This window comes from Phyllobates terribilis, unplaced genomic scaffold (genome assembly GCF_046119375.1).
Source record: "Phyllobates terribilis strain yellow unplaced genomic scaffold, ASM4611937v1 Scaffold_13__5_contigs__length_258822181, whole genome shotgun sequence".
Taxonomy (NCBI): domain Eukaryota; kingdom Metazoa; phylum Chordata; class Amphibia; order Anura; family Dendrobatidae; genus Phyllobates; species Phyllobates terribilis.
Window position 1 is genome coordinate 117969917 of NW_027362773.1, and position 72089 is coordinate 118042005.

Genomic DNA, 72089 nt, shown 5'->3' on the forward strand with positions numbered 1-72089 from the left:
GAAGGCCAAGAACCAGAAGCCGCCCTTCAAATGGGAGAAGTTAGAAGAAGAGTCCTTCCGCCAGCTGAAGATGGCCCTCACGGGGCATGAAATCCTGGCGTACCCTGATTACAGCCAGCCCTTTATCCTCTACACCGACGCAAGTAACATCGGGCTAGGAGCCGTACTGTCCCAGATCCAGCAGGGGAAAGAACGAGTAATCGCTTACGCCAGTCGAAAACTGCGAACCACCGAAAGAAACCCTGAGAATTACAGCTCATTTAAGCTAGAGTTCCTGGCAGTGGTGTGGGCAGTCACCGAACGCTTTAAGCACTACCTCGCTTCTTCCCGGTTCACCGTGTACACGGATAACAACCCGTTGACACACCTGGACACGGCAAGACTCGGTGCCCTAGAGCAGAGATGGATGGCCCGTCTGTCCAACTACGAGTTCACAATCAAATACCGGGCAGGACGCTCCAATACCAACGCGGACGCCCTGTCCAGGATGCCAAACCTACCGGACGTAGGAGAAGATCCAGAGGGACTGGAAGAAGTCGAACTCCCCGCGTTCCACCGTCATGGGACTATCTAGTATTCCCATCGGGTAAGGAGTAAGCAAGCCGCTACGTTTAACCCCTTGCCTCACTACAACTGGGAGGAAACGCAAGACAGTGACCCTGCCGTCCGACTGGTGAAGGAGATGCTGACTCGGCCAGAGGCTCGCCTTGACCCAGACGCTCCGGAGGAAGCCAAACAACTGTGGGCTGAGAAGAGTCGACTGTTCCTTTACAAGGGGAAGTTGTGCCGCAGAATGGTTAACTCCCGGACGCATGAACTAATCTGGCAAGTAGTGGTGCCACGAAGAGACGCAGCCATGGTGATGGAGGCATACCACGACGGGGCTGGACACTTCGGATGGAAGAAGTTGGAGTTCCTGCTGCGCGGGCGGTTCCACTGGGTAGGCATGAGGGGAACCATCGAGAGGTGGTGCAGAGACTGTGGCCCGTGCAACCTAAGAAGGAAGGACCGTGCCAGCCAGAAGACCCCCCTTCAGTCCATCGTCACCAAGCAGCCGTTGGAACTGGTAGCCTTGGATCATGTAAAACTGACCCCAAGCAGAAGTGGCTACGTCTACGCGTTAACCATTGTGGATCATTACTCCCCGTTCTTGGTTGTCGTCCCCGTTAAGGACTTAACAGCTCAAACAGCAGCTAGAGCCTTCCAGCAGCACTTCTGCCGTCCACACGGGTACCCGGACCAAGTGCTGATGGACCAGGGACCTGCCTTTGAAGCGGAGATCTTCCAGGAATTCTGCAATCTGTATGGCTGCCGGAAGATAAGGACGACACCCTATCATCCGCAAACTAATGGACTTTGTGAGAAAATGAACCAGGTGGTAATGGATCTTCTGAAAACGTTGCCCCTGGAAGAACGCAGTCTGTGGCCTGAGAAGCTGCCCGACCTGGTGGACCTATACAACTACATCCCTGTAGGTTCCACCAACTGTACCCCGGCTTACCTAATGAGGGCAAGGCCTGGTAAGCTACCTGTTGACCTGGAGATGGGAGTCCTGACACCCGAGGACACTTCACCGGAAGCAGACTGGGACACAGAGAGGCAGCAGCAGTACCGGAAAGTACAGGAGAGCGTGGAGCGAAGTCTCTGTCTCGCTAGGGAAAGACAAGAGAAAACTTACAACCAGTATGCTCCCGCTGTTCCCCTGGTACCCGGAGAGCAGGTCTTGAAGAGGAAGAGACGGCTCCACAAGTTGGACGACCAGTGGGAGAAGGACCCGTACACCGTACTGCCCTCAAGCCACGACAACCCGAAGGTTTGTACCATCAGTAAAGACGGAGGGGAAACCACAGCCATTGTATCCCGGGATCACCTGAAGAAGTGTCCCGAACAGCTACGGAACCCAGAAGGAGAGCAAGAAGACCCTCGACCCGTAGAGGAAAGGGAAGATATGGTTAGTACTGTGCTCGGAGACTTCCCTCGGTCCTGGACTCAAGTCAATGGTGCAGTTGTGGTACCCGTCCTCACGTTCCTCCAACCAGCATCCCAAGTGCCTACGGAGCAACAGGTAGAGCTGGAAGAGCAGCCGGTCCAGGAGGCAGCAGACTCCACACAAGCAGAACAGGAGGATCAACCCTCTGCTCATAGTGAGCCTGCCGTACCCCTAGTGAGCCAAAGAGCCCGTAAACAGCTGCCCAGTTTACCCTTGACAGCTCCTACACCCTGTAGTTCAGGGCCAGACAGTCAGCTCCGTAGGTCCACTAGGGCCACTAGAGGCCAGTTACCCGCACGTTGGAGGATTTGAAGTGTTTAAATTGTTTTATTGAGGTCACCTGTCTGTTACTTGTAAATAATTATGTGTTTCTAGTTATTTTTAGGAGTCCTTGGTGGATTTACCGGGAATCCTTGTACAATTGGTTGGAGCGTAACCTAGGAATGGACTAAAGACTGTTAAGGACTCGGGGCAGGACAGACCCCTACCTGGTTACGTCTCCCTGTTTTGGTGAAATGGACACCTTGCTTTTCTTCAAAATTGCACCCGGTTGCGGACACGCCGTAACCATCTTTATGTGTTTTTCTTATTGTATTATTATTGTTTATACCTTGTTATGTTTTTCTAAAAATATGTTTAGTCCCGGAGTACTAAATTTCACTAGGGGGGAATGTGGCACCCCAGGGGTCTGGTTTCCACAGTAACAGCAATGTTATGTCTGAGAGCAGGTGGGAGGTCTCTTGGTCAGGGATCCTATGCATGCCACACCTCCTGCCCAGTCCTGGGAGGGGAAGGACTTCCCCTATATAAACCTAGGGCTAAGGCAGGGTTAGTGAGTAGAGAAGAAGTAGAGACAGAGAAGAGAAGCAGATATAGGAAAAGAACATCAGGAGCTCTGTGGGAGCAGTGCTATAAGGAGTCAGGGGCTGGCAGCTGCAGAGCTCGCCCTGACTGGGAAGCTATCACCGGACCCGGAGTCCGAGGCTGTGGGGACTAACTCCTACCCAGCAGCAGAAACCGACCGGCAGGGGATTTCAGGTCCTCTGGCCAAGAAACCCGAAGGCACGGTCACACGCGTGGGACCAGCACCGCCGTCGTGGAGCGGACGCCACTAGAAGGCCCCGAGTCACCGGCCATACGGGTGAGCACCACACGGTACACTCAGGGACGTGGGCTACTTATACCCGCCTCTAGCAAGGTAGCCAGAAGAGTACAGTCAGTTTGGGAGGCCTACAACTCCGCCTGGCCAGGGGAGATCCCATCTACTCAAGGACTGACCAGGCCCCGATCGCTAGCCAGTACTCCGGGAGGGTCTATCTTTATCACCAGTAAAGACCCTGAACTACACCGCATCGTCTCTGAGTGATTCCTGCTACCCCCATCATCCACGTCGGCTGCCCTGAGGCCATACCCCTCCCGTTGGGGGTGATACTATCACGCTGCACAATCCTACCACCGGCCTCAGCGGTCTGTCCTGCAGCGGCAGCTCCTTCGCTGCATTCAACGGGTGGCGTAGTCGTCCAACATCTACCGCTAATACAACGCCACTTAGTCTGACTCCCTGGGCACGGACCGGGTCACCGCCACGAGACTACAACCCTCAACAGATCCGGCTCCGGGTAAGCTCCTGCATGCGCAACGCTGTGCGACACAGGCCCAGGGGTGCGTCATAAGTATGATGAAGGAAAACACCAAAAACATTGTTACCATATTGACTAACTGTTCTTCTCTGCATCCCTCAGCTGTTCTGATTTTTCCCCCACTGGATTGACCTGCACAGTACGCCTCACATTGGGTAGAACTTTTGCGAATTTAGGTGGAAGTAAATGTTCCAGATTGTTTTGTGAGTGTTCCAGGACTTTCAGATCTTAACAGTGTCTCATGAATATACAAATGTTGGGAGGTATGAATTTATTAATGTCGGGGCAGACATAACCTTTGTACAACCGCACAGGGGCGCAAGAGGAAAGTGGTCCCACATCAACCTCCAAAGCAGGTTAATGTGTGCACCATGATGAGCTATTGGACTGCTTAAAGGCGTTCTCCGCCCTTGAGGTACAATTCTGCAGTCACTGAATATGACTGCAGACTTGTAAATCCTTTCAGCACGTGCACTGCTCGCTGTGAGGATTCTCCAATGCTGCAGAATACTTCCGTATAATTCCGGCCACATTCCGACTAGACTTGTTTAACGTTGCTCAATTCACTTGTATTGAGTGAGGCCGTGCATGTCTAGTCGGCACATGACCGCATGCATGCAAATCCCATATTTGCAGTCACGCACCTGCTGCACCCAACGCCAGCACCGGAGAATAATCACAGAGTGCAGTGCGAGCACTGTTAGGATTCACAAATCTGTAGTCACGTTCAGGCCAAGCAACCCTATTAAGGGCTTGTGTAATGTTCTTGCACAGGGACCCTCTTCTACTTTTGTCCGCTCATGTATTGATTGTTATCTTTATATCACTTTATACTCCCTTTGGTATTTCAGTTACTTTTGTTGCAGATACACTGGGTATAGTTTACTAATACTGCTGCACCGTATGAGTAGTGTGCCAAGCATACACTATATCCTTCTACATGGTGCCCCGGATGAGGTTGGAGGGAGGGCTAAAAACAGCATTAATATCTGACCTAGCACCTCCCTTTCTAATCCAATTGCTTGTGGAGCTGCAGGTTCAGAACTCAGTGGGTGTTACCTGTGAAATATGTTCTCCCTCGCTTTCTGCTCTCTTCTTCCTCTCTAACATTGCTATTCAAACAGAGATTTAGGTGGGAAAATGCACTTCGGAAATTTCCTTAGGGATATACAGTATAATATACTGTGTGTGGATATTACAGCTGCCATTTCCTACGGATTCCTCTGCAGTGTTCAGCTTGTTAGCAAGAGAAGAATGTTCATTTCACGACAATCATGCAGTGTAAACAGGCTGCACTTTTGTTCAGCGCAAAAGATCATTGTTCTTGGAAGTGCATCTTCCTGTGTGAACAGGACTAGTACTGCCGAGAACAAAGACAGCCTATGTGTACTGAGAATCTACTACGGATCGCTCAGGGCACCTTGTTTTCCGCGGTCTGTCTGTGTAAAGAAGCTATTTAAGTGAAGCTGACAGCTGATACATTCTGCCTGCAGTTCGGGCAGTATGTATCAGGCACGGTTTGCACGATCTCAGATTGACTCTGAAATGCTGCAATGTTATGTTGTACTTTATCAGGCGCCGTGGACCGTTCCATGCTGGAGACTAGTCGGACAGGTGGGTCCTTGGTGGTTTCTCCCTGCTCGATGCCCAGGAATGAAATGTCTCTCCCTGTACATGCACGCAGGGAGAGACCTGTCACTCCAGGGCAGCGGGCGGGGAGAAGCCACCGAGTCTCCAGTGCTTCTTTTCGGTGCCAGAAACGACACCCCGCTGCAATTGTGTCACTTAAAATCACGCTGGAGACTAGTCGGACAAGCGGTTCCCCGGTGGCTTCTCCTTGCCATCTGCCCTGTAGTGACAGGTCTCTCCCTACATGCGTAGGTAGGGAGAGACCTGTCACTACAGGGCAGAGGGAGGGGAGAAGCTGACAGGGATCCTCCTGTCATCCTTTCCAGCCTGGCTTGGTTCCAGCTTTTAAAGTACAGTATGTTTTTCTCTGAAACACTGCAGAGCTTCAGCATCAAACATACCTGGCTGAGCTCATACAGCTAATGCCTGATACATGCTGTCAGGTTTACTTTAATGAACACTAATTTGTAAATATTTAACAATCGGAGGTCGTTTAATGCTGCCGTTCGGTACATGTAAACAGACCTTAAAGAGAGTGTTCAATTGAGTTTTTTTTCCCTGGGTTTTCAGAGCAGAAACTCCAACTCTACACTCAAAATTTGTGTTTTTTGAAGATTTTTTTTCTCTCCAAAAACGCAATAAATATTCACACTCTAATAATGGCGCAGCATTCGCCTGGTTCATACTGCACAGGAACTGTAGATATCAAACTGTTGGATACTTTTAAACAAAACTATTATCAATTTTAAATGCTATAGGACAATTAATAAAAAGTTACAAAGATGCAGTTTTTAAAGGAGTCAAGCCCAGGAAATAGGAAATATTGAGATGAAGAATAGGGTGGATGTAGCATTTAACATTTGATTTGGTTTCTATCAACTATGGTCTGTATACAAAACAATAATGGGGCTTGGCAGAGTTAGACATTCAGCTCATGAAAGGAACAGGACATCATAATAAAACTAAAATTTAATAGGTGCTCAACTTCTGCCCAACACGGGACGTCGTGTTCTGAGTGTGCAGCCTGTTCCATCACCATTCGCTACACTTAACCCTGTCTTTGTTTATTCAAAAAAAGTAGCGTCCTGTGAAAAAAAAAAGTTTTTCTTTTATTTGCACAATGACTTGTCTCCAAAGAAAAAGAAAGATTACTCAGAGCCTTACCGAAAAATATGGCACAAAACCAATATAATCAGTTCCCTGCCTCGGTGACATTGCCGTGGGGGGCTACAGGGGTGCCAAATTCTATAGGGACACAAACTTTTACACCCTTCTCCACCACTGGACCTGAATCAGGACCCAACAACACTGAGTCACTTCTCGGGACTGCACTCGGGCAAAGTGTTTGTTTGGCGAGATGACAAAGCTCTTAGAATAATGTAATGAGCTTTGTAGTCTCGGTCACTGCCTATACAGATCACAGCAGCTGGTGACAAACTCCTCTCACCTGCAGCGCCACATAGGCATGGAGGGTCAAAGGGAAAATTATAAAATGCATCCGTACGTTCTTAAAATAAATGTACTTTGGGGGATGAGAGGATAAATACTGGACTGATGGAAAGAACTCGGGGGGTGCTAGTGGCCAGCAGTTTAAGAGGTGCAACATACTTGCCTTTCCCTAGGCACTGGTAATTCTCTCTATGCCACTGTCCTGACAAGCAGAACACAGCGCTGTTTCTAAATGTAAGCAGCTTATCACACACATCAACAATTGGATACCTGTTGCTAATTTTATGTTCACTACTCTCAATTGTGCAATTTCAGAAAAACTTAGTAGCAATAACCAGGTGGGAACAAAGCTCTGCGCCAATCCAAATTCCAAAATCACAGCGCACGTTGGCAGTGACCAGCAAAATTCTGCTATTAAAGGGGTTAACTGGGACTTTGACTATATTATTGGGGCTAAGAACTTACAGGCAGGGAGTTTCCACTTGCCTGTTCTGCCCAGGAACAGACTGCTCCTGACGGTGACTCTGCAGCTTTCGGTGCCCTCATGCCAACAGAACAGCTCTTCTGCTTCTGACGCGCCCAGGGGATGGGGACTACTTGGCGCCCGGGCCTTGTTGTTGCCTGACCTTGGGGGATGTCGCGGTGGTCGGCTCCCGGGCCCGTACCCTGGGGTCACTCTTAAAAGAAGGGGGAAGTTATATGGGATAGGGGAATGTTCGGAACTCCACCTGTGGTGTCTGGTGAGGATCACCAGCGCTGCGACAATCCTCTGAGGCCGGTGTTCAGGCAGCTTAGTTGGTACGGCTCCCCACAGTTGGAGCGGGGCCTCAGGACAGCGTAAGTGTAGGGATGCAGGACAGAGGGGACCCAGCCGGGTCAGAGGAAGAATAGAAGAATAGGCATGCACACTGGAGTTCACTTCAGTACCTTTACTGGTGGTGTTTCTGGCACGGTCCAGGGTACTTCAGGGTGAAGGATGCATATCAGGACTCTCCCCAGTGAGCGGGTGTGGGGCCTCCTGTTCCTTGCCTTTCCTTGATAAGTTTCTGACCTGCCTGGAGGTAGGCCTAACTTGGTCTCTGTCTTGCACCTGCTGACCTGGTGGTAGGGACTTCTGTTGGAGATCACACTCCCAGGTCTCTTGGGCCTCCGTGACTCCTGACCCTGGTACGTAATCAGCTTTTAGTGTTCCTGGGACATATAGTTGGCCAGGGGTTCCGGTTGTTTCTGCTGGATGTAGGGAATCCCTGCAGACGCGGACCCGGTGTCCGGTAAATGGTTTTGGGGTGAGCTGGTTAAGCTCTTCTGCCCCCTATGTTGCTTGCTTACTCCACTCACCTTCGGCCACGCTCGGGGACCTCACTAGGCTTCACACGGGTAGTAGGCCTCGCTACTCTTCACCGCTCTTTTGGCAATGGCACGCCCTAGGCTCACTAACTCGAGCATCTGTGGCACCAATGCGCAGCAGGGCGCCACACTTCCAGTCTGTTCTGTCGACAGGGCATCACTGCTGATGCCATGCTGATTGACAGCTGGTTTCCCACAGTGGCGAGCCGGCTGTCAATCAGGATAATATCAGCAGTGACGCCCCGTCGACAGAGCAGAGCAGAAGAGAAGCAGCTGCCTGTCAACATGACAGAACCAAAAGCCAGAGAGTCGCTGGCAGGAGCGGTCTGTGACTGATCACAGGCAGAACAGTCCGGGAGTTAGCCCCAAAGGGAAAAGTAATCAAAGTCCCAGATAACCCCTTTAAGTAAAATCAGTCACCACTCAGTTTCCAACCGCAAAAGTCTTGTCATGGAGCCCTGTGATCATGTTTCCCACATACGGTGTTCACACTAAACACTTAGGCCATGTGCCCACGATGCAGAAATGCTACGGATTTTTCCTGAGCGTTTCTGCATCTCCCTGGCAGAAAAAACGCATGCGGATTGTACATACGGATTGTACATGCGTTTTTCCTGCCAGGGTCAAGTGTAAGGGAAGCGTTCTTCACATGCATTTTCGCATGCGGGTTGTCAAGCGCTTTCCAAGCGATTTTAGCATCACTTGGAAAGTGCTTGACAACTTGGTCACACTATATAAATCCATGCCGGTTGCATGGATTTATATAGTGTGACCAAGTTAATAGTAAAAGAATGGTAAAAAATAAAAAATAAATATTATACTCACCTTCCAATGGCCCCCGGTCGCCTCCGGGGCGTCCGGTGTGTTGGGCGGCTCGCGGTGGTCTAAAAGGACGTCAGCGGTCGCGTGACCTGTCACATAACTAAATGACGTCATGGCAGGTCCTTTTAGACCATCATGAGCCACCGGGAAGCCAGGACGCATTGCTATGGAGACAGGGGGCCATCAGTAGGTGAGTATAATGTATTTTTTTCATTTTAAATTCTTTTTTTTTACAGGTACTATGGTACCCAGGTCTGGAGGAGAGTCTCCTCTTCTCCAAACCCGGGTACCATCCGCACATTGAATCGCATAATATCCGCATGTGCACATGTAGTCATGCGGCGATTAAGCGATTCAATGCAAGTCAATGGCGGCAAAAACGCTGCGATTACGCAAATTAATTGGTAGTGCTGCGGATTTTTCCGCAATGATAATCCGCAGCGGAAATTTCCGCAGCATGTGCACAGCACATTCAGATTATCATTGGGGAACATGGCAGACCTTCTACCAAGCGTTTTTGCGGCGGAATTGCCTCTGTGGAAACGCTTAAAAAACGCATAATGGGAATACAGCCTTACAGTTGAAACCAGAAGTTTCCATACACTATATAGAAAGACACATCTGCATGTTTTTCTCAATATCTGACATGAAATCAGAATAAACCATTCCCGTTTTAGGTCAATTTGGATTACCATAATTTTTAACCCCTTTCCAACCTGGTCAGTAAAAGTACGCACCAGGTTGGGAAGGCCGGTTCAGCGGGGGCTCTGGCGGTGAGCCCGCACTGAACCGAGCACATGTCAGCTGATTATTACAGCTGACGTGTGCCCGCAACAGCCGCGCATGGAATCGCGATCCACCCGCGGCTGTTAACATGTTAAATGCCGCTGTCAATCTCTGACAGCGGCATTTAACTCGCACTTCTGGGAAGTGCGTCCTAAGCCCCGCCCATCGGTGGCCCCGTCACGTGATCGCGGGTCACCAATGGGTGGGCATGACAACCCAGGGTCTGCAGCAGACGCCTGTGGTTGTCATGTCTCAATTGCTATGAGCGCCACCTAGTGGTCAGCGCTCATAGCAAGTGAGCATTTCTCCTGCATACAAGCGATCTGCTCATCGCTTGTATGCAGTAGAAGCAATCAGGCAACTGCTGCTTCTAGTCTCCTATGGAGACTATAGAAGCAAGCAGAAAGTGTTAAAAAAAAAGTTTTAAAAAATATAATATATATATATATATATATATATATATATATATATATATATAAAGTTTAAATCACCCCCCTTTCGCCCCATTCAAAATAAAAATAAATAAATAAATATAAATATATATATATATATATATATATATATAAAAAAAACCACATACACATATTTGATATCGCCGCGTTCAGAATCGCCTGACCTATCAATATAAAAGAAGAATTAATCCGATCAGTAAACGGCGTAACGGAAAAAAAATCTAAACGTCAGAATTATTTTTTTTTGGTCGCTGCAACATTGCAATAAAATGCAATAACGGGCGATCAAAACATCGGATCTACCCCAAAATGGTATCAATAAAAATGTCAGCCCGGCGCGCAAAAAATAAGCCCTCACCTGGCCCCAGATCTCGAAAAATGGAGACGCTACGGGTCTCGGAAAATTGCATCATTTTTTTTTTTTTAGCAAACTTTGGATTTTTTTTTCACCACTTAAATAAAAAAGAACCTATACATATCTGGTGTCTACGAACTCGTAATGACCTGGAGAATAATGATAGCAGGTCAGTTTTAGCAATCAGTGAACGTGGTAAAAAAAGGACCCCAAAAACAACTGTGGAATTGCATTTATTTTGCAGTTTCACCGCGCTTGAAATTTTTTCCTGTTTTCCAGTGCACGATATGGTAAAACCAGTGATGATGTTTAAAAGTACAACTCGTCCCGCAAAAAATAAGCCCTCACACGGCCATATTGAACGAAAATTTAAAAAAGTTCTGGCTCTGGGAAGAAGGGGAACAAAAAATGGAGACACAAAAACAGAAAGACCCAAGGTCGTTAAGGGGTTAATATTTGCCAAATGCCAGAATAATGAGAGAGAGAGAATGTTTTAAGGCATTTTTATTACTTACTACAAAGTCAAAAGTTTAAATACATTTCATTAGTATTTGATACCATTGCCCTTACCCTGAATGACTTGGGTCAGACGTTTGGGACATCCTTCCACAAGCTTCTCACAATAGTTGGTCAGAATTTGGGCCCATTCCTCCTGACAAAACTGGTGTAACTGATCCAGGTTTGTAGGTCGCCTTCTCGCAGCCTTTTCAGCTTTGCCCATAAATTTTCAATAGGATTGAGATCAGGGCTTTGTGATAGCCACTCCAAAACATTGACTTTGTTATCCTTAAGCCACTTTGTTACCATTTTGGCAGTATGCTTCAGGTCATTGTTCATTTGGAAGACCCATATCTGCCCAAGCTTTAACTTCCTGGGTGATGTCTTGAGATGTTGCTTCAGTATTGCCACATAATCTTCTTTTCTCATGATGCCAACTATTTTGTGAAGTGCACCAGTCCCTCCTGCAGCAAAACAACCTCACAACATGATGCTGCCACCCCCGTGTTTCACAGTTGGGATGGTGTTCTTAGGCTTCCAAGCTTCTCCCTTTTTCCTCCAAACATAACGATGGTCATTATGCCCAAAAAGTTAAATTTTCGTTTCATCAGACCACAGGATATGCCTCCAAAAATTAAGGTCTTTGTTCCTATGTGCATTTGCAAACATTAATCTGTTTTTTTTATGCTGTTTTTTGGAGTAATGGCTTCTTCCTGGCAGAGTGGCCTTTCAGCCCATGTTGATACAGTACTCGTTTCACTGTGGATATTGACACAATCTTACCAGCTTCCACAATCATCTTCACAAGGTCGTTTGCTTTTGTCCTTGGGTTGATATGTACATGTCGGACCAAAGCACGTTCATCTCTGGGACACACAACCCATCTCCTTCCTGAGCGGCGTGATGGCTGGACATTCCCATCTTGTTTGTACTTGCGTATAATTGTTTGTACAGATGAGCGAGGAACCTTCAGATATCTTGAAATTGTACACAAGGATGAACCAGGCTTGTGCAAGTCCACAGTTCTCTTCCTGATATCTTGGCTGATTTCTTTAGACTTTCCAATGATGCTACACAAAGATGCAGTGTGTTCAGGTGTGCATTAAAATACATGCACAGGTGTGTCTCTAATTAACTCAGATGTTGCAAAAAAAACTATCAGAAGCTTCCAAACACATGACATCATCATATGGGCAGTCCAGAATTGTTTAAAGGCATAGTAATCTTAGTGTATGTAAACTTCTGACTTTGCAGTGAGTAATAAAAATGCCTTAAAACATTCTCTCTCTCTTATTATTCTGGCATTTGGCAAATATTAAACATGATGGTAATCCTAACTGACCTAAAACGGGGAAGGTTTATTTTGATTTCATGTCAGATATTAAGAAAAACATGCAGATGTGTCTTTTTATATAGTGTATGTAAACTTCTGGTTTCACCTGTACATCATGCATCACAAATAGTCGTCAGACATCGCGCATTTACATTGCACATCACACACTGACAACATACATCACACATTTATGTCATATATCACAAATTGACACTGCATTATATATCACACAACACTTTTACATTTCACGTCACACACTGACATCATACCTTTTCATCAGACATTGACATCACTCCTCATAAATCACACACCCATTACACATTGATATCATACATTATGTCACACATCATACACTGACATCACACTGTCTGACATCATACATCACACACTGACATCACACACTGATACATCACACACTGACTGATCCATCACATACTGACATCACACATCATACACTGACATCTGACATCATCCACTGACTGATCCATCACCCATGAGCCCTTCTCCTGCCCTGAGACCCCTCACTGTCCTCCTCCCCCCCCCCCATGAGCTAATTGCAGCCAAGTGAGAGGACACAGGAAACTGTCTCCCAAGAAAGGGACAGCTGGAGTGAGGAGCAGCCGGGACAGCTGTGACTGCCGAGACAGCCCAGGAGGAGGGGACGGCTCTGCACGAGGCGGGAGAGGGAGGAACTGGGAGAGACGGGCAGAAACAAAGGAGAGAAAGAGACGGGCAGGAAGAAGGGAAGAGACTGCAGCCGGGCACAGGAGGACTCCACGTGGGAAGAGACAGCTCAGGACCCGGCATGGAGGAGAGCGCCTGAGTGTGAGAGCTGGATCTACAGGAAGAGACACTTCATTGTCTGCTGACTGCCCGCGTTATGGACTGGTGGAGGGGGTCTCAGTGAGCGCCCCGGCTGTCAGCAGTCTCTTCTCCCGGTGACTGTCACTTTTTGCCTGTCTTTGTTTGTCCGGCTGTCACTCTCGCCTGTGCCCCCGAGCTGTCCCTTCTCCCATGGCCGCGCTCAGCAGCCCTGGCTCCGGGCCCCATCCCACCTCCCCCCGGGTCTACTTCCAGTCCCCGGGAGAGACGGCGGAGGAGCCGGAGAGACGACACCCGGGGAAAGTGACAGTCAAGTACGACCGCAAGGAGCTAAGGAAGAGACTGCGGCTGGAGGAGTGGATCCTGGAGCAGCTGGTGGGGCTGTACGACTGCCAGGTGAGGGCACATGTCACCCACAGGGGGCACTGCCAGGTGAGGGCACATGTCACCCACAGGGGGCACTGCCAGGAGAGGGCACATGTCACCCACAGGGGGCACTGCCAGGTGAGGGCACATGTCACCCACAGGGGGCACTGCCAGGAGAGGGCACACATGTCACCCACAGGGGGCACTGCCAGGAGAGGGCACATGTCACCCACAGGGGGCACTGCCAGGAGAGGGCACACATGTCACCCACAGGGGGCACTGCCAGGTGAGGGCACATGACACCCACAGGGGGCACTGCCAGGAGAGGGCACACATGTCACCCACAGGGGGCACTGCCAGGTGAGGGCACATGTCACCCACAGTCGGCACTGCCAGGTGAGAGCACATGACACCCACAGGGGGCACTGCCAGGTGAGGACACATGTCACCCACAGGGGGCACTGCCAGGAGAGGGCACATGTCACCCACAGGGGGCACTGCCAGGTGAGGGCACATGTCACCCACAGGGGGCACTGCCAGGTGAGGACACATGTCACCCACAGGGGGCACTGCCAGGAGAGGGCACATGTCACCCACAGGGGGCACTGCCAGGAGAGGGCACACATGTCACCCACAGGGGGCACTGCCAGGAGAGGGCACATGTCACCCACAGGGGGCACTGCCAGGTGAGGGCACATGTCACCCACAGGGGGCACTGCCAGGAGAGGGCACACATGTCACCCACAGGGGGCACTGCCAGGTGAGGGCACATGACACCCACAGGGGGCACTGCCAGGAGAGGGCACACATGTCACCCACAGGGGGCACTGCCAGGTGAGGGCACATGTCACCCACAGTCGGCACTGCCAGGAGATGGCACACATGTCACCCACAGGGGGCACTGCCAGGTGAGAGCACATGACACCCACAGGGGGCACTGCCAGGTGAGGACACATGTCACCCACAGGGGGCACTGCCAGGAGAGGGCACATGTCACCCACAGGGGGCACTGCCAGGTGAGGGCACATGTCACCCACAGGGGGCACTGCCAGGAGAGGGCACACATGTCACCCACAGGGGGCACTGCCAGGAGAGGGCACATGTCACCCACAGGGGGCACTGCCAGGTGAGGGCACATGACACCCACAGGGGGCACTGCCAGGAGAGGGCACACATGTCACCCACAGGGGGCACTGCCAGGTGAGGGCACATGTCACCCACAGTCGGCACTGCCAGGAGATGGCACACATGTCACCCACAGGGGGCACTGCCAGGTGAGAGCACATGACACCCACAGGGGGCACTGCCAGGAGAGGGCACACATGTCACCCACAGGGGGCACTGCCAGGTGAGGGCACATGTCACCCACAGGGGGCACTGCCAGGAGAGGGCACACATGTCACCCACAGGGGGCACTGCCAGGTGAGGGCACATGTCACCCACAGGAGGCACTGCCAGGTGAGGGCACATGTCACCCACAGGGGGCACTGCCAGGAGAGGGCACATGTCACCCACAGGGGGCACTGCCAGGAGAGGGCACACATGTCACCCACAGGGGGCACTGCCAGGTGAGGGCACATGTCACCCACAGGGGGCACTGCCAGGAGAGGGCACATGTCACCCACAGGGGGCACTGCCAGGTGAGGGCACATGACACCCACAGGGGGCACTGCCAGGAGAGGGCACACATGTCACTCACAGGGGGCACTGCCAGGTGAGGGCACATGTCACCCCCAGGGGGCACTGCCAGGAGAGGGCACACATGTCACCCACAGGGGGCACTGCCAGGTGAGGGCACATGTCACCCACAGGGGGCACTGCCAGGTGAGGGCACATGTCACCCACAGGGGGCACTGCCAGGAGAGGGCACATGTCACCCACAGGGGGCACTGCCAGGTGAGGGCACATGACACCCACAGGGGGCACTGCCAGGAGAGGGCACACATGTCACCCACAGGGGGCACTGCCAGGTGAGGGCACATGTCACCCACAGGGTGCACTGCCAGGAGAGGGCACACATGTCACCCACAGGGGGCACTGCCAGGTGAGGGCACATGACACCCACAGGGGGCACTGCCAGGAGAGGGCACACATGTCACCCACAGGGGGCACTGCCAGGTGAGGGCACATGTCACCCACAGGGGGCACTGCCAGGTGAGGGCACATGACACCCACAGGGGGCCCTGCCAGTTAAGGGCACCCACAGGGAGCACTGCCAGGTGAGGGCACACATGCCACTCAGGGGGGGCACTGCCAGGTGAGGTCACATGACACTCACAGGGGGCACTTCCAGGTGACGGCACAGACAGGGGGCACTGCCAGGTGAGGGCACACATGCCACCCACAGGGGGCCCTGCCAGGTGAGGGCACACATGTCACCCACAGGGGGCCCTGCCAGGTGAGGGCACACATGTCACCCACAGGGGTCCTGCCAGGTGAGGGCACAGACACCACAGGGAGCACTGCCAGGTGAGGACACACATGCCACCCAGAGGGTGCGCTGCCAGGTGAGGGGACATGACACCCACAGGGAGCACTTCCAGGTGAGGTCACAGACACTACAAAGGGGCACTGCCAGGTGAGGGCACAAACACTATGCAGGGGCACTGCCAGGTGAGGGCACACATTCCACCCACAAAGGACACTGCCAGGTGAGAGCACACATGTCACTCACAGGGGGCACTACCAGGTGAGAGAACACATGCCACTGCCAAGTAAGGGCACAGACACCCTCAGGGGCACTGCCCAGTATTGGCAAAAATACCACCCACAGGGGGCACTGCAAGGTGACAGCACAGACATCCACTTGGGCACATGTAACACCCACAGGGTGCACTGCCAGGCGGGGGAACAGACACCCACAGGGGGTACTGCCAGATTAGGGCACACGTACCACCCACAGAGGGCACTGCCAGCAAGCAGACAAATCCCAGTAATAAGATTGCTAATCCTGTGCTGCACAGTCAATGAGATTATCACTGCCAACACCTAGGACAATAGAAGAGCTGAGCTAGCAGCCTGGGTGGGCATCAGTGTCTAATTAATATGCCCTCTGGCCTGGACTGTAATCTATTCCCATGGTATGAGCTGGCAGCGCCCCCTGATGCTGCCCCGAGTCCTAGGAACAGCTGGGGACACCTGTCATCCGCATGTGACTGCCATAAATCGGAAGACATTGAGGAGGGGTGGCATCACGTGCACATGAAACGAGCCCAGAATAATTAGGGGAATAATCCACTCTACATTATAACATTATTAGGAAATCATAAAACCTTTCAGCGATTGTATAATAAAGTCTCAGCATCGCTTAGATGGCAGTTCCCTAATCGAATGCTCTATGGAATCGTCACCATTAGCTGTGGAAGTGACCTCATCCTTCCCGGGATGGGAATCCTGTAATCCTCCCTGGATTCATCAGTCTGTAGGTTGTGGGCAGGATGTGCATTCCCGTACACAAGGCGTGCAGCTCCCATGGTTTATTCGTGGTGATTGTCATATTCGTTTACAATATTGCTAAAAAACTTAATTTATTTTCCCATTATACATGATGCCAACTCTGCTGTTCCTGCCTGCCAGGGCGGGGTGAAAGTAGGGGGTGGATGTTTTTTCTGGTTTGTTATCGGCAGACGACTATTCGGTGACACATGCATTATATTTCTTGAGAGAATTGTTTGTATAGCCATTCCTGAATTGATTGATTTTTAACTAAATCATCCCTTTAATTCTTAATTTTTAACAGATCCAGTAGGAAAAAAAACATGTAAAAAAAAAAAAGGATACAAACAGATACTCAACTGGAAACAAAGTGTCTGTTTTTTAAATGTATCCATCAAACAGAAATTTAGCTATTTGTATTGTAAATATTTGTCATTACTGTTTTTCCTAGAGGTTCTCTGTCACCTCTGAGCATGTGTCGGGCTAAAAAAACCCCTCTGATCTGTTAAATGGATGATGAAACCAATGTCTGATCCGTTTCCTATAGGTTTTAATGTTAAAAAAAATGATCTGTTCACTTCTTCCCATTGCTGCTATCTGTAAAAAAAAACAGTGGACAGAATGAATGTCTTTTTTTAGGAAACTTAAAAGCCCATTCAAAAGAAAGCGTCCTGTAACTGAACGATTTATTTTATTTTTAATGCTCCCCAAACGGACGTAGAGCAGAGCCTAAGCTAAAAGGATGGTCCAATCCTACAGATGGCAGCAATAAACCCGGCTATTTATGGCAGCCTGTGGTATGTACACAGCCGACAGGCGATTGTAGCTGCTCCTCACAAAGGTGCCATTATATCCAGTACAATATCACTTAGTGGGAGGGTCTCAGTTCATCCCATGTCTGATCCTTGCCCATACTAAGAGGTCTATGTTGTCCCACCCATCTTTGGTGTGTAGAAATTACAGTCATTTCTTCATACTGTGGTGTGGGTCACAGCATGAGTCACTCTAAACACACTGCCTGATTTAACTCTAACATTCCTGAATAAATAGCCCCATCTCCCTTCACCAGTCTGCCCTAGTAAAGCGGTGCCCAATGGGGGGAGCCACAATGACTGTACAACTGCGGTCATTGTGTCCTTCAGAGCCTAGAAGATTTGGTAACTCACACGTCCGAGTACAGACCATAATATCCGGACCGGTCGCAGGTCTCCTGACTTGAACATCACAACCTCATAGACAGAAATGAGACTTGAGTTTGGGTCAGGAGATCAGTAACTGGTCCCTACTAAGAGCGTGAAGCCGACCTCGCTCCACAATGATTGTATCTTTCCATTGAAATGAATGGGAGGTAGAGTAAAAGCATTAAGCCCCCCAGACCAACTGACCGACCATTGGGTGTGTGCAGTCCTCTTTCCTTTCTCCTCTCTCCCTGTTGAGAACTCATGACCATTCAGCCGAGCTGAGGGTTCATGTTTACGGTATTACGGCCATCAATAAGAGCGTCGCTGATCAATATGTTATGACCTACTCTATTGATAAGCAATGTATGGGCTCAGAAACATTTTTTAATGCCCAACTTTGTAACCATCTTTTATTGCTCTTGGACATGAGTGATTGATTTAAGAAAAAATAGGTGCCTACGCAAATAGTGTTTATAAGGGCAGGTGCGGACGACCTTCTATTCTCTTATCTGAGATAATCGAGTCGATTATGCAAATCACACTCTAATCAGAGTGGGATCCTAGTGTGATGAGAAGAAGATGGAGAAAAAAAATTCTCAATCTTCTCCATTCTGTCAGTTTGTGGAAATTGGACTGCACTCTGAGGTCATCCAAGTGCAGTTTGATAGTTTCCACGGGCTCATTGACTTGCACGATCGAGTGCGATCCAAATATCGGATGAAACTCAGACATGCAGCAGTTTTTTTTATTGTGACCGGCGCGATCTGAGGAAAATCTCTTGACATGTGCTCCATAGAATAACATTAGTTTGAGTGCAATCCGATGTTTTGTCGGATCGCACTCGGACTGAGAATGCGCTCGTATGCACCTGCCCTAAAATATATTTTTCCGTTTTGTGTCTACAGCTCCCGTGCACATCTGTGTGTCTCTTTACAGAATAAATATGCAAATTGTCTCTTCAGAGAGGAAGAGGACTAGAACTCTAGCGCCTCCTATTGGAAGCAGCGATGCTAAAAGTCATTATCGAGACTTGCAATATGACTTAGGATAAAAGCCAAACCAGGATCTCAATTTGCAAGGTATTGCCCCTCAACAATGCAAAGTATGATATCTGATTTGGCTCAGGGGGTAACTGTTGTACCCCGAAACACCGTTTCTGTGAATTGAGATTCCGGTTTGGCTTTTATCCCAAGTTATTTTGCAAGGCTCGTTAAAGAGTCGATATTGACTTTTAGGATCGCTGCTTCCTATAGGTAGCAGTAGAGTTCTAGTCCTCTTCCTCGCTGGAGAGACAATTTGCATATTAAATTTCCCAGAGGAGCATGCATGGCTTATAAGTCTCCTCACTCTGTCATGCCAGGCTTGATTACAGACTATAAACACATTCTGTTTCTCCTAATCATGCAGTCTTGTTTTTTTTTTTCGTTCCCATGGTGCGAAAACTAAGCGGATTTTCTGCTGCGTGTTCACACTTGGAAATTCCGTCGCATTTTTACAGTGCATGAGGTTTTAATAGCTCTCGTTCACATGCTGCGGAATATATCCACAGTGTAAATTGACAGGAGCTGCAGGTTTGAGGTTGAACAGTATGTTAATTTATGCTGCGGGTGTAAAGTGTAAATTTAACCCTTTGCAATACAGAGTGAAATGTGCGGCTCTTCTGCTCCTTCTTCACAATGGTGTCCGGAGATGTAAATGTCGGTGCAACATCCCTGCCGCACAGTGGAGATGCATGTGGGAACGTAGCCTCGGAGGAAGGCATGGCTGTAGGATCAGACCACACAGGGTTTTGTTTGCATGCCGGTCTGCATAGGAGCTGTACACACACGTGGCAGGATGTGCGATGTGACATCATTACCGCGCCTGCCTTATACATTAGTGGTAATGTCTCCAGAGTGTTAGGAGTGCGGATCACACCTACGTAATACAGGCTGCTCTGTTTAGATACACTCCTATGTACATGGTAACATTCCCTCCTGTGGGGATGTATACAGTATACACACATATTTCATGTACTCTAGTCAGTGGCAGCAGAGAGGAAGCCGTTAACCCTTACATTCAATCTGCACATCCATGAGAAGTCTGACAGTCGTATACTGAAAGCTCACAGCATATTGCAGCCGCCCTATAAGTACAGAACTCATGCGCTGCATTATAGGGGGTCTTCCGATGGATATCCCAACTTTTGAAGCCTTTGGAGAATTTTTTTCTCCTGTATGGAGAGAATACAGACTACTGTAAATGGAAATTGAAAGTTGCATGAGTGTAGAAGACAATTAATTGTCCCACAGACCGGATAGACTCCACACTTAGTTGCTGGAATGATCGGCCACATCGGAAGATTGGTTGGTCGTACACTTAGTGCAGCCCTGACTATGACTACTAGTGGTATATACGTTATACGTGCTGGTCTTTGTGGTCAGGATCTCCCCATGAGCCTTATGAGTATAAATCAAGTCATACATGGTGTTTGTATAGCTCGTGTATGACTGTAACGCTTGTGTATCATGTGTGCCAGTGGGTATTTCGGGGGTGTGTAAGTCTCGTCAAGACACATTTTCTGGCTGTGAATGTGTTTAGCTGAGCAATCACATGCTGCAAATGTTTCTAGCACCGGCATCGCGTTCACATCCACACTTCACACTACAGAACAGGTTGCAATGAATAATCCATCTCTCTGCTGCGGAAACATATTGGACGTAGGTTCGCTATCAGACCGGCATGGTACGAGTGCTACAAGTGATACTGACAATCCCCTGTACACGGATGCTATAGGGTTACATGAAGGTTACATGAAGTCTTGGTCTCTGCAATGACTCGGAGCAATGTGGCTAAATTCACGCAATGCAAAAAAAATATAGTGGATTTTTTTTCAGGAAAATCTGCTGCGTTTTACAGTGCCAGTTTAGAGCAAGACATTTTAAGAAATCTCATGCACATGCTAAGAAAAATATCCACAATACAAGGTGACAGGAGATGCAGATTTAAAGGGACTGTCAGCACCGAATGACTGTTTAAACTAAGTCCTGCCGCTCGATGCTTCATGACGGGGCCAATTATTTAAATGCACCTTCCCACCTGCTTGTTTTCCCTCAATCTCCACCTCCTCTTCTTTGATTGACAGCTCTGGCTTCATAGAGTCATAGAAGGGCAGAGATAGGTGGAAACCAAGAAGGCGGGAAGGTGTATGTAAATGATTGGCTCCACAATGCAGCCCCAAGCGTTTAGTTTGAACAGTCATTCTGTGCTGACAGTCCCTTTAAGATACACAGGATGACTACACAGGATGATATAGGTGTGAGTTTCATCATTTGCAAGGCTTGCTCTCACCTTTTTCTCATTTTAACGCTACCAGACCTGCACTGCCAAAGGTCCATTGTAAATACGTTCGATGGGAAGGTAGGCTAAAAGAAATTTTCGGTTTTGGAAAACCCATGTTGCAGCTTGAGAAAAGAAGCAAACAAACAACATTCTATTCACCCTCCCCAGATCCAACATCTACAGTGCCCCAGCCAATAGCTGAGCTCAGCGGTTCTCCCCAAGACGATGGCAGAAGCCGCTGAGCTCACCAATTGACTGCAGCGGGAGCGGCGGCGGCTACTCCACGTTGGACCTGGGGATGGTGTGTGAAGGGAGTTTGTTTTTTTAAAAGCCTGCAACCAGAAAACCCCTTTAAGATCAAATGCCGCATGACCCTGGCAGCCAGATGATAAAAGCCCGTTCTTCCTGGGATCTATCATTACCATTAATCATATATTTTGGGGGAGTCTTAATACCATTTTTCTCTACTGCCCCAGAGATAACTCTGTGCTGCTGTGGCCACCTCGACCTGTGCACCTATTGATGGTGGTGATGGCCATCTACACTCTTCACTGACCATAGTCCTATACAGATTGTAGGGTATACAGAAGTGTGTGCATGTGTTTTACTCCACACCCACTTAAAGAGATTGTCCAGTGAAAACACGTTATCACTTTTCTGCAACCTATATTGTTTGGTGGGTGTCCTACCACTGGGACCCGCACCGATCAGTAGATCAGGGAATTTTCATCCCCGTTGGATGCCAGAACGCTGCGCTATTCATTTTCTATGGGGTTCCCAGAAAATGCCAAGTGCAACACTTCCTATAAGGAGTGAATGGTGCGCAGGTCAAACATGCGCCCTGCCCTCCATTCTAATGCAGATAAATGTTCCCCGTTCTGCTGATCGTTGTGGGTCCCATCAGTGGGGCACCCACCGATCAACTTGTTCACTGGAACAATTAACATTGTTGGATGTTAATTCACTGGACAAACCTTTTAACTGTACGTTTAGTTTGCCTGCTTCTATATAAGTATATATTCATGGCAATTATAAGGCGCCAACATTATTTGTACAGAGACTGTCATACATCAGTCCTTAGCCCGACAATTCATTGCCTTATCTCATACATAAATGCTAGAGAAATATTAGAGGAAGGTGATTATAATGAGAAAACTGATTATACACTGTGTTCCAAATTATTATGCAAATAATATTTTCTCAGATTTTCCCAAATTACCTATATGAATTGCAGTCATTGTAATTTTCCAGTCAGATAACTATTAGAGTACAATTGAAAGGTTTTTGTACAAACTGCCGATGATAACAGTATATTTTTAAAAAAATAAAAAACTCAAACTGCACTCAAAATGCATGTTCCAAATTATTATGCACAGCAGAGTTTTCAACCTTTTCATTTTAATAAAGAACAAAAAAATGGTCATTTTTGAAATTATAAGCATTAGCAGGTTATTACAAACTGAAATCAAACAGTTTTCAACTCAAAACTTTATTCTAGGTGATGTTACATTTGCACATAGGACCGCTTGTTCGAAAGGAGCTTCTGAATTCTCTCGTCCATTGAATTTGGCAGGTTTTGGATGGTTTCTGCTTCAATTGTTTTGCATGAGGACAGAATACCCTCCCAGAGCTGTTGCTTAGATGTGAACTGCCTCCCGCCATCATAGACACTCCTTTTGATGATGCAGATGTGTTATGTGCAGCATGAGACGGGGCATTATCATGCATGAAAATGATCTTGCTGCGGAATGCACGGTTCTTCTTCTTGAACCATGTAAGGAAGTGCTGTTTGAGAAACTCAACATACATTATGGAGTTCATCTTTACCCCTTCAGGGATACTAAAAGGGCCGACAATCTCTCTCCCCATGATTCCAGCCCAAAACATTACTCCACCTCCTCCTTGTTAGCGCCGTAGCCGTGTTTGCATGGGGTGTCCATCAACCAGCCATCCTCCACTCCATCCATCTGGACCATCGAGATCATTTCATGCATGATAATGCCCCATCTCATGCTGCACATAACACATCTGCATCTCTGGCTGCTATGGGCATAAAAGGGGACAAACTTATGGTGTGGCACCCATGCTCCCCTGACCTCAACCCCATTGAAAACCTCTGGAGCATCATCAAAAGGAGTGTCTATGATGGCGGGAGGCAGTTCACATCTAAGCAACAGCTCTGGGAGGGTATTCTGTCCTCATGCAAAACAATTAAAGCAGAAACCATCCAAAACCTGACAAATTCAATGGACGAGAGAGTTCAGAAGCTCCTTTCGAACAAGGGGTCCTATGTGCAAATGTAACATCACCTAGAATAAAGTTTTGAGTTGAAAACTGTTTGATTTCAGTTTGTAATAACCTGCTAATTCTTATAATTTCAAAAATGACCATTTTTTTGTTCTTTATTAAAATGAAAAGGTTGAAAACTCTGCTGTGCATAATAATTTGGAACATGCATTTTGAGTGCAGTTTGAGTGTTTTATTTTTTTAAATATACTGTTATCATAGGCAGTTTGTACAAAAACCTTTCAATTGTACTCTAATAGTTATTTGACTGGAAAATAACAATGACTGCAATTCATATAGGTAATTTGGGAAAATCTGAGAAAATATTATTTGCATAATAATTTGGAACACAGTGTAACGTGGGGTTTGAATGAGCGCGGAATTTGTGAAGACTGGCATCGGTGCCAATCAGATGCCATCATGCACTGTATTGTTTTTCTATCATTTACAACATTTATTTTGGGTTGATAAAAATGACATTATGGCTGCTTTTTAATTAATTGAGTGACATTAATGCATTGGTAAGGCAATGCTTTTCCATATGCACTTACTTTCCACTATGGATTTTTCCGCACTTTGGTTCATTATGACGTCCCATTATTGAGTGATATTTCCCCACATTGGTGCTGTATATCGCACAGTCCTGCATCCCAGCAGCTAATTCATCAGGATGGATTTTCAGGAATATGTAATAATCTATTGTGATTAGCAGATACCCAACTAATCCTGGGTGGGAGACTTTGGCCTTTCCCTGGTGCCCCTGCTGTGCCAGCAGTACACACGGTGTCAGTTATCCTGATGAGCGGGCTATAGTATTAGGCCATGTGTGCCCAGCTGTGATCAGATCAGCTTTGCAGCTTATATTTTCTCTATCATATTTTGCAGCCCCCCGCTCCTCCTCTCCCTTTGTTCTGAATTTCTTTACATTTGACCTGATGAACGTGTGACAGTCGCTCCGATATGCCTCGTAGACCGTGGGTCTTATACATGAAATGTGTCTTATTCTCACAGGAAGAAGAAATCCCAGAACTGGAAATTGATGTGGATGAATTATTAGATATGGAAACTGATGAACAGAGGGGCGAGAGGGTGAAGGTAAGTGGCCGTTCTGTAGTGATGGCTGCAACGTGTCCTGCAACATCTCAGATATCTGACCTCGGTCTTCATTCTTTGCAGGAACTTCTTAATGACTGTTACAAACCAACTGAGGTGAGTGGACGTCTCTCCGCTTCATGTTTGGGTGATACATTTATAAAACTGGTACTTACAACTATCTTGTGTATCTTAACCTCTAAAGCATGCCAACAATTTTCGTTCATTACATTTCTGTTTCTCCTTCCAAGGGCCATAACTTTTCAAAATTTTTTCCATCGACATAGCCGTATGAAGGCTTGTGTTTCCTGTTTTTTTTTTTATATTCTAGTAGGGAGCAGGATGGTCTTCCCTGAAACAAAGCCTGCGCCTGGGCTTCACTGCGGCACCAAGATGGCAAGGCATCACGGGAAAGGTGGGGGAGGGGGAGAGACCACCTTGCCCTCCCTCACCTGCTTTATCTCAGAAGTAGTCAGGCTCTTCCCAATGCATCTCATATAATGCAGAATTATACAACTGTCCAAATCCAACCCTTTGTCACATACCAGCTGTGCAAGGCTTGGTAAAGGGTCGATATTGACTTTTACTTCCAATATGTAGCGCTAGATTTATAATTCTCTTCCTCTCTGAAGAGGTGATTTGCATATTTAATGTCCCAGAGGAGCATGGCTTACAAGTCGTCTCACTCTGACATGCCAGGGCATGCATGGCTTACAAGTCGTCTCACTCTGACATGCCAGGGCATGCATGGCTTATATGTCGTCTCACTCTGACTTGCCAGGGCATGCATGGCTTATAAGTCGTCTTACTCTGACATGCCAGGGGGTGCATGGCTTACAAGTCGTCTCACTCTGACATGCCAGGGCATGCATGGCTTATAAGTCGTCTCACTCTGACTTGCCAGGGCATGCATGGCTTACAAGTCGTCTTACTCTGACATGCCAGAGCATGCATGGCTTATAAGTCGTCTTACTCTGACATGCCAGGGCATGCATGGCTTACAAGTCGTCTCACTCTGACATGCCAGGGCATGCATGGCTTATAAGTTGTCTCACTCTGACTTGCCAGGGCATGCATGGCTTACAAGTCATCTTACTCTGACATGCCAGAGCATGCATGGCTTATAAGTCGTCTTACTCTGACATGCCAGGGCATGCATGGCTTACAAGTCGTCTCACTCTGACATGCCAGGGCATGCATGGCTTATAAGTTGTCTCACTCTGACTTGCCAGGGCATGCATGGCTTACAAGTCGTCTTACTCTGACATGCCAGGGCATGCATGGCTTATAAGTCGTCTTACTCGGACATGCCAGGGCATGCATGGCTTATAAGTCTCCGCACTCTGACACGCCAGGCATGGCTTGTCACTCTCCACAAGGAAAAACGTTACACCTTAGATCACATACCAGGTGAAATTTTGACAAAAGGTGGTGAAAGTTCCCCTGCCTACAGCCAATGAAAGTGGTAAAGCTCACAATTTTTGTCTGCCAGATTTCAGCATTATTTTTGCTGGAGCCCTGCGGGCAAAAAGGACACCTTAGTACCCAGTCTTAAGCCTCTCACTTAACTAAATCAGATCTCATACTTTGTACTGATGAGAGGCTATACCCTGAAACACCGTGTCTGCAAATTGAGATTCTGGTTTGGCTTTTATCCTAAGTCATATTGCAAGGCTCGTTAAAGAGTTGGTTTTTGACTTTTAGGATCACAGCTTCCAATAGGTGGCCCTGGAGTTCTAGTCCTCTTCCTCTGTGAAGAGACAATTTGCATGTTTAATTTCCCAGAGGAGCATGCATGGCTTATAATTGTCCTCACTGACATGCCAGGCTTGGCTTGTCACTCTTCACAAGGAGAACCGTTAGATCACATGGCAGCTGAAATTTTGGCAAATGGTGAAGTCGTCCCTCTGCCTACAGCCAATGAAGTGGTAAAGCCCACAATTTTTGCCTGCCAGATTTCAGCATTATTTTGCTGGAGCCCTGTGGATATCCCACAGAGGCGTATTCATACCACATTTTATTTTTAGTCATGTCCGAGATATACTCTCATGTGTCCACACATATGTACCCCTGAAAATGTATATTTTTTTCTATTTCACTGTATGGGAAGGTGCAGTCTACTATACTTTCTGACTCAAGGAGGCGCAGTATAAAATATTACCATGCAATATCTGTTCTTTACAATGGAAGTCAATGACTATAGGGTGGCACATGTCAGAAACTTATGTTGGGCAATACTCTATAGCTCCAATATGTCCCCCCCAAAAAAGTCTACAGATCCTAAGTGGTTCGTCATTATTAGATTTTTTTTTACAAAACCAATCGGTGATGTTCATGTAATGGAAGATCGTACTAACTCCAGTCTTTCATCAAACAGGCCTTTATTTCTGGATTACTGGAGAAGATACAGGGAATGCAGAAGCTGAGTACTCCCCAGAAGAAGTGATTGACGCACCGAGACGATGGAGCACGGCACCTCCCTATCATCCTGGTAGAAGTGCAGAATTGCAGGGTCACAGGCGGCCCCTGCACTCGGGGCGTGTAGCTGTTCGCAGTCTACTTCGAGGGGGACGAGGGTGCAGGGGAGCAGTTTTTTTTTATATGACTTTTGTAGAAATCTTTTTTTAACTAAATAAAACTGTAATTAAGTGTTATAAGACGGTGTCCGATCTGACTGCTCCGTATTTACCATGGCCGGTTTCTCTCTCACTATTCATCTTCACAACAAACCTGATCTATTCTTTCTCGTCTCTCTCGAGAGACCAATTGCCTGGTGACGGTGCCCAGGGGAGCTGCCAAAAATGATGCATTGCAAATATAAAGGGTGACAGTTACTCAAGTGTTGACTAGATGGCACATTAACTATTTGTGCTTTTCGGAGCATTAAAGTGCAAAAAGTTCACTAAAGTGCATCAAATAGGCATGTCTGTACAACTCCGTATATATTGTTTTTAGACTAGTGTAATTTTAGAACCGCATTGTCTAGTGTTCAATTTGTAAAGTGTAAGGGTAAATGGGGGTCTGAAGAGCTGATTCCCTTTAAATGTAGACGTTAGAACTACATTAGATGCACTACATTCAGTGTCTCAAGCTCTGATACATTTGGTTGAACTAACTTTTCATACCACTTCTTGGTTTTGCCTACTTTAGACACATTTTGATGTCTAAGCCACAGGGCTGTGGAGTCGGAGGCGGTGTCCATTTTAGAGGAGTCAAAGCCGGTATAAAATGGACCGACTCAGAGTCCTAAAATATATACTAAATTGGGTACAGTAGTTCAATGCAGGATGTGCTCGAAATGTTTCCATAAGAATTTGGGAAAGTTATTAAATGTCTGTCCTATTCCTGATCTAAGGGTCTAGACTTTTAGTTGATGAATCTGTGCTACAGTAAATTTATCACTTAATCATGAGCCGTGTATGAGGGAGTCGTGGAGTCAGAGGCATGGAAATTGAGGAGTCGGAGGTTTGGCTTACTGACTCCACAGCCCTGCTAAGCCACGACTCTTGTCTTACCACGCACAAAGAAAAAAAAAAAAAAAAAAAAATTATATATATAATATATATATATAGTAAAACACATGAACACATTCATCTGCAGGAGTCTCTAAAAGGGAATCTAATCCGTAAGATAAACCTTCCCAGTTCCCGCTCCTCATACATGGGCACGCAGGTCTTTAAAAGTTAAATCCATTGATATCATTATACTTTCAATCTGTTGCTGCGTTCCAGAGAAATCAGTATTTGAATTGACATGCAAATTAGACATTAAGTGCTTTAGGGTAGATCTTACTGACAGATTCCCTTTTAAGAGGTTGTCCACTACTGTAACACATTGCCGGCACTCCCGAATGGTTCCCAGTGTCCCTCTATGCAGGGACACTGACATTCTCACCACCCCGGCAGCGTCTTCATGCTCCTCTGCTTCCTTCTGCTATGCATGCCGCACAGCCTTCCAGCGGCGTGCCTAATGTACACTTGCTCCCTGCTCTTAAAAGGGGCAGCGCGCATACCGGCAAAAATGCAAATAGCTGGGAGGCATCTTGTATAAAAGGCACACTCCCCAATAAGAAGGTGCCTGAGAAACCCCTGTAGTTTTCCTATATTTGAGTGTGCAACTGTATATTGCCAGATCCCCGTCCTTAGTCAGTTAGTTATTTCCTTATCCTTTACCATCCCGTAGTCCTGTGTAGTGTGTACGTGACGGCGGTACCTGAGCCCTGAAGCCGCATCGGCGGTACCTGATCCTGTTTCCGAGACCTGTGTATCTGAACGAGAACCTATTCCCGAATTCCAAATTGTCCGGACTGTATCAGTCTCCGAATCCTGCTCGTCAGTGACTCCAGTTCCGTGTCCCCGTTCAGCGAACCAGACCCTTGGGGTTGGCTGCGGCAGTACTGGGAATTGCCTAGGAGTGGTACCTGGCGGATACCTGCAGCTCAAGTCTAACTCCACCTTCAGGAGCTTCAGTGAACACCAGGTAACCACTTAGCTACACCCCTCCTAGGTAAGCCCAGCACCGTAAAACACAGTGGGTTCACAAGCCATCTTCGGGCGTGACAACTACTATACCATTGATGACCTATACTTAGGATAGGTCATCAATGCCTGAGCGGCCAGGGTCAGACAGCCCCGATGATCAGCTGTTTTTGGTGTCGGCAGCCATAACTGCTCAATTACGGAGTTGCTCAGTCTTCTGATAGAAGCCGCGGCTGGGTACAGCTCATCCGCCTCCAATTCAAATCAATAGGAGGTGTATGTGTAGTACCCAGCCGTGGCCACTATCATAAGGCGGAGCAGCAATGGCCGTCGCCGATAACAGCTGATCGGCAGGGGTGCCGGGTGTCAGACCCCAACCAATCAGACATTGATGACCTATCCTGAGGCTAGGTCATCAATGCTAAAGAAGTGGACAACCTCTTTAAGGCAATTTTCTATAAATGTGAAGTGACTAGATGGGAAATTAGAAAATACTGTGATACTATAAAGTAACCTGCAGCAAAATTTAGGAATAGGGTCCTGTAGCTGCTAAAAAAAAAAGACTTTAAGTAGTCACTAAGATCCTGAATTCCAAGAGACATCTACATGGTGGAAACAACTGTTCTACAAGAAAAGGCAGGCAACAGCTATCCTTTTATATGCCAAAAGACCAGTCCAGATATATTAAAAAGCATCAGACTGGCAGTGACAAAGCCTAAAATCCCTCATCCTGTCTCATTTTTTTTAATGCTTCATACCCTAGAATTCACATTTGGGAATTTTGCACAGTAGGGAGGACCACAACATTGGCCTTTCTAGCAATCAAAAATATCTAGCAGATTTAGGACCATGAGACAGAACTACTGTTTTTTCCCCTGACCACAACACACCTTCTCCCCACTATGAACCCCCCACCCACCCAAGAAAAGGCCCGTTTAAACGTGCAGATAATTGCCAAGCAAGCAAAATGCTCATTCATGAAGTGACTACATGAAGTAGATACCAAGAGCGATAGACCAGGGAAGAGTGACTAAAGCACAGTGTTTGTTTAATAAAAAACAAAACAAAAGCAGGTGGAAGTAGAACACCCCTCGAGGCTGGAGAAAGGCTGATCAAAGTTTTCTTCATTCAGATTAGTGACATTAGTGCAGAAATGTCTGCTCTGAAGTCCCCTTGATCACTACGTAATGTCACATATGACAGTTTTGTTGTTGTTTTTTTTTGGATCCTGACTTAACACCAAGAAGAAGAAATAACGAGGCGGAAATTGTGTGTTTGTGTTTATTGAGCATTTTGTGAGACGCCACTTTCCGCCACAAAACGGACCCCAAACATAGAAACAAGCTTGTCCCGTATCCTCCTCTACAAATCCGATCTCCTTTCGATCTTTAGCAGTTCCACCTCGAAGATCAGAGTGGCTCCTCCTGGAACAGAAGGACAGACATTAGCGCCCATTCTCTCATTCAGCAGCAGTACTTGGCATGTCCTTAAAGCAACAAAATAACGCTTCTATTCTACAGTTTGGCCAGGAATTGGTCAGTTTTCATTTTTTTTTCCACTGCAACACTTCGTTTACTCCAATTTTTACTCCTGTAAGGGTGAATGTAGGGTGGTGGAAAAGCTTCGGCATTGGGGCATCGCTTCACTTTCTATGCAGTAAAATGGGCTCATCCGTTAGAACCTGACTGCTCAGGTTGGTTCAACAGACTTTTGAGTGTCCTGCCGCTACCCCAAAACTAGGCAGTGTTTAATTAGTGTAATCTGATGTACAATAAAAATAAAATAGTATCATACCCCATTAGCAAGAAAAATCTCAGTACTTTTATGCCCCACAAAAAAGATAAATGAGTGATACCTTTATTGGCAACACAGAAAAGTTATATGTGCAAGCTTTTGGAGCACAGAGGCCCCTACATCAGGTAGGTTGCTCCATTTGTCACTCTATTTCCAGTCCTGTGCCGATATAGGACCAAAGCCAGTGCATTAATGGGGCTGGCTGACTGTTAATGGCTAAGCCAAACCCTTTCTCTTTCACTAAATTAGTGAAGAGGGGACAATCTTACCTACTGCAGTAAGCAAATAGAAAGCCCCCTCTTTAAAAGACAAGTCCAGAGATACCTATACATGGCCAGTCCGTTCTTTTGTTATAAAGAAATCCGTGTTTGAATTGATATGCAAATGAGGCTGAAGAGCTAGGATAGATCTAAAGCATCTGTCACTCCAGCTCTATTTCCCACCCTGCAACGCCTCCACGTGTCTGGCTGACTGCCTCTACGCTGTGTGGCTTCAGACGAAGCAGTCAGTCAAGCAGGGGGAGACGGCACTGGGTGGGGTATAGAGCCGGAGTGACGGAGGTGTCAGCTCTAACATAGTCCTTAAATCTCATTTGCATATCAATTCAAAAGCTGATTTCTCAGTAACAGAGGTAACAGACCGGCCATGTAAAGGTATTGCTGGACTTGTCTTTGAAAGAGCTACATGTGTATAAAAAATAGTTTGGGGTGTAAGATCCTGTTGACAGATTCCAATTAAAAAGTATGAAGTCTATATTAATTGATATGGTTTGTTTATCTAGTTAGGGCTTAGGGCATATTCACATGTGCTGTTTTGTGACTTATTCGCTGTGATTATACCAAAATCTGGTGTAAAAAAACAAACAAAAAACACAATACTGTTATATATACCCTAGAGATTAAGTGCTGAAGACCCCCATACACATCAGTGGATTCGGGTGACTTTCATCTAATGTCAGTAGGACTGGCCGACCCTCTGAGGTGTATAGGGGCCTCCTGACAGATAATGTTGGGGATAAGAAAGACCAGGCAGTATGACTTTCAAAGCCCCTTCCATCCATTTATTTTCTCGGTAGATGTTGCTTTCTTATCCTCCCAGTTGAATACACACGAATGGAGAGATGACGGTCTGCAAACGGGGTCAGCTTAAAGGGGGAACTAATCATCAAAACATTCCCTATTGTTTAAATCAAGTTTTTGTGTTATGTAATTTTTTTGGCAATTTTTTTTCCCATAAAATGACCAGTATTAAAAAAAAAAAAATAAATTCAAAATTAGTAATTTTTCCACTTCTTAGATTGACCCATGGGGCTATTTTAGACTCATACATTGGAATAGTTTTCAGCAGGCTCCTTATCATCACAGACAGGATTACACTGACAGGTAACACCTCTAAGCAGCTGATAATATAGGATCCACCAATCACAATAGGCGATGTCACAGCTGACCTTCTCCCCCCTCCCTTCATAATCACTTACAAAAGATAGGGTCAGTGTCTGTTCATTGTGACTAATGTACATGTGGATTTTGTGAAACACCGGGATGTTAAGAGTCTAAAAAAAAGTACTGGTGTTAAAATTGCAAAAAAAAAAAAAAAAAAGCGTTTAACAAAAAAACTGGAGGTCAGTTTCTGATGATGGCTTCCCTTTCAGGTCCTGTGAAATACATAAAATCCATGTAAAATACAAATACTGTAAAATGTAAAGTGGGGTGCATCTTACCTGGAATTTTTGGGGGTGCTCCCCTATCTCCATATCCTAAGAAAACAAAAATATGTATATTTTATTTACACTGTAAAATTAGCAATATCCCATCTCCTGCCCCGTAGCCGTGATCCTCACCCAATTCTGAAGGAATAACCAGCTTCCTTTTCTCTCCCTCACACATTCTGGAAAATAAAAAGGTGACACAAACACTTCATTTTCGCTTCGTACATATTTGCACAGAATTTTTTTTTCCATTCCTAACTAAAAAGTTAGACTTTCTAAGTCTTGGTTCTTTGGGATGTCAGTTGGAATTCCTGATAAAACTGTATTTCGAAGGGAATGCCAACTTGAATGAGGCCAACGGAGCCCTACAAATACTGTATGGTCTCTATTCTGGCAGTAGTCGTCATTTTCAGATAACAGTTTTTCGGGGATTCTGATGAAAACACCATCATAGCCTTGTATAAATGTGAACCCAGCCTAAATAGCCTTCAATACAAAATTTCCATCATTTTGCGGTTTTAGCATGTCCAAGTCCTTTATCTGAGTGATATGCAAGTTCAAAAGAGCTCACTTTTCCCTCTGCTCCGTCCCCTCATTCTTAGGGCGCAGTCAGACGGCCATATAAAATCCAAGAATTTTCAAAGATTATGGAGAGCGATTTTTATATATCAAAAACTTTCCTACTCCTTGCAACGTTAATCACGGACGTCACACAGATCCTACACTGATGCCATCCATGTGCTGTCTGATTTTCACGGACCCATAGGCTTGTGCGCGTCATTTTGATCTGTGACCAAAATAGTGTTTTGGTTTTTTTTGTGGATATGGTCCTTTAAAAAAGACAAAAAACCACACAGATGTGAACAGCTTTGTAGACTATAATGGGTGCATGCAGGGCCGGCTCCAGGTTTTTCTGGGCCCCGGGCGAAAGAGTCTCAGTGGGCCCCTTTAACACATACCACGATTCATGATGCACAGATACGGCGGAGAAAGAAATAAATAAATTATATATATATATATAACACATGGCCCAGCCTGCCCCCTCATCCTTCACATACGCAGACATATGCACACGCACACACGGTACGCAGACATATGCGTGCGCACACACGGTACGCAGACATATGCACGCACACACACGGTACGCAGACATATGCACGCACACACACGGTACGCAGACATATGCGTGCGCACACACGGTACGCAGACATATGCGCGCACACACACGGTACGCAGACATATGCGCGCGCACACACGGTACGCAGACATATGCGCGCGCACACACGGTACGCAGACATATGTACACATACAGACATACACATAGATAAAACAGACAAATATATATACACAGTCATATACACTGACATTCACATACATGCACACACACAGACCCATTACTAATATTTTTAATATGGGGATTGGGGAAGCCTCACTCACCTGTCCCCGGTCCAGTGTCCTGTCCAGCAGCTCCTCGGGTATGGGGCAGTGCAGGGCCCCCGGCGTGTCACAGACTTCATGGCCCTGGAACATCAGAGGGGCCCACTTCCGGTCGGGTCCGGGCCCCTCCCGCCCATCTGTGCAGGACCTCCGCTCCGACGGTGTTTGATTGCCGGCACTCCCCCAGACATGGCCGCGCGCTGTGCGGCTGTGTCTGCTAGTAATGACGCGGCAGGAGCGACACACAAGCACAATTAAAGGTGCAGTGCCATCTATCCTGCCGTGTCATTACTAGCAGACACAGCTGGACAGCGCGCGGCCATGTCTGGGGGAAGTGCCGGCAATCAAGCAGCGCCTGCGTCCCTGAACAGGTGCCGAGGAAGCGGCCAGGGCCCCGACAGTGAGTGGGCGGGTGGGTGTGTGGGCCCGGCCCCGACAGTGAGTGGGCGGGTGGGTGTATGGGCCCGGCCCCGACAGTAAGTGGGCGGGTGGGTGTGTGGGCCCGGGCCCCGACAGTGAGTGGACGGGTGGGTGTGTGGGCCCGGGCCCCGACAGTGAGTGGGCGGCTGGGCCCCTCTGATTTTCCAGGGCCCCGGCACTTGCCCGGGTACTGACGCCGGCCCTGGGTGCATGTTCTATACAAGAAAAACGGAGATGGAACATGTATGTGATTCACGGATGTCTAAACGAGGACTAATGGGAAAACACAAACCCCTAAATATCGGTATTTTTCCCATGAAACCTTCAAGCATAAAAAAAAAATAAGAAAAAAAAATTTGAAATTCAACTTCTCCTAAACCCGTTCTTGATAAACAGCTTCTGATGGCCAGCTGCGGTCAGCACAGATTAATATAATAAAGTCAGGCCCAAACGTCTGATATTTATGGAAGGACAACCAGCAAAATGAGGAATCCATCATCCGCCCATCAAATAAGAAAGAGGGAATTTATGCCTTGGCCTCGGCTTCTGTGCTGAGCAGACAAGAGGCTTCCATGAGCGAGTCCGCGTCAGCGCAGGTGACAGCTCAGACCACGGGCAGGGAGAGCAGACTGCACGGGCAGGGCACAGAGCGCACAGACAGAAATTAGCCGGCTTATAACAGAAGGCATGGAAAATTGGAAGCCAGAGAAATGGGAGAGGAGACGGGTGCTAATTAAATAGGATTTGGGATCTGCCCACCTCCCATAGAGAGGAGACGGGAGCACGGGCACGCAGACAGGCAAATTAATGCATATTACTTCTCGTTTGCCACAGTAGATAATACATATTAATCACTGCTGGATTTATTATTTCTACAGCAGCTTCGCAACACAGAATAATAATAAAAAAAATTAAAGACCAAGTATAGCAAAACCACATAGTGGTTAAAGGGCTTTATACAGTGCGGTGCAGCCATGGCGGTGACGTCAGCCGAGCCGTAAAGGTTAGAGGGACAGATCATTAGAGCTGTATATATATACGTGACCCCCCTCCACCCCGTCATATACCCCCAGGTATCAGATGGCAGATTTTGGAGCTCATTTCTGACTCTGTAATGTCGCCAGGAACAAAGATCCATACAGATCACTGAGTAAGAGGTGACAAGAGCGCTCCCTGCTGGTGGAAATAAAGAATGCAGCTTACACTTAAAATGTTTCTTTGTACTGTGTTATCCTGTAGATAGTTATTAAAACGTTAAGCATTTTCTATACATTTTATATTCACTATCTAGTGATTGTACTGCACCAGTAACATAGGTTGATAGTTCAGAGTGTTACGTAGATGTAACCATTATTTAATGATGCAATCTATTTTTTTTATTACCTGCCTGGTACAAAAAACTAAAATTTGTGGTAAAAGACTACTACGGGTGGTTTTCATTTAAAAGAAAGATTTAGGGTCCGCAAAAAAAAAAAAAAGTGTCTTTTTAATTTCTAGAAACAGTGCCACCCTTGTACACAGGTAGCATCTGGTATTGCAGACTCCCATATCTTTTTTTTTTTTTTTATAAGGGCATCAATCTGTATTAAGGGTGAGACTACAAGTGGAGGGCTAAGGGTATGTTCACATGTTGGGCTTTTTTTTTCTGAACCAAAAACCATAGTGACGGCAGGACAAAACACTGCGTTTTATATGTATGGGTTTTTTTACAGTGTTTTTGGCCCGTTCATTTGAAAAGGGTGTTAAGAAGTGCAGTAACGCTGAAAGAATTTCAGAACTTAAACTCAGCAGAACTTAAAATATAAGCGCAGGAAAAAAAAAAATGCAGCGTGTGCATGGGATGTCACAAAAAAAAAAAAAAAACAACTAACTGCACATGGAAGGCATCAAAGTGCTGCCTCGTTTTTACTGATTAATTGTTAGAGACACTTTGCAAAAAAAAAGTTAGTTTTTTTTGCATACAAAAATAATAGATGCCACACTGATGGCAAAAATGGACACACTGGCCAAAAATGAATGGAAATTGGTAAAAAAAAAAAAAACTAAAAAAAAAACTTCCAGGTGAGGTTTCCTAGACTGGAGAGTATCTCTAAATCCAAAGAAGCCCAGAGTTTAAGTCCCTCACCATACATCAAATGCTTCCTGCTGGAAGAAAAGTAGCAGCGGCCTTGCATCCATCATTGTCGGAATTTATTTACCTGTGATCTTCCTTATTTCCCCTCTCAGTAAGGAAACATGTGTTCAGTGATTCCACAAAGGAAGATTAGGTGTAAAGGAATAAGGCTTTTCTAACCCGAAGTGGACCCAATCCAAGGAGATGTGATACATGTAGATTTATCTGCAGATATTGCTAGATTTTTTTTTTCTTTTAATAGCACAGAAACTGGGTCTAGGGGCATTTCCAGACATTGCGGCAATGATGGTTAAAACCGCAATAAATAAAAAAACACACATGACTTCCAATGCCACTGCAGTTTTTATACAAAAAAATGTAAAAGAAACGTGTTCCAACTGTAAAAATTGCAACCACAGCAAAATCAGGGGCATTTTTTTCTCCGATCTTAGGGTATGTCCATGTGGAATCTTTGAATCTCTGCTTTGAAAATTCAGCAAAGTTTTTGAAAGATTTTTACATTTAAAGGAGGATTTAGAGTTTCCGTTCAGTTTCTGCTCCTAAAACTCAGTGTGCACATAGTTAAACATTGCAGTTAGGACTATTCCCTGAGGATCCGGAGTAAGGCCTAATTCACACGTCCATATTTCAAACATACAAGACATGGAGGCCATCCGAGTGCTGAACATTTTCAGGACATAAATATTCATTTAAATCTTGGAGTTTGATCCAACTCATTGCGCAAACTCAGAAATCAGACATAAGGACTTGTGAAATGAGCCGTAGGATACAAAGCAGAAATTGGTACACAATAGAAAAGAAAACCTTTTTACTGTTTTTTTGCCATGAAAAAAATAAAAAACCTGAACATGTGAATCAAGCTTTGTAGCCTATAATATAGCTGGATTTCTACTGCAAACTGATAACGATGTGTGCACAGATACTACCGGAAAGTTATGTACACACAGTCTTTTTGCAGAGTTTTTGGAGCAGTAATTCAACTTTTTTTTTTAGATTTGGAGACTTTTCACTGAGTTTCTTCTCAAAAAACTGCTCAAAAAACTGCCCAAGGGTAGAAAGTTTTCTTTCAATCCATGAAAAATGGTCTGATGACTCGCATCAGTTTTTCTCGAACGTGGAGGGGGAAAAACAAAACAAAAATGTTTCGCCACCTTCTGTGTCATGTCTGATTTGGACTGTTTTATCCAAGGGGAAAAAAACTCATCACAACCCTATTGAATACCATGGGTATGAGTGCAATCATTGAAAGCCATGGATAACACTCGTCCGATATAATCGGTCGGGTGCTTGAGACCTAAGAGGGTGCGCTCAAGACCTAAGGGGGTGCGCTCTCGCTACATCTTTTTTCCAACAGTCAAAAACATCCTTTTTCAAACAGAAGAGTCTTCAGGAAATTCTCCTTTTCCCTGGAGTTTTGTAAGGCTGACACATCGTTTGCTAGCATTATTTTATATTTTATGATTTCCTGAGTGTTTTTTTCAGATTTTAACAACTTTTCCTGGACACTTGATACCCATAAAAAACCCTCAAAATAAATTTATTTATTTATTTTTTTACTGCAAAAAAGCACAAAGCAATCCCGGGTCCTTGCAGGAAAACGTCTGAAGACTGTACACGGTAATTCTTTTAAATGCTCGGCGGCTTTTGAAAGCCTGAACCTGAGACTCAGGGACAGTAAAACAAAGTCAGACCAAATCCACGGGCGCACGTACGGGAGGATGGCGGCAGGCGTTACGCTTTCAGCTCTAACGTTAGAGACAGACCCCGACATAATGGAGATATAATTATCATTCATCAGCGACTTCATTAGCATTAAGAACAGACTAATGTCAGCTGTAATGAGGTGCACCTGCCGTCTGTACACCCCATCACCAGGCACTGAACGCGCCGTCCTGTGCTGCGCTAAGCCACTTGTCATAGATGTATTGGTGACAGCCATTATATAGCAGACACAACATTACATTATGGGATGTCTGTGATTGAGCCCCGCGGTGCAGATACTCTACACCAGACGCATTCTTCATTTTCCCTTCTTCCGAGTCAGCACTAAGTGATCAGTAACTGCTCGCAGACTTATATTCCGGCTACACAGGGCTAATTTATTTCACCCCTGTCTTCATCCCCTTCCAACCTCCGACTGCTCTTCCTGGCAGTCAATCACATTCTCATCCTTCTCAGGGTCAGTCCACACTTGTGAACGCTTTCACCACACTTTGCTGCTGTGCAATTAGTTTGGCTGCAATGTATAAAAGTTTCAAAACTTTGCAATAGTATAACTTGTCTCGGTGCCCCCCCCCAAAAGAATAATTTAAAGACTTTTCTGACTTAATAATCTCATAAATGAGGAAGAAAAAAAAAATAGATTGGAAACACCATTTGTTCTATACTCAAGTAATTCCTGGGCTCTGTGCACACAGCTGTCAGCATCAGCGTTATAGGCTCTCGCTCGCTCTAGCAATTGGTTTGGCCGATCCAACATTTATTACCTATCCCATGAATAGGGAAGAAGTAGGATTATTCAGAATACTGTGGAGGGGTAAGATCGTTTCCTCACAATCGAGTGGACTCTGCATTGTTAAAAATCTGCAGATATTTTCTGCATGGAAAATGACTTGCGGAACGGTGTCCATTCTTTATGTGGTTTCAGGATGAAATATGCCCCAAATTCTGCACATAACATACAAGGATTGGAGATACGATGCAGGAAGGATTGCACCAATTATGTGATGCAGGAACTGTTCACATGTCTGATTTTTCGCAGAAAGAACAGTCCATGCAAAATCGGGGAGACATGTCCAATATTGATCTGACTGTCAGATCAAACTTGGCAATGCAAGTCTATGGCTCAATTAAAAAATAATAATAAATTGGACAGCATTCCAAGTGCCATCAGATTTTCATGTACTAGTTGATAAGCAAAAGGAGAGAGAGAGAGAGAGAGAGAGAGAGAGAGAGAGAGAGAGAGAGAGAGAGAGAGAGAGAGAGAGAGAGAGAGAGAGAGAGAGAGAGAGAGAGAGAGAGAGAGAGAGAGAGAGAGAGAGACTGACTTTCTTTACCCCACATATGAGGGAAAAAAAAAATGATGAAATTCAGAATAAATTCTGATGAAACATGATGCGTTTTTCTCGCATGTGAAAGAAACTGACGTCTGAATGAGACCTTGGAGTGAATTTTTACCTATAAATATATCTTACAAACTAAGAGAGGATTCATCTTTTTAGCAGATTCCACTAGATCCACTAACCCCTATGTGCTGCGGTTCAGAATGGAGTGTCAATATTGAGTAGGGCCAGACAGTGCTGTTGTATATAATGAAAAAAAACAAAAAAACACAACAGCATTTTAATGATGTACACTGTCTTTTTTTCAGTTACTGCATGAAAAAGTGTTAAAGAAAATGAACACATCCTCTGCAAAGGAGTTGTATGGCTTTAGACTACAAGTCTGCAGTCATTCTAAGTGACGGTCACGTACCAACTAGACGTTCACAGCCTCGCTCAATGCAATCGTGTTCAGTGAAGCCGGACACGTCTAGTCGGAATGTGGCCGGAAGTGTACAAATCACACCAACCGGTGACAGACAATCCTCACCATGCATGTTAAGGATTCACAAGTCACACAGAGTGACTGCAGACTTGTAGTCTAAGGACAGAATCTATTTAACATGCTTTTTGCAGCAAAAAAACACCAAGAAGCTTGAGGAAAAAACAGAGTTTTCTTGAAGTGTCTTCTGCTTCAAAAACTCAATGGGAACGCCGGCGTCCAAAATACACACCCTTAGACAGTTCATCCTTTTGACTACTTGACCCAAATGTATTAAGCCAAATCAATCAATGTGGTGACTCCGCAAAACAACATGAAGTCAGAAAACACACCGCAGAGAACTGCATGCAGCTTAGATGGTATCAGGACTATGCCTCCGGCCGTACCCGAATTCTGGGAGCAGGCCTCAGACAGAGCTTGCATTTCCTTTGTATCTCACCCTGCGGGTGTCGTGCACCATCCAGCAACCTGCTACGTAGACAATACTCTGTACACGCAGTTTGCAAGTTGCATCAGAGGCCGGCATCCAGATGGTAACTATATCTATACCGTGCACAGAAGTAGCACGGGCGGTCACCCTCATGACTTTTGCAATTCGTGTTCATAACACTACTCAGTAATCAATAGCAAACAGAAAAAAAAAAATAAAAAACGTATAAATTGTAGATCTGCAGTGCAATACTAATTTGTGAATGTCTTGTTTGCATTTGTTACTATGAGGATTTTACGCAAGGCTTGTCGTAGACGGCCAAGGCAAAGCTATGTGGATAGGAATGCGGCACAAGTCAGGTGAGGCCGACAGGAGATGTAAACACACGCTGGTATCTTTGGGTTATGCTCGCTTCTGTTTAATATATTTGACACGATTGTTACTTTCTAAGGAGCCTATAGTCAAAACCACTGATAAGCGAGTGCAGACATTACACTCGCTGTGCCAAGATCAGATGTGCAAAAGTAGAAAAGACCTGGGCCGACTATCCGACAAGTAGTGGAAGAAAAACTGAAAACCTCTGCATTACAACAGCAGCAGCTTGGTTTTAACTGGCGATATTGTAACTCCTAATTTTCCGTATGGTCGCACTGCAGGGGGCATTTATTTTCAGAAGAGCAGCTTAAAAAAAAAAAAAAAAAAAAAAAAAAAAAAAGGGAGGGCAACAATCACCAACAAGAGGGATTGGATTTAAAAGAACAGGAGTGCGGCTCTCGGCTAGAAGCTGCAGAAGCAATTCTCAGCCTGTGGGGGGTCAGCTTGCTGGAAGAGAGCAAGAGCAAAAAGAGAAAGACAGGACAAACAAAGAGAAAGACAGGACAAACAAAGAGAAAGACAGGACAAACAAAGAGAAAGACAGGACAAACAAAGAGAAAGACAGGACAAACAAAGAGAAAGACAGGACAAACAAAGAGAAAGACAGGACAAACAAAGAGAAAGACAGGACAAAAAGAAAGAGGAAAAAAGAAAGAGAGGAAAAAAGAAAGAGGAAAAAAGAAAGAGGAAAAAAGAAAGAGGAAAAAAGAAAGAGGAAAAAAGAAAGAGGAAAAAAAGAAAGAGAGGAAAAAAGAAAGAGGAAAAAAAGAAAGAGGAAAAAAGAAAGAGGAAAAAAGAATAAAAAAAAAGAGAAAAGAACAAAAAGAGAAAGAAAAAGAACAAGAGAACAAGAAAAAAACAAGAAGAAAAAGAAAAACTAAAAAAGGAATGGAAAGAAAGAAAAGTGGATAGAGTAGATTTTTGATTTTGTGCCTTTGTTATTTTTTTTTATCCTTCTTTTGCTCCTTTGCCTTTTTTTACCCTTTGCCCTTTTTTAACCAGAGCATGTTTTTTTTTGCAGGACGAGTGGTAGTTTTGAATGACACACAATCACTTTACCACATAATGCACTGAAAAATGGGAACAGAAAAAAATATCAAAGCAGTTGCTTCTACTAGATACTGCAATGCTTGAATAACTGCGGTACATAGTATAAATAATGATTTCCCAAAATAGGTCACCTATGGCTGGGCTTCATATGTATTAAGATGACAGCGATGGGGGGACTTCAGTAGGACCAGAGATGCAATGACCCATCAGGATCCCACGATCACGTCAAGGGAGAAGTCGATGGGTGCCAGGACAGACACCCCGAAACAATGGCGTCACTTAGTTGGATACTAGTCGGAGAGGAGGGTCCCCGGCGGCTTCTCCCTGCCATCTGTCATGGATTGACAGGTCTCTTCCTACACGCACAGGTAGGCAGAGATCTGACAATCCAGGGCAGCGGGAGGGGAGAAGCCGCCAGGGACCATCCTGTCCCGCTAGTCACCCGAGCGGCTCGGTCCCCAGCGGCTCTTAAAGTAGGTTTTTCGCCTACAAGCCGCAGCTTTTCAGAATCAAACATTCCTGGCTGATTTCATACAGCCCGTGCCGGATACATGCTGCCCCTGGATCGGCAGCATGTATCCGCTTGTCATAAATGTCACTTTTTTGGCATACGGTAAAAAACAAAATACAAAAAACAATGGTGGAATTGTAGGGATTTATTTTTTTTACTAGCATTTCACCCCATTTGGAATTTATTTTCCCTGTTTTCAACGCATTAGTTGCAAAAAAAATTCCAGCAAAAAGGCAAGCCCTCATACGGCTATGTTGACTGAAAACCAAAGCTTTGGATAATAGAAGAAAGGCAGGAAAAAAAATGGAAGCGCAATAACAAAAAAATATCCATATCCTTAAAGGGAATCTGTCTCTTGGTTCAGCATAATGCAGAGATAGAGACCATGATTCCAGTGATGTGCCCCCTACGGAGCTGCTTGCTGTAGTTTTGATAATCTCCAATGCAGTCCTCTATATTCATGAGCTCTGTATAACCCCTCCCCCATCACTAATTGGTAGTTTTCTGCCTATGCAGAGTGTACATAGAAAGGTGTCAATCAGTGGTGTGAGCAGGGTTATACACAGCTCAGCATTCAAATCCGTAGCAGATAAAAAAGAGGGGTTTTATCAAAGCTTCAGCAAGCTGCCCAGTAAGTGACACATAGCTGGAATCAGGGTCTCTGCCCCTACTACATCAGAAGAGATAGCAAAAACCTGGTGACAAGGAGGAAATGACATTACAGGAGACCTGTCTGAGTCGGGCTCCCCTCTAATGGGTGGTGCCAAGTATTCAGCCTATGGGGCCGTGACAATAAATGCAGCATTTCTCCTTCCATCTGACATCTCTTCAGTACAGCTGATAAAATGCAGTCTCTCCTCAGATCCTTGTCAAATAAAGGGAGGCAGAAGATGTCAGAACAACCATGTATAAAGCTGCAATAAGATGCGGCCTGCTACCAGATCAGACACCTGCGGCTCTGCACTGGCCTAAATGATTAATGCTGCTGAACAACATAGTGAGGTGCTAGCCCTCAGGGCACTGCCAGGGACTGCATCGCTGCCAGGCCGGAGTAGGAATGAATAGGGCGAATATGAAAACCTACACCGAAAAATGATAAATTAACTAAGAATGGGGTCAGTCAGGTTTCCGCATTATTGCCTGCAAGAATAGAGCTCCAGACTGCCCTATTGCTCCTGCAAGAATAGAGCTCCAGACTGCCCTATTGCTCCTGCAAGAATAGAGCTCCAGACTGCCCTATTGCTCCTGCAAGAATAGAGCTCCAGACTGCCCTATTGCTCCTGCAAGAATAGAGCTCCAGACTGCCCTATTGCTCCTGCAAGAATAGAGCTCCAGACTGCCCTATTGCTCCTGCAAGAATAGAGCTCCAGACTGCCCTATTGCTCCTGCCAATAAATATAAGGGCAGGTCTTGCCATACCTATCCTTTAGGGTTTTCTTACTTATCCTTTAGTTAGGCCTCATTCAGACATTGTTTTTTTCATCAGTGTTGTGGATCAGGTTATCATTGTGTTTTCTCATAAACAAAATATAAAAAAAATTGCAAAGCTGTCAATCACTGACAACACTCCGATGGCATTTGTGCGCTGTCCATGATTTTCATTGCTCCCTTAGACTTGCACGGACAATTTTGTACCATTACTCGGATCAAAATCGGACAAGAGTCTGTGATTCACAGACATATGAATGGCTCTATAGACTAATGGATAGAACACCTACATGAAAAAAAAAACAGCTGTCTGAATGAGGTCTTACCGTTGGAGCGAGTCAAAGGGTATTCCCATCTCGAAGATCCTATCCCAAAATAGATTAGGTGTAATAATAATAATATTAGCAAATAATTCCAATTAGAAATGTAGTATAGTTCTTCTGATTCACTTTGTCTGTTTCCTCATGTGCAGGGCATTGCAGTAGCTTAGGTATCCATGGTTACAACCACTACCAACTAACTAACTGTCATATGAATGGTTGTAACCATGGATACCTAAGCTACTGCGATGCCCTGCACATGAGGAAACAGACAAAGTGAATCAGAAGAACTATACTACATTTCTAATTGGAGGTATTTGCTAATATTATTATTAAAATTACTACATCTTGGAAATGGGAATACCACTTTAAGCGTTTAATTTTCACGAAGAGCGATCGCGTGTTAATCACAGCCCATACATCTAAACTCTAATTGGGGCGCTTTTTTTTTTTCTTTTTATCCTAAATAAAAGAAAAAACATCAGTATGCCAAGTGTTTTATGTGGTTTTTTTTTCCCACTGGGCCATGGATTTGCATCAGAAAGTTAGATCAAAAGTTACCCAACCGGTCGGCCGCAATAGAGATCTGGGGTCAATGTGAACTGAGCTTCGTTGACTTTTCATTATTGCCAAAATGTATTTAATTTCTAAGCATCAGAGAGGACGTACCCTAGTAAACCTTGGTCCCAGCCCTTGATGACCTGTCCAGCGCCCAGTGTGAAGGTGAAGGGTTGATTTCTGGGTATGCTGCTATCAAACTCTGTACCGTCCTCCAACTTTCCCTGCAAGAAAGAGAGAAAAAGCTTACAAGATATCAGCAGTATTCCTGCAGATTTAGGAGATTTCAAGTAGCCCAATAAAAGATGATCTGACCAATTAGGAAAAATTTCGTAGACTGCTTACAGAAGACAATGCCCATAATAAATATTGTATTGAACATGCATTTTTTTTTTCATCCAGCTTTTAAAATTCCCACCATTAATTACCCATAGTTTCCAAATGCTAATTAATGCCAAGCAGTGTAAATCGTCAGATAATCCACAGCAACAGCCGTGATCACAGACAACATACACTCTGGCTGTTTAACCCTGGCAGGCATAATAAAACTGCAATGCAGAAATTATTGCATGGTCAGGTTCCCTAGTAGGACAAGAGGAAAAGTATACAATAATACCTTGACTAAAGAGTGCATCTACTTAGGAATTTTCTGAGATACAAAGAGCAGTCGATTTATTGTTTTATGATGCGAGCCAAGAGCAAGCATAGCACAATCACCACATGGTTATCCTGCCGGGCAAGCATCTCTGTCTTTGCAGTTGCCCTCTTGACTTTTTCTTGTGAATCATTCTCCTAGGGTAGACTATTTTGAGTACTGCATGCATTTGACATGGGACAATGGTTATTTTTTGCTCTAGGCTTTTGCTATTTTTTCTGTGGCAGTACTGTATGTTATTTCACATGTGCATCAAGGTACAGCATACTGCAATATTATGTGCACTCTTTGAAGTGTCGGCTTTAGGGGTCAATATTTGCTATATTTATATGTAAAGGTGATTAAGTGAAGCTACGTAAAAAAAGCACAATAGTTTATTACACATTAAACTGTTTTACTGTGTTTGTTATTGATAAAAGTTAAATTTTCTCATTTAAAAACACTTAAAAAAAAATTGGTGTGGTTTTTGGGGGGGCTGAACAGATTAATAGCATTTCAATTAATTTTTAATTTGATACAAGAGCAAATTGAGTAAAGATATTACTGTGTATTAACAAAAAAAGAAAATCATAAAATATTATATACCGTACATTATAAAAATATCCTCTTACTAAATGCTTATGTGCAAAAAATATATATAAAATATATTAATAATTAGTAATGATACACAAAAAAGTAGACAGTTGTATTGCTAACAACCTGCACTATAAAACAATTGTCTTGTGTTTGTCCTGCTGGAGCAACGCTAATACAAACACATAACCACTCACCGACCGCACTGACGGTATATATTTGTGTTTCCAGCAATCCCGACAGATCTACTTTTTATATGGCTGACCTTTGCATGCCGATTTTTTTTTCATTTTTCAATATTGTAAAATGTTTTTCTTGTTGATGAATGCTGGAAAGGTCATAACTCGAGGGAGAGATGTTGGTTGCTGCCGAGCTCAGGAAAGGTAATGGTGATCCTTTATCGGTACGGTCATAAAATGTGACTATTTGAGGAAGAAGATCCAACCTCTCGGAGCTTGGGGAAAACATTTTTTTTAAGTGTTTTCAGACCCGATTTATCAAAATTGGAGTCAGTCTTGATAAAAATCAGCCATTTTTAACAGGCTAGGTTTTATGTGAACAGCTGTAGAACAGGTGAGAGGCTGTTCACCATATCTCCACCCCAGGGTGTGGCTTGAAAATAGATAGCCTTTTGAATCATGGGTAACTGGAGAGGCTAGCTCCAGAGAGAGGAGCTTGTGTTTGTATCACCTGAACAGTGTTGTTGTGCTAAACCCAGAGCGGCCGGATTCCCGTGGACGTATGGACTATGCTGTACCGTTATTTTTGTTTTGCCATTATGCCAGAAGGGCAGTGTTTGATTTGATGAACTTTATGTTGGTTTATGTCATTTTTTAATAAACCAACAAAATATTTAAAGAGACAGTGTTCCTGAATCTACCTCCATGTGCGGCCAAGAGAGCCGATCTACCGCAACTGCTTTTTGGCATGAATTATGATGAATTTTCTGGCCGAGCTCGGTAATGGCCCCTCCCGGCGGAGGTCTGGTTTGCTCACCTTTTAAAAACTGGTATGATCTGGCCTAGAGCGACGTAAAAGTACGGAAAGTCTCCAAATGTTTGAACAATTGCAAGTTGCCGTGAATTTTGCATAATTTCAATAAAAAAAAAAAAACCCTAAAGTGACGAATTGGAATATAAATTGGTGTACTTGCGGTATCTAGGCGCATGTTCACACTGGCCACTGAACAGACAAAACCCCAAGATAAAGCCATAATAAGCAAATACCCTGCAGTAAATAAACAGCAATAGTGCATGAAAATAATAAAAATAAAATATATGGTGCTTAGTTAACAGAAATTTGATTAAAAAAAGAAGAAGTATAGCCACGTCATGGTGACCTGGCTGAGACCCAATTTTTGCATAACTGCAAGTTGCCGAAAATTTTGCATAATTTCAAACAGTTTTACGATGGAAGCTGATGAATTGAGGCCTCCATGCTCTTTTGATCAGCTTTTTATTGCATTTACGCCTTTTTTTTTTCTATCAAATTAGTATTAACCAAATATCCTATGTTATTTACATGTACTATTACTATTTACTTACTGCAGCGTATTTGCTCATTTTGTTTTTATTCTAGGTTGCATTTGTTAACAGCCAGTGTGAATGTACGCCTACAGATTGCACTTACACCAACATGTGTTTCAGCTCATTTCTTTGTTTCTGCTTTAGTTTTTTTTTTTCCAAATTCAAGTTTTTTATTTTTGTGTTGAAAAAGTACAAGAAAATACAATATACATAGTAAAAGGGGTAGCGTAACTATAAATCTATGCATAACTACAGTACATTGGGAGGTACAGGGAGGGCTTTCCATCAATATCCAGATCAAGCATGTATTTTTCCATATGAAAGATAGAGAGAGAGGGAGCGGACCACGGCAGACCACCAATCAATAGAGTGCGATTATGATCATTGTTGTGCCGACATCACGGGTAACTTTAGTTGGGGGCTAGATGGTAGGCGTCAGAGTTTTGGAAATCCATCCAATCCCTCCAAATCACACAGTATCTATCAACATCAGCCGGTGAGATGCCAATCAGATGCTCCATCCTATTAAGGAGGGAGATCTCCGCAAACCATTCCTCTCTGCTTTTCCAGTGTCGTGGAATGACATTCTTAGCCGCCTGTATTAGGTAGCCTATTGATGACCTTTTATAACTACGTTTACTTATTGGTAACATTGATAAGAGGAGGGCTTCTGGCGTATTAGGGATAGTCAAACCAGTTATTTTCTCAATCATGGGAACCACCTCTGCCCAATATGCATTTATTATAGGGCACCCCCACCATATGTGTGACATTGTCCCTTCCCCCTCCCCACATTTCCAACATCAGTCTGAGACCACTGGGTACCATCTATGAAGCACTGCTGGTACCCGGTACCATCTAGAGATAATTTTGAAGGAGGTTTCCTGAGCTTTGGACCCTATTGAGGTTTTATGTGTTAGGAAGAAACATTTATCCCATTGTGAGTCAGAGAAGGACTTCCCCAGTTCCCTTTCCCATGCACCGCAGAATCCTGGCCTATTGTCAGCTACCTGGGCAATGAGGAGATTATACAGTAGGGAGATGGAGTGTGTAGGGGGCGACAATGATGGGCACAATTTTTCAAAGTTTGTGAGATCTCTATGAAGATGTGTGCGCTTCTTCACAGTTGAATAGAAGTGTTGTAACTGGCTATATTCAAAATTAGCCTTCGGGGAAGTGGCTCTTCCCTGTAACAAGTCATTGAGGGGGAGCAGCGAAGTGTTGGAGATGACATGAGAAAAGAATATCGGATGGGATTTGTTCGAACCGAGAAATCTATTTGCAGATAGTCCTGGTGGGAAATCTGGATTATTTGAAATCGGGAGCAAGGGGCCCTGGGGGTCGATTAAGGTTAAGCTTTTTTTATGGGATCTCAAAGCCAAAACAGTGGCATAAGTACTATATGACATGTGGCCAAGAGAGGGGACAGTTAAATGGGCGCACCATGGGAGAGTGGTAAGAGCTTTAGGACAAATGGATTGAGCTATTTTGACCCATAATTTCCCCTCCGAATGATGGAAGAAGTCCAGGATTCTAGCGTGTACTGCGGCCATGTAATACCTTCTACAATCCGGAAGGCTAAGGCCCCCCTTTTGTTTGTGTCTGATCAGAACGTCTCCCCTAATGCGTGGACGCCCACTTGCCCAGATAAATCTGCAAAAGCTACTGCGCAGTTTTTTCCAAAAATTTGAGGGAATTACGCTTTAGTTTTTTTTTTTTTTTTACTTTGTACATACTGGAACGTGGCTTCCCCCTTTTTGGGCTGCGTATTTAGCTTTCCTGGCAGGTGTTTAAACAGTCAGGTTGGGGGTCTCGCTCTGCCCCCGTCTGCATTGAGGTCTACTACAAGGAGTTAGGGTCCATCCTCATTGGGTCACCTTGTCGTGGTGGGCTGGCTTTTTCGATCAAAATAGTGTTACCCAAGTCCCCTATGTTATTTACATGTTCTATTATTTACTTACTGCAGGGTATGTGCTTATTTTGTTTTTTACCCTAGGTTCTTTTCATCTGTTAGTCTGAAGAGTGAAAAGGGCATCTGCTTCTATGGCAATTCCGCAATACACAAGCATCAATAAAGTTTACGCTGTCCCTAGCCGATCTGTGTCTGATCTTCATCATAGAAATTAGCCTATCGCTTCTCTAGAGACATTCATTACACACAAGGAAGGAACGCCGCATATATTTCTGATGGAACGAACAGATTTGAAACACAAAATTACATGGTCATTGACCGACTGTCACAATCAATGACTGTTTCCAATTAGTTAAATAAAAAAAAAAAGAAAGAAAAAGGTTAGTAGTATTACACAAATGAGATCAGGTTTAGGCTTCTGTGATTATGGATTAGAGATAGTGTTTGTACAGGAGGAAATTACATACATATACAATCCACAATTTAACTTGCATGCTTGGTGCATTTCTGCACGTTTTTGGCCTCTCTCTAACACATGGGTCGGTGACACCAGTGTGTTGTGTATGAACCCCACGTTTGTTTGTTTTTTTCCTTTATGCTGAATGAATTTTAATTACATACTGGATCGTACTTTAGTTGCAAAATTCAACAAAATTTGATTTTTGTCCAATTTTTGCTCATAAACGCTGCAAAATTGCAGTAAGGTGGGGTGTATAAATTTGATTTTTTTATATATGGAATATAAGGCATATCGTAAAATAAAAAAAAATTAGATTTTGGCAGCAAAAAGCAGTTTGGAGTGCAATTTATAGTTATAAGGACAAACTTGCAGAACTCTTCTCTTAAAGGGGTTATTCTGAAATCCATAATTTTTTTTTAACTCCTTGCGGTCTAATACCGGCTCATAAGTAAGTGCCCCTCTACAATACAAGAGCACCCTGACTCCGTCTGAATCATTATAGTCAATGACCCCATCAGCACATAAGCTGATTGCTGTTTTATGGGGGCTTCGGATGCAAGCGCCAACCAAGTCACTGAATGTATGTGAATGTACCTAACCCTAACCATGATTTCTGATTCTCCCTGGCTAATTCCTTACATCTTTTACTGGCTCCAGCTCCTCCATATTTGTGGATATCTGCTCAGAGTCAAGTGGGCGGTCCTTCAGTGCTGCCCATGTGACCACTGTAAACTACATTTCCCACAGGCACCTGCTTCTTCTCCAGACTCCTGCTCTCCCCAAACGCACAGATAGGGTAATATTAAAGGAAACCCGTCACCTCCAAATATGTAAATAGTGTCGGTATGTATAAAACTAACTTTTATCCTCTCAGTCAGCTCAAAATAAAATATCACTCTTGTCTATCACCAGCACCCTGTGTAAATGTTTCTAACTGTCTGCCCTTCAATTCTGTCTGTATATCCCCTAGATTTCCTCTCCTGGCTCCAAAACCTGTTTGTGTTGCCCATAGCAACCAATCACAGCAAAGCTTTCATTTTACCAGAGCTGTTTAAAAAATGAAAGCTGAGCTCTGATTGGTTGCTTTTGACAACAAAGCTAGTTTCTCCTTCAGACAGTAGAGATAAAGGCCCGGTTGTATTTATAGGCAGGAGGCGGCCATTATATCACACACATGGACGGAAATATTCACATTTTTCTGAGAAAAAACATTCTCGTCTGCCACGTCTGCTCTGGTTCTGCTTGGTGTGTCACACGGCCGAGCAGCGCAGTCAGCGAGGAGCAGGGCTGTGCCTCACAATGCCAATGTCCACCCTGTGCAGTGAGGACGGTGCAATCACACGCTGTTTCATTACAATGTAAGAAAAAGATACCAATATAGAAGAAGAGCAGGTGTCTACTGAGCATGTGCGACCTGTCATGAAAGCACCACAGGACGTATCCACGGGCAACCAGGGAGGCAAAAGCCTCTGATGCGCGTGTTCTCAGGGGGGCGACATCCGGAGCAGCGAGCAGATTTGGAAATTGATCGCATTTTACTACTTTCATTATTTTAGGATTTATATAATAGGAATAACCATTTAAGACCACAAGCTCTTGCCGTGAATTCTGCACACCTCGGCCTATTAGTATTACTGGTTGTGTGCGAGCCTTTGCTTGAAAGTGAGGTTTAAGGGCAAATGTAAGACTTAAAAGGGTATTCCCATATCCAAGATCATATCCTAATATGTATTAGGTGTAATAATAATATTAGCAAATACCTCCAATTAGAAATGTAATTTAGTTCTTCTGATTCGCTATGTCGCTTACCCCATATGCATGGCATTTCAGTAGCGTAGAAATCCATGGTTACGACCACTCATATAGTGACAGTTAGTTGTTAGTGGTCGTAACCATGGATACCTAAGCTACTGCAATACCCAGTACATGGGGTAAGCGACATAGCAAATCAGAAGAACTATACTACATTTCTAATTGGGAGATATTTGCTAATATTATTATTACTACACCTACTACATATTGGGATAGTGTCTTGGAGATGGGAATGCACTGTGTGCAGAAATCACTCTGAGCAATGTTCTGCCGCACTGAATGCACTTGGGGAAATCATCAAGGTCCACTGCTGACCAATGACGTCCCAGATGTGCTCGATGGAAGACAAGTCTGGAGATGCTGAAGACCATGATAGCAAGTTTAGACCACACAGCTAAAGCTGTAAGTGCGGGGATTTCTGGGAGTGGCGCTCATACCAGATACTAAATAAATCAAGATATTTTGAAAGTGTTGTTTCCAGTTAGTCATCATCAGTAACAGATCTACCCATCCTGTGATTTCTATAATTCCATGACTCTTCCTTCTTGGTGTTACAATTTCAGTGTTGGGGGGTGTAAATAAAGTGCTGTGGTGTACACTCACCTTTCATGGTGTATTACCTCCGTATTTGATACAAGCATTTTTTTTCGGATTGTAATCGGCCATACAAGCCAATCAGTCCGTGGGAAAAAAAAAAAAAAGGACTGCACTCAATTCAATTCAATTTTCACGGACCGACAGAATGGAGATAAACATGTTTTCCCCATCCTCTTCACATCCGAGAAAATCAGAACCAACACTGGTTCACTTTAGGTACAAGTACCTACCAAGGTATTCAAGCAAGAAGACGCTTCAGGAAATCGCCAGCAAAGTTTTTCCTAAAGTGTTTGATGTACAAGTGCATCTCACTAAATTAGAATATCATCAAAAAAGTTAATTTATTTCAGTTCTTCAATACAAAAAGTGAAACTCATATTATATAGAGTCATTACACACAGAGTGATCTATTTCAAGCGTTTATTTCTGTTAATGTTGATTATGGCTTACAACCAATGAAAACACAAAGGTCATTATCTCAGTAAATTTAAATAATTAACAAAAAACACCTGCAAAGGCTTCCTAAGAGTTTAAAAAGTTCCCTTAGTCTGTTTCAGTAGGCTCCACAATCATGGGGAAGACTGCTGACTTGACAGATGTCCAGAAGGCAGTCACTGACACACTCCACAAGGTCCCAGAGTCTGGAGGAAGAGGGGAGAGGACACAATCCAAGCACCTTGAGGTCTAGTGTGACGTTTCCACAATCAGTGATGGTTTGGGGAGCCATGTCATCTGCTGGTGTAGGTCCACTGTGTTTTATCAAGACCAAAGTCAGCGCAGCCGTCTACCAGGACATTTTACAGCACTTCATGCTTCCCTCTGCCGACAAGCTTATTGGAGATGGAAATGTCATTCTCCAGCAGGACTTGGCCCCTGTCCACACTGCCAAAAGTACCAATACCTGGTTTACACACAACAGTATCACTGTGCTTGATTGGCAGCAAACTCGCCTGAGCTTAACCCCATTGAGAATCTATTATAGAGAATCTATGGGGTATTGTCAAGAGGAAGATGAGAGACACCAGACCCAACAATGCAGACGAGCTGAAGGCTGCTATCAAAGCCACCTGGGCTTCCATAACACCTCAGCACTGCCACAGGCTGATCGCCTCTATGCCACATTGCCGCATTGATGCAGTAATTGATGCAAAAGGAGCCCCGACCAAGTATTGAGGGCATTTACTGAACATACATTTCAGTAGGACAACATTTTGGATTTTAAAAACATTTTTCAAGCTGTTGTTATAAAGTATTCTAATTTACTGAGATAATGACTTTAGTGTTTTCATTGGCTGTAAGCCATAATCATCAACATTAACAGAAATAAACACTGGAAATAGATCACTCTGTAATGACTATATAATATACAGTGCCTTGTGAAAGTATTTGACCCCCTTGAACTTTTCTAGCTTTTGCCACATTTCTGCCTTCAAACAAAGATATAAAATTCTAATTTTTTGGGGAAGAATCAACAACAAGTGGGACACAATCATGAAGTGGAACGAAATTTATTGGATATTTTAAACTTTAACAAATTAAAAACTGAAAAGTGGGGCGTGCAATATTATTCGGCCCCTTTACTTTCACTCCAGAAGTTCAGTGAGGATCTCTGAAGGATCCAATGTTGTCCTAAATGACTGGTAATGATAAATAGAATCCACCTGTGTGTAATCAAGTCTCCGTATAAATGCACCTGCTCTGTGATAGTCTCAGACTATGTGCCCACGACGCAGAAATGCTGCATATTTTTTCCGCTTCTCCCTGGCAGGAAAAACGCATGCGGATTTTACATGCGTTTTTCCCGCCAGGTAGAAGCGTTTGTCAAACGTTTTTGCATGAATTTCTGCATGCGGGTTATCAAGCGCTTTTCCAAGCGATTTTAGCATTGCTTATAAAAGTGCTTGACAATTTGGTCACACTATATAAATCCATACAACCGCATGGATTTATATAGTGACCAAGTAATAGTTAAAAAAAAAAAAAAAAGAAGAATAAGAATGGTAAAAAATAAAGATTATGCTTACCTTCCGATGGTTCCCGGCCTCCTCGGTGTCTCGCGGTTGTGTAAAAGGACCAGCCATGACGTCATATCGTCATGTGACAGGTCACGCGACCTGTCTAGATGAACTGCAGAGATCTACAGCGGAGGTGGGAGGGTCTGTCCAAAGGACAACGATCAGTTGTACACTGCACAAATCTGGCCTTTATGGAAGAGTGGCAAGAAGAAAGTCATTTCTCAAAGATATCCATAAAAAGTCTCGTTTGAAGTTTGCCACAAGCGACCTGGGAGACACACCAAACATGTGGAATAAGGTGATCTGGTCAGATGAAACCAAAATCTAACTTTTTGGCCACAATGCAAAACTATATTTTTGGCGTAAAAGCAACACAGCTCATCACCCTCAATACACCATCCCCACTGTCAAACATGGTGGTGGCAGCATCATGGTTTGGGCCTGCTTTTCTTCAGACAGGGAAGATGTTTAAAATTGATGGGAAGATGGACGGAGCCAAATACAGGACCATTCTGGAAGAAAACCTGTTGGGAGTCTGCAAAAGACCTGAGACTGGGACGGAGATTTATCTTCCAACAAGACAATGATCCCAAACATAAAGCAAAATCTACAATGGAATGGTTCAAAAATAAACGTATCCAGGTGTTAGAATGGCCAAGTCAAAGTCCAGACCTGAATCCAATCGAGAATCTGTGGAAAGAGCTGAAAACTGCTGTTTACAAACACCCTCCATCCAACCTCAATGAGCTTGAGCTGTTTTGCAAGGAAGAATGGGCAAGAATTTCAGCCTCTCAATGTGCAAAACTGATAGAGACATACCCCAAGCAACTTGCAGCTGTAATCGCAGCAAAAGGTGGCTCTACAAAGTATTAACTCAAGGGGGCCGAATAATATTGCACGCCCCACTTTTCAGTTTTTAATTTGTTAAAAAAAAGTATAAAACATCCAATAAATTTTGTTCCACTTCACGATTGTGTCCCACTTGTTGTTGATTCTTCCCCAAAAAATTTGAAATTTATATCTTTATGTTTGAAGCCAGAAATGTGGCGAAAGGTAGAAAAGTTCAAGAGGGCCAAATACTTTCACAATGCACTGTATGAGTTTCACATTTTATATTGAAGAACTGAAATAAATTAACTTTTTGATGATATTCTAATTTAGTTAGATGCACCTGTATCTTTTCGGCTATTTTTTCTGCACCTGCTTTGTTGCCAGCATTTTTTTTCCAACTATTATGCATAAAATTTCAACATCAAAATCTGCATGTGTTACATTCGGATTTTGTTGAGAATTTCACCCTGTGCATTGCAAGAGAGAAGACCGCAATAATTTCCATACAAAAGAATTTTGACATATGGATTTTAAAATCCACAATGAAGATCAATTTAGGAGTGAAAAATGTACATAATGGTAGAAGAAATGTTTGCATCACGATTAACTTTGCTGGTACTGTATTATGCTGCAGATTTTGCTTATCCGGACAGAATAAGCAGCAGAATGGGTTCAGCAGAACATTAGTGAGAGTGAGTATTTCTTAAATTTGTGTTTTAATCAGTGATTAAAAAAAAAATGTTATCTAATAAAACACTTCTTTAAAGAGAATCTGTCAGTAGGATCAGCCCTCTTAAGCCATCTATATGGCCATGTAGGTCATAGAAAGTTTAATAAAATGACAACTCGATATCTGTGATCCAATGTTTTATTCCAGAGTAATCCACATTTTTCTTAATATATAAATGAGCTGTTAAGATCTATGGACCGGATGTAGATCTCGAGAATCTGCCACCAGAGATTATTTTAAATCAAACAGGGCGTTACCAGTGTGAGTCATGTAGATAAGGAGAGCAGACTGTCAGTCATTACATGTCTCACACTGGTAACTCCCCCTTTCATTTAAAATAACCTGAGGGCAGATTCTCAGAGATATCTATGTCCAACCCATAGATCTTAACAGCTTATTTGCATATTATGAAAAATGTGGATTTCTTGGGAATAAGACATCGGATTGCAGATATCAAGGTATCATATTATTCAGCTTCCTATGACCTACATGCCCATATAGACGGCTTAGGAGGGCTAATCCTACTGACAGATGCCCTTTAAATAGAGAGGAAATCCAATACAAGCATGCGACTAATAGAATGTACTCACTGTGTAATGCATGTTGAGGGTATCCCCTTTCCGAGATTTAATAGGGCAATTCTCCACTCTCTTCTTCACACCAATCTGTAACTTCTTACTTCCCTCTTTAGCGTTTAGAGTTGGGGGAAGCAGAGAGAAGACAAGTAGGCACCACAGAGGCGTGAGTGACAGAGCATTCATGGTGATGGCAAGATGGGCACCCAAACCGTTAACAGTCACGCAGTTTTATTTTCTGTAAAGATAGAATCATGGAAATAGCTAGTAAATAGGGGTCTCATCTCTAAAGCCATAAGATGGGGGGACGGACATATGGAGACAAGGGAACATGGTCAACTGGGGACTCCAATGTAATGGAAGAGAGGATCACTAAACTGTGCAAGAGAAGGAGCCATCTGGACCAAGATCCCTATTTCTCGGAGTCGGATAAAGTGATTACTATACAAGGGTGGACAACATAAGGAAACTGTCAGCATTACTGTCCTCTATTACTGAGGGGCAGAAGATAACGACTAGAACATTACAGGTTACTGGGGTCTTGTCTTACATGAGATAGATGAGAGGGTGCACCACGAAGGGGTTCTCAGTGTAGATTATGGCCGGTAATGTTATATTGTTAATAACACTTACCTGAATTGCTGGCTCTGTTCACATAGTTTAACAGGTAGAAGTCATGTTTGCCACAAAAAAAGGCAACAGCACCATATTATTTTATCAAAAAGTATCCCCTCCCTAACCCACTCAAAGATCTTAATAGCCTCGACGTGCCCCGTCCAATGGGGGGGTAAGGACCCTGGGTAGGAATAGTTCCTCTTAACCCCATACAGGAGGATACAAAATGGTCAGCATGCAGTATACAGCACCTCATAGCACCTGGTTGTAGCACCTTGTATAGAAAAAGGAAAGCAGCACCAGTAATCAGCTTAGTACAGTGAATCAAAGTGCACCCTACAAGTGTCTTATTCCCCCCCAAAAGGTGACAAATTAACGAGTAGCCCACCCCCACCAATACCCTCCCATACCCCCTTTAAGGACAGACACGCACAACACGCACACATAACAGTTTAGTGTCTCCTCCTATAATGAGGTATATCACCCCATACGCCAGCTCAAGGGTCCCCTCGATCTGAAACCCCACTATGAGGAGTCCACTTGGTGCTGTCCGACATGAAATATGCACTTCTCTGTTTTCTGGGTTCTCGGGGAACCCATACATCCTCCTTTCCTAAGGGCCATGCAGAGTTCTGCTTTCCTTCCTCCTGCTCTCGCAGCACCCACACCTCACTACCCGAAACGCGTGGCCCATTCCCACCTCCCTTCCTACCATCTCTCCTGGCCCATTCTCGCAGCACCCAGACATCCTGTTGCTTCTGTCCGTCTCCTCTTGCCTGCTCTAGACACCCCCAAGCCTGTGAGGGTTTCCCCCTTTTACGACCAGATACGGCACGACAAGAACCAGCCCACCCTTGCCACCAATTCACCCATTCCTGAAGTTCAGGAGTTTCTCCCAGTTTCCCTCCTTTTTTAGTGAGAGGTTCAGGAATATCCTCTAGGTTTGCGACTTCGCCCCCATTTCCTTCGTCCGGGTGCTCCCCTACGCGTAGAGTGCTACTCATCGAGTACCCACTCTCTCCGGACTGCTCATCATCAGCCGTATCACTTTCCACATGAGGAGTCCCTTCAGCATCCCCTAAATAAAGATGAAGGCACCAACACCAGGTGCCCGCTTCCTCCCCAGTTCCACGTCCTTCCAAACTGGAGTGAGAGGCTGACCCCACCTGATGGGCCGGTGACAAGCAATTGATGGGGTTGGAATTCTTTTCTTCCATCCCATCGTCCCATTCTTTCTCACACCTACCTAGTCCCCTACAGGGGTCTGCACTATGATAGTTACCCTGCTCCATATTAAGACCCTCGGTAGACCCACTACACCCATTCCCTGGACTCCTAAACGCATCCCAATAGCTCCTGTTGGATTGTGGACACTCTTCACTGGCACCCTTCATCACCCCTAGGTTACTACTGCCCCCAATCATTAGTATTTTATTCCCATTAATTTCCTGTCCCTGGTCTTTCAGATCCACACTGGATATCCCTATATCGGTGGTCTCAGTGCTGCTACTACTCAATTCCCACCAAGAGTCTCTAACGCCCCCCTCTCCCCCAGTGTCCTGCAGCGCATCCTCTTCCTCTAAACTTTGTCCCCTATATAGATCCTGAAAGCTACTTTCCTGCATGCACTGGTGACCACCTGTGCAGCCACCATTACCCTGGCTGCGCTTATTCTCTTTAGAGGATTTGCTCTTCTTCTTCCGTTTCTGTAGCACTAGGGAATCATGACTACCCAAGTCTGGCACATCCATCCTTTCCTGCATGGTACACAATTCATGCCCAGGTCCACTGGCATCCTTCCCATACACATAGATAGGGATGTCCCCCCATGCACAATCACCAGTGCCCATGCCCAGAAGGCACCTCTCCTCTGTGCAGTCACCAGTGCCCATGCCCATAAGACACCTCTCCCCTGCACAGTCACCAGTGCCCATGCCCCGAGGATCTGTCTTTCCTGCACAATCGGCAGATCTAATGCCCTGAGGATCCCTCTCCCCTGCACAGTCAGCAGATCCAATGCCCGGAGAACTCCACTGTCCTGCACAGTCAGCAGATCCAATGCCCTGAGAACTCCACTGCCCTGACCAGTCATCACATCCAATGCCCCGAAGACCCCTCTCCCCTGCACAGTCATCACATCCAATGCCCCGAAGACCCCTCTCCCCTGCACAATCATCACATCCAATGCCCCGTAGACCCCTCTCCCCTGCACAATCATCACATCCAATGCCCCGAAGACCCCTCTCCCCCGCACAGTCATCACATCCAATGCCCCGAAGACCCTTCTCCCCCGCACAGTCATCACATCCAATGCCCCGAAGACCCTTCTCCCCCGCACAGTCATCACATCCAATGCCCCGAAGACCCTTCTCCCCCGCACAGTCATCACATCCAATGCCCCGAAGACCCTTCTCCCCCGCACAGTCATCACATCCAATGCCCCAAAGACCCTTCTCCCCCGCACAGTCAGCAGCGCCCATGCTCTGAGGACCCCTCTCCCCAGCATAGTCAGCAGATCCAAAACCCGGAGTACCCCTCTCCCCTGCACAGTCAGCAGATCCAATGCACAGAGGACCCCTCTCCCCTGCACAGTCAGCAGATCCAATGCACCGAGGACCCCTCTCCCCTGCACAGTCAGCAGATCCAATGCACCGAGGACCCCTCTCCCCTGCACAGTCAGCAGATCCAATGCACCGAGGACCCCTCTCCCCTGCACAGTCAACAGATCCAATGCACCGAGGACCCCTCTCCCCTACACAGTCAGCAAATCCAATGCACCGAGGACCCCTCTCCCCTGCACAGTCAGCAGATCCAATGCCCTGAGGACCCCTCTCCCCTGCACAGTCAGCAGATCCAATGCACCGAGGACCCCTCTCCCCTGCACATCCCCGGTTTGTCGCCTCCTGGAGGAAGCTCTTATTACTGCTGCCCTTCCCCCAGTACTTGTCCTCATCTGTGAGGCTCCTGGTAAGTGTCAGAGCCCTCTCCCCCTGCGGTACCCTGATCATCTCCATGGAGCCCCGCGCATGCACATGCCGGCCCCCCTCAGCCCTCTCCTGAGTCTCCCGGATCACCTCCTCCATTCTCCGTCCCATGATCAGATCCTGGGGGCCCCTAATTACGTCCCAAGTCACCCTGGCTCCTCCCCGGAGTCTTCTCCTTTCCCTACCCCGGGCCTCAGCACCCCGCTCTTCCCCCGGCCTCCTCATCCCACCTTCCCGGGACTCCTGCCCTCACCTCTCCCCTGATCTGTCTGCACGCCGCAGCTTCACACCGACTCAACCCCTCTTCCGCATCCGTGTACGTCACCGCTCACATCGTCCAATCACAGCGCAGGGAACATCAACGGCACCCGCTGATTGGTCAGCGCCGTCTGTCATTGTCAAGTGATCAGGGGCCACGTCGGGACATAGCGGTACGGTCGGACTCCACTACTCAGAAAGAGGGGGGACAATCAGCGCCGTCATTATCGTGGGAGCAAAATCCTGGGGAAAGATAATTCACACAGGGCTGGATAAGAGATTAATACTGTAACTGAAACGGCTCTGAGCTTCTGTGAGGGAATGCGAGGAAAGCCGAAGAATTGGCGAGTAAAGTGAAATGTCACCCCCTAAAATGCTGCAAAAGTGGTACGGTCCTGTGTCTAGACTGCAAACCTCGCAAAACAATAGCAAACCGTAAGAAAGCGGCGGCGCCCATAGAGATAGCGGCTATAAATACACGGAGTACACGGCGTGCAGCCCTGAGCACAGCTGAGCCCGGGAACCGCGGGAGGAGGGCAGGAAGCCACTCTCATCTATTCATATACTCATATATATATATATACTGTGTGTATATATATATATATATATATATATATATATATATATATATATATATAAACAGTGTCCCAGGGGCCGTTTTACAACACGACAATCCTAGGCTGCATGTTTCTGGTGCCTCCATGGCCTAAAAGTGCCACCATGGCTGCAGCATCTCCGGACTTGTCTCCCATCAACCACATCTGGGACATCATCAGGGAGCTGCCAGCAGTGGATCTTGATGATTTCTCCAAGTGCATTGATAATGGGAAGGAGAACAGTCCTCTGAGAACTAAAAAGGGTTGTTCCCATTTGATTGAGTTTCTACCCTGTCTGCAAAACAACAAACCATGCTATACTCACCTTCCCCTGGTCCACCGGTGAGTCTCTGCTGCTGCTCCCGGTGTCTGGTATTGGCTGCAGCATTGAACTCCGTGAGCTCAGCAGTGCTGTCAGTGTACACCAAGAGTAACCCTTTTAATAACCTTATTGATGAGGCTGCAAGTGCAGGGAGTTCTGCAGGTGATGCTCATAATGGTGAATAAAGCAAGATGTTTTGAAAATTTTGCTTACAATTTTTCTTCCCTTGCATCTCAGTAACACGTCTATCCATCCTGGGATTTGTAAAACTCCACAATTTTTTCTTCTTGGTGTTTTAATTTTAATGTTGAGGGATGCATATACCGTGTGTGTGTATATATATATATATATATATATATATATATACACACACAATTTATTATTTTACTCACTTATATAGGGCCATTAATTCCTCAGCGCTTTACATTCATCGTCATCATTGTCCTCATTGGAGCTCACAATCTAGATTCCCTATCAGTATGCAGTATGTCTTTGGAGTATATATACACCCTCATCAGCATTGAAAAAAAAAAATATATATATGTATAAATATATATTTCTAAAATATATTTAAATATATGAATTTATGTATAAATATATATAAATATAACATAATATATATATATAAATATATAACAACTATATATATAAATTTCTGAAATAATGAATGCCACAAACACTGAAAGAAATGTGCAGCGCAGCAGATAAGTGATCTCCTCTATAGTATTACTTTGTTTACGTCGTGCAGAGCCCCCAGAGCTGAGGCTGCTTTGTTTTGTCGGCCGCGCAGCAGTCTTATTGCAGACGGATCAATAGGAGGTGAATTGAGGACACTCGGAGAAGTCAGATGAGGACACAGAGACGAGTGACTTGAGAAACTCGGTAGCTCAAGATATTCTAGCAGGAAAATAGAGTGCAGAAAAGAAAACCAATGCAGGCAGTTTACAGAATGAGAATGTATAGATAAAAAATATATATTTTTTACCAAATGATAGGTGGGGAACCCTGATACAGATTTAGTACTGAGGTCCAGATGATAAGGTAGAGAGAACATATAGTTCAGATTTAGTAACTTGAATATCTCAGTTACACACAAGTGACATAACTACAGCCCAATGGGCTCCGGTGCAAGATTTGGACCATGCCCCCCCCCCCCCCCCCTACCATGTTGGTCAGATATATGGATCCTTGTAACATTCTAAATCCTAGTATAAGGACATACAAGTTGCACCTCCTCCTCCATTATGTAGTAATGTCTCCCATATTGAGCTTCTTTCTGGTACATATGTCCCCATCCTGGTCCCATCCCGGTATATACAGTGGTGTGAAAAAGTGATTTCACATTGCTGATTTCTTATTTTTTTTACATGTTTGTCACACTTAAATGTTTCAGATCACAAAACAAATTTAAATATTATATAAAGATAACACAAGTAACCACAAAATGCAGTTTTTAAATGAAGGTCTTTAATATTAATGGAAAAGAAATCCAAACCTACAGGGCCCTGTGTGAAAAAGTGATTGCCCCCTAAACCTAATAACTGGTTGGGCCACCCTTAGCAGCAATAACTGCAATAAAGCGATGGCGATAACTGGCAATGAGTCTTTTACAACACTCTGGAGGAATTTTGGCCACTCATCTTTGCAAAATTGCTGTAATTCAGCCACATTGGAGGATTTCCGAGCATATACCGCCTTTTTAAGGTCATGTCACAGCATCTCAACCGGTCAGGACTTTGACTAGGCCACTCCAAAGTCTTAATTTTGTTTTTCTTAAGTCATTCAGAGGTGGACTTGTTGATGTGATTTGGATCATTGTCCTGCTGCATAACCCAAGTGCATTTCAGCTTGAGGTCATGAACAGATGGCAGGACATTCTCCTTCAGGATTTTTTGGTAGACAGCAGAATTCATGGTTACATTTATCACAGCAAGTCTTCCAGGTCCTGAAGCAGCAAAACAGCCCCAGACTATCACACTACCACCACCATATTTTACTTTTGGTATGATGTTCCTTTTCTGAAATGCTGTTTTACTTCTATGCTAGATGTAATGGGACACACACCTTCCAAAAAGTTAAACTTTTGTCTTGTCAGTCCACAGAGTATTCTCCCAAAAGTCTTGGCGATCATCAAGATGTTTTCTGACAAAACTGAAACGAAACTTAACATCAAATAATTGGATATCAATATGCAAAGAATGGCACTTCAAACAAATCCATAAACCACCACATCTACACTAAAATGCCAGTGCAGAGAAGCAAAGAGATCCATTAGTATGTAAAAGTCAATTTTATTTCATCAATCAATTAAAAATATAACACACAAGTTTTCAAAACAACATATAGCTAAAAAACTGAGTGCCCAGTATGGGGGACTAGCTCCTGCCAAGAGACCTATAATATAACCGGGGATGCGTGTCTCTGTCTGAAGCCTTTATAGACTAGTCTGGCTCCAGACAGAAGACCACATCCAGCCGTTACAGGTAAGAGGAGTGTATGGTGCCGGAGATCACGGTATGCGTATACAATGAACGTTTTCCAGCGATCTCTGGCGCCATACTTACATACCTGACCAGGAGAAGCGTTGCCGCGGTGCCTCTCTTCTCGCCGGAGACCGGGGCAGGAGTGAGGCGTCGGATCGGCGCATGCGCATAGCGCTATCCGGCGCCATTTTACTGAAGACACATTTGCAGTGTGTCTTCAGCAAAATGGCGCCGGACAGCGCGGTATGGGCACGCGCGTACTCCGGCGTCACACTCCTCCCCCGGCCTCCGGCAGAACAGGACACCGCAGCGCTTGAGCACAGGGAAGAAAGGTGAGTATAAGTGTTTATTTTTTTGTATGTGTGTACAACGTGAAAGGGATGAGGGGGCCACACATACCAGGATTGTGGGGTGAGGGGACCATGCATACCAGGATTGGGGAGTGAGGGGACCATGCATACCAGGATGAAGAGGTGCCACACATAGCAGGATTGGGGGGTGAAGGGACCATGCATACCAGGATTGGGGATGAGTGATGCCATACATACCAGGATTGGGGATGAGGGGGCCACACATACCAGGATTGTGGGATGAGGGGTACCACACTTAACAGGATTGGGGGGTGAGGGGGTCACACATACCAGAATTGGGGGTGAGGGGTACCACACATCAGGATTGGGGGATGAGGGGTACCACACATACCTGAATTGGGGGGTGAGGGGACCATGCATACCAGGATGAGGGGTACCATGCATACCAGGATTGGGGGGTGATGGGACCATGCATACCAGGATTGGGGGTGAGGGGACCATGCATACCAGGATTGGGGGGTGAGGGGACCATGCATACCAGGATTGGGGGATGAGGGGACCATGCATACCAGGATTAGGGGGTGAGGGGTGCCATGCATACCAGAATAGGGATGAGGGGTGCCATGCATACTAGGATGAGGGATTGGGTGCCATGCATACCAGGTTTCTGGGATGAGGAGGCCATACATACTAGAATTGGGATGAGGGGTACCATGTATACCAGGATTGGGGATGAGGGGCCCATGCATACCAGGATAGGGATGAGGCGTGCCATACATAGCAGGATGAGGGGTACCATACATACCAGGATAGGGTTGAGAGGTACCATGTAACCTGGATTAGGGATGAGGGGCCCATGCATACCAGGATGGGAGTGAGGGAGCCATACATACCAGGATTGGGGATGACGGAGCCATGCATACCAGGATTGGGGATGAGGGGTGCCATGCATACCAGGATTGGGGATGAGGGGTACCATGTATACCAGGATTGGGGATGAGGGAACCATGCATACCAGGATTGGGGATGAGAGGTGCCCTGCATACCAGGATTGGGGATGAGGGGTGCCATGCATACCAGGATTGGGGATGAGGGGTGCCATGCATACCAGGATTAGGGATGAGGGGGACTTTTGGGAGATTACTCTGTGGACTGACAAGACAAAAGTTTAACTTTTTGGAAGGTGTGTGTCCCATTACATCTAGCATAGAAGTAAAACAGCATTTCAGAAAAGGAGCATCATACCAACAGTAAAATATGGTGGTGGTAGTGTGATGGTCTGGGGCTGTTTTGCTGCTTCAGGACCTGGAAGACTTGCTGTGATAAATGTAACCAATTATTTGATGTTAAATTTCGTATTTCTTTTTTAATAACAGATTTATTTTTTGGATTAAAAATGGATATTGAAGCCAAGGAAATTTCCTGGCGATTAAAAGCAGATGATATATTCAAACAGAGTGCCACAGCAGTTTCAGTAGATACCACAAGTGATAATAAAGAACTCATGTTACGTTACAAAAATATGGTCCACCGTAGAATTAAGCTGTGGTGGAATCGAACCTCATTGGAACATTACGTTTGTAAGCAGATTATACCTAGAGGTCTAAGAGTCCAGTTGTACCCGACTTTTGAACTTGATAATGAAGATCTCCAGAAAAGATGGATGATGGCTGCCTTTGTTTGCTCTTTTGAATTTATTAAAATCATAATAGAGAAAAATGTGGCCCCTTTGAGCATCATTGATGGTGAACTTGATTCTTTAAAGAAATCCCTGCATACTACAATGTCAGGTGAAAATCTTACCAATTGGTTGACAGAACTGGAGAATAATATTGACAAATGGGAGGAAAGCATCAGCCAGGTAAAACAAAAGAAATATCTTCGAGATCTCAGTGACTACGAAATGAATAAATATATCGATGGCAACTTAGGAAAAATATTCCACCACGCCCCAGATCTCGAGATCCTTCAGAGACCACTACTATGTCAGGCCAAGAAAGCAATTCTTCAGCCAGTGATGTTGAATACACCAGAAATTTCCATTTACGTAGTGGTAACGGAAGGAGAAAATATCCCGATATGTTCAACAAAATTCAAAAAGGAAAAAAAGAACAAAGATCGTTTTCAGGTAGTGAATTTATCTGAGCATATTCTTACTGAATCACAAATTGCTGTTCTTGAACGTGGTTTAACCTTTTCCCCTTCCTCTAACATAGACACATTTACGGGAATAAAAGACACGCAATTGTTTGCCAGGAAACTCATACTAAAGAAACTACATTATAAATCAGATTGACATGAGATTTTTCAAACTAAAGAAGAAATTAAGGCTATAAGAACTCTTGAGTCATTGGAAGAAGAAAACTCAGTAAAAGAGGTCAGTGCAATTCCTAACCATCTTTTTTAGAAATCGAAAAAGTTCCCTGCTCTAGGTCTTTGTCCAGCCATAGAAGTTTTTACTAAGGTTATAACATCTGAAATTGAAGCTCTGGCAGTGAATCATAAAAGATGTTTTAATCTGAATAAAAAAGAACATATGGCATTACAAGAATTGAAATCCTGGGATCATATTATTTACAATCAAGCAGATAAAGGAGGTAATTTAGTCCTTTGGCCGAGAGAAATGTATGAACGACAGGCACAAAAATTGTTGGGTGACACTAGATGTTATCGTAAGCTTACCTACAATCCTTTAACTTCATTTCAGAGCAAATTGATTGCCATTCTGGAAAAAGATTTTGAAGATGGTATTATTAGAAAGAAATTGCTTGATAATATCCGATATTTCCATCCAAGACTACCAACATTCTACTTGATCCTAAAATTACATAAAAACCCTAAAGACCCACCAGGACGCCCAATCGTTGCAGGTAATGGGGGGTTGTGTGAGACAATCTCTGATATAGTGGACTATTTTCTGAAACCACTGGTATCGACATTACCATCTTTTATTAGAGACACCACATCAGCCTTACAAAGAATTGACCAGTTACATCTTGATGATAATATGATTATGGTAATGGCTGATGTGGAGTCTCTTTACACATCAATTAGACACAAAGATGGTTTACCAGCAGTGGTGTGGTTCTTAGAGACAAGTAATGTGAATGGTCCTTTCTCTAATCTCATACTTACCCTGTTGGAATTTTTACTTCATCATAATGTATTCATTTTCAACAAAAATATTTTTCTTCAACAACAAGGGACAGCAATGTTGGCATCATGTGCCCCCTATTATGCTAACCTTCTGTTAGGAGCATGGGAGCGTACGATTTTTCAGGGGGACTCTATTGAAGCTATGAATAATGTGGACAATTGGATGAGGAATATCGATGATATCCTTTTCTTTTGGGATGGGACGATTGGGGGATTGGAAGATTTGATGTGTAATCTTAATGATAACGACATTAATATCAAACTTACCTTTAAATTTGGAAGAACATTGGATTTCTTGGATATAAAAATAATGGCATCCTCTATTGGGCGGTTGCATACGGATGTATACAGAAAACCGACAGCGACTAATTCTTTTCTGATGGCAGATTCTTCACATCCAAAGAATACTATCAGAGGTATATCAATCGGACAATTTCTCCGAGTCAAAAGAATTTGCTCTAAGATTGGGACTTTTGAGTCTCAAGCCATTGATGTGGCGAGACGTTTTCGAGATAGGGGATACAGCAAAAGACTCATAAAACATGGTTATCTAAAAGCCAAAAAGACCTCTAGGGACGAACTACTCTATGGACCTCCTAAGCAGATAAAAGAAGATAATAATCAGGTACGATTTATTTCCACCTAAGAGTCAGTGGCAAGATCTTTCTTCTATTATATCGAAAAATTGGAGGATTTTGATGTCAGACCCAATTTCCAATTTTGCAATGAGTGTTACCAGCCTCTCCTTCTTTCGTGGCTAGACGTGCAGCCAATCTGAAGGATGCTTTGGTCCATAGCCACTACGATCCTGGTAAAAATAAGACAGATCGCAGGGCTCTCCAGAATTTTTTCCATGTGGCTTGTGTAAAGGCTGCCTTAACTTGAATAAAACATCCACTTTTTGCAACTGGGACAATTCGCGTAGTTGGAACATTAGAAAACATCTCAGCTGTTCATCGAAAGCAGTTATCTATCATGCCACATGCCTGTGTAAGAAAATATATGTAGGCATGACTATGAGAGAACTAAAAGTTAGAATAAGAAAGTGACGCGCCCCCTGGGCCATATTCTTTAGGGGAATACCCGGAGCCGGATCAGATGGGGGTTGTAGTCTCCGAGTGGCTGTGACCCGGTCCGTGCCCAGGGTGTCAAGCTCAGAGTATGTGGCAGTCCTACAGATGTTACAAAGTTCGTTATGTCGACTACGCCACCCGTTGGATTGCGGTCACTACGGCCGCCGCTGCAGCAGGGTCCGCTGAGGCTGATGGTGTTGGTGCAGCTTTAGATAGTATAACCCCCAACGGGAGGGGTATAGCCTCAGGGGGTCAGGTGCAGAGGATGGGGGTTGTGGTGGTGCAGCGTAGATGATAATTAAAGACAGAGTCGGGTTGTGCAGTTCAGGGTGTTTACTTACTGCAGATATTCCGGTCACTCCGGCCTTGAGTGACCACCCGAGCCGTGCTGCGTCCACCAGGTCCTGGATTCAGCCAACCCCCAAGCAAGTCCGGAGCGTGTCCCTGAGCCCTCCTTCTTGTCCTTTCTTCTGGCCGTCCCCACCAGGGATCCACCTAGGTCCAGCTCCCTCGGGCCTTCTGTTGGGAGACCCTTGGCCTTGGGTTCCCTGACCCTACACGTGGTTTGCCTTCAGGGTGGATGTGGTGGGTGGCCGTGGCAGATCCTGCCCACGGCCTCCGGTCTCTGGCTGAGGTATGCTTTAGCCCCCACCAGTTTGGGATCCGGTACCCTGTTGCCAACTCTTCACCCTAGGGTTGTACTTGGGTTCTCAGAGTTCTTTCTTTCTCCCCCTCTGGGTCTTTCTTGCTCTCCTCTCTCACTCTTGGGCTGGGGCTGCTCTGCTCTTCTGCTCTCTTCCTCTCCTCTCTGCAAAAGGCTGACTTCTCTCAGACTGACCGACCTCTCACAGACTGACCCTGATCTTAGATGGTGCCCACCTTAAATACTCCCTCTATGTGTGAGCTTAGGTGACCAGCACCCAATGAGCTCCTAACTTTACCCAGGCTGCTCCCCCTATCTGCCCCTACACTACTGGGATGTACCACCCCCCTCCCACTCCAGCCAGGAACAGACTCGGTCGTACCTGCACATTTCTAAGTGGGAGTACCGTTGGTCTGTTCCTCGGAAATGGGATGTGTGTAGTGCATGCAGCTTTCTGAGCTCAGTTCCACACTCCATCCTTACCCGGGAGTGGAATATCACACCTCTGGGTTGAGGTGCAATACCCCTGTAGCAGCCGAATCCTCAGGGTGCTACAAAAGCATGTGAGGGACATAGAAAAGGCTCAATCAGTTGAAGATAATGTCCAATTAAAAACATTGCCAAGGCACTTCAAACAATTTCATAATTGTAATTCTAGAGGTCTGATTGTTAAGGCTATCGATCAAGTGTATCTTGGCTCCTGCGGTGGTGATGTTGGTTAGGTCCTTGCTCAATTAGAATGTAAGTGGATCTATCGTTCGGGCACTATTAATCCCCAAGGACTTAATGAAAATATGGGATTTGCAGCTTTTTTGTAAAGGTAATTAATATTTAATAATGGTTTCCATAAGTGGCTATTGTGGTATCTATTTTTATGGGTGGGGGTTGAGGTATGTTCTTTTATGGTTATGTATATTTTAAATGGTTTTATTTCATATATTAGTGTCTTACCTATTTTTTTCTTTAATCTAGTAAGTGAGATCTATCTGTTGCTCTGCTTTTTGAAGACGTAGGGGAAAAATATTTAGATGATTGGGGATGAACATGGAAGACATCCATTCTCTTGGCCTATTCCTAAAGGATATTTAATATGGGATCTTGATTGTTCTTTCCTTCTCGTATGGAGAAACGTGTCTGTTATCTGAACTATGGGAATATAGTGTCATTTATAGGCTGAGCAGATTTTTTGCACATTAATACGCACTATGCACTTTTTTATGTATAATTAATAGGGAGTTTACCCATAAGATATATATATATATATATATATATATATATATATATATATATATATATATATATATATATATGAGTTCGTTTGATATAATGCACATTAATATGTACAAAGCTCCTTTTTTTACTTTTTTTTATATTAAAATTAATTTTATATATGTATTAATGATCAGTGATGGATGTATATGTATTTATGTTGGTTTATATATGTATATCTATGGGTGAGATTTATATATATTGGTGAATTAATATATTTATATTTATTTATTAATATGTATTAAACGCACTTTACTATTTTCTATGACACTGTCACTTTAAAAAATCCAACATCTTATTATTTAATGAAGTAATGTGTAAGTAGTTTTGTGCATATTGTATTTTATGTACTGTATATATGTATTGAAATAGACCCATTGTTATTATAATTGATGGTTCCTCCATGCATCCCTAAGTTACCTTGTGGAACTTACACCGCTACCTCATGCCAGACTGTGCGCATGCGCGTCTTTCTCTATCCCCATTGGCTTCCGGGGGCGATCGGTTCTGACAGCATGCGTTCCAGCATGCGGGTCAGTGAGCGCATCCGACGGAAGCCTCTGTTTACTTTAGGGGAGGAGCGGATGCGTCATGCGCCGATAAGGTCCGGTGAGTATCCCCTCCCTTATTTGCTATGAGCACTTGGATAGGCGGGTATGGTATTTAAAAAGACGTCCTCCCCTCATCCTGACACGCCCCCAGAAGAAGCAAGCAGGCGAAACGTGCGTTGGGGTGAAGGGGGACCTCGTCCTGCTCTGATTTTGGCTACTTCTTATCGTGGCTCATCTCCTGGCATAACATTTATCAGGTATATGGCTCCTTTTATATGAACGGTCATTTTGGCTTTTCTGTATTGGGCTTTATTTATGTAGATCAAAGGAAAGGGTTAATTGGTGTCCCTTCATTGATCCATACCCATTATATTTTGCATGAATTAATATTTTGGCTTCCTTTTTCAATTGGGAATTATTTATGTGGATCTAAAGAAAGGGTTAATTGGTGTCCCTTTATTGGACCATACCCACTGTATCATAGTTAGCCATTAATTATATTATAGACAACATGCAGAAATATTTACTTTAAGGAAGTCTTTAGGAATATAGCAATACTATATTACGATAGTCACTTATGAGCCTTCATTGACATTATATTATATCTCTTGGCAGGTGCTAGTCCCCCATACTGGGCACTCTGTTTTTTAGCTATATGTTGTTTTGAAAGCTTGTGTGTTATATTTTTAATTGATTGATGAAATAAAATTGACTTTTACATACAAATGGATCTCTTTGCTTCTCTGCACTGACATTTTAGTGTAAATGTGGTGGTTTATAAAACTGAAACGAGCCTTTATGTTCTTTTTGCTCAGCAGTGGTTTTCATCTTGGAGCTCTGCCATGCTGCCATTTTTGCCCAATCTCTTTCTTATGATGGAGTCATGAGCACTGACCTTAACTGAGAGAAGTGAGGCCTGCAGTTCTTCAGATGTTGTTGTGGGGTCTTTTGAGGACCTCTTGGATGAGTCGTCACTGCGCTCTTGGGGTAATTTTGGTCGGCCGACCGCTCCTGGGAAGATTCACCACTGTTCCACGTTTTCGCCATTTGTGGATAATGGCTCTCACTGTGGTTTGCTGGAGTCCCAAAGCTTTAGAAATTGCTTTATAACCTTTTCCAGACTGATAGATCTCAATTACATTGTTTCTCATT

The 72089-nt window shown here is 44.7% G+C and overlaps 2 protein-coding genes across 2 annotated transcripts; one reads left to right on the forward strand and one right to left on the reverse strand.

Annotated features, from left to right (window-relative positions):
• Positions 1-12896: 12896 nt before the first annotated feature.
• Positions 12897-27461, forward strand: PPP1R14B (protein phosphatase 1 regulatory inhibitor subunit 14B). Its single transcript, XM_073659508.1, has 4 exons — positions 12897-13519; positions 24724-24807; positions 24889-24921; positions 27182-27461. The coding sequence occupies exons 1-4, from the start codon at positions 13316-13318 to the stop codon at positions 27248-27250; spliced, it is 390 nt and encodes a 129-aa protein (XP_073515609.1). The 5' UTR covers positions 12897-13315; the 3' UTR covers positions 27251-27461.
• Positions 27462-30549: 3088 nt separating this feature from the next.
• FKBP2 (FKBP prolyl isomerase 2) lies at positions 30550-60685 on the reverse strand. Its single transcript, XM_073658515.1, has 6 exons — positions 60529-60685; positions 56692-56914; positions 45102-45214; positions 32917-32963; positions 32797-32832; positions 30550-30706 (listed from the first exon to the last, which is right to left on the reverse strand). Exons 2-6 carry the CDS (start codon positions 56860-56862, stop codon positions 30645-30647), a joined length of 429 nt encoding a protein of 142 aa, XP_073514616.1. The 5' UTR covers positions 56863-56914; positions 60529-60685; the 3' UTR covers positions 30550-30644.
• Between the last annotated feature and the right edge of the window lie 11404 nt (positions 60686-72089).

Excerpts from the sequence above, each read along its gene's own strand:
- PPP1R14B (XM_073659508.1), top strand. The coding sequence starts at position 13,316 with ATGGCCGCGCTCAGCAGCCCTGGCTCCGGGCCCCATCCCACCTCCCCC. Across the intron at positions 24,808-24,888 it reads AGAGGGGCGAGAGGGTGAAG|GAACTTCTTAATGACTGTTA; the intron begins GTAAGTGGCCGT and ends CATTCTTTGCAG. Across the intron at positions 24,922-27,181 it reads ACTGTTACAAACCAACTGAG|GCCTTTATTTCTGGATTACT; the intron begins GTGAGTGGACGT and ends TTCATCAAACAG.
- FKBP2 (XM_073658515.1), bottom strand. The coding sequence starts at position 56,862 with ATGAATGCTCTGTCACTCACGCCTCTGTGGTGCCTACTTGTCTTCTCT. Across the intron at positions 32,964-45,101 it reads TGGGACCAAGGTTTACTAGG|AATGTGTGAGGGAGAGAAAA; the intron begins GTACGTCCTCTC and ends TTTATTTTCCAG. Across the intron at positions 30,707-32,796 it reads AGCACCCCCAAAAATTCCAG|GAGGAGCCACTCTGATCTTC; the intron begins GTAAGATGCACC and ends CTTCTGTTCCAG.